The following is a 72,089-nucleotide window of genomic DNA, read 5'->3' as shown; positions in this document are numbered from 1 at the left end:
GAAGAGAATTTTAATTTGTGTCAAAAGAAGTTTAATTTTTGTAAAAAAAATAAATTTTATTGTAAATATTATAATTAAATGGTTTAATTATTAAAATAATTCAAGTAAGGATTTAAATATAAATATTAATTGCTAAAAGAAGTCTTGTTAAATATTTAATTAATTATTTTAAGAAAATAGCTAATTATAATTAGATAATTCTAAAAAATGAATGTCTATTTAATTAATTATTTTAAGAAAATAGTTAATTATAATTAAATAATTCTAAAAAAGGAATGTCTATTTAATTAATTATTTTAAGAAAATAGTTAAGAAAGAGGTTTTAATGATTACATTTTTATTGTAACCATCATGGTTACATTTTTTTAAGCCATTAGATTACTATTAAATGGTTGTGATTAATTTGGAAATTAAATAAAAATAAATAATAAATAACTTGTAACCTGAGCGTAACCTAATTATTTATTTCTTTATAAAACTTTAATTAAGATTAATTATATTTTAAAATTAAATTAATTATAATTATTAATTAATTTTTTGCAATTTATTACTATATAAGGATCTTTTAGCAATTTATTTTTTTATACTTAAATTATTTAAAATTTTATAGCAAAATTTTTTATAATTTAAAATTATACACATATAATTTCATAATTTAAATATTATTATGCTTGTAATCTTAATTTTTAAATTATTACACTTAATTATTTAATTTTTTTATTTAAATATTTAACAAGTAAAAAATGAAATAAGTTGAAAGATTTCTTAGAAAAAAAATGGCTGCACTTGTTATCGATTGATTAGCTTGAGGCCTCATACTTAGTTCATATAATTGTAACAAAATAATTAATTATTTAAAAATTTATTATAAGAAGAGAATTTTAATTTGTGTCAAAAGAAGTTTAATTTTTGTAAAAAAAATAAATTTTATTGTAAATATTATAATTAAATGGCTTAATTATTAAAATAATTCAAGTAAGGATTTAAATATAAATATTAATTGCTAAAAGAAGTCTTGTTAAATATTTAATTAATTATTTTAAGAAAATAGTTAATTATAATTAAATAATTCTAAAAAAGGAATGTCTATTTAATTAGAAAATAATTAATTATAATTAAATAATTTTTAAAAAAGAATGTCTATTTAATTAATTATTTTAAAAAAATAGTTAATTATAATTAATTAAATCTAAAAAAAGGAAAGTCTACCTATTAGTAATCTGTTATTACAGGCTAAAGAAAAATATAACCATATAGTTATAATAAAAATGTAACCATTGAATAGTAAATATAGGGATGGGAGTTCGATATTTTCACAAAGTTTAACTTAGCCGTCCAGGTGGATGAATATGATATTGCTGGGTCCAATCTCCCGGGTTTACGATTTTAACACTTTTTGGGTCATTTTCGAATAAAAAAGGAAACAAATTCAGGTAATTAAAAAAAAATAAAGCAAATTTAGATGTCACGCATGACGTCATAGTAAAAGCGTGTGAACACAAGCACAACTTGTCAAAATAGTCATGTTATGTAGTCTAACAAATAACAATAATAATAATAATAATAATAATAATAATAATAATAATAATTAATTCAAAAATAATAATAATAATAATAATAATAAAATGATAAAATAATATAGAATTGAGAAAAAAATAAGAGAAGAAAAAAATAATGAAAAGAAGAAAATAATAGGGTGAATGAGAATTTCTATACTAATTTAATTTAATGAAGTGAATTTTTATTTATACAAGAATAAAACTAAAAGTAAAAAACTAAATTAATGTAATAAAAGAAAATAATGAAAAGAAGAAAATAATAGGGTGAATGAGAATTTCTATACTAATTTAATATAATGAAGTGAATTTTTATTTACACAAGAATAAAACTAAAAGTAAAATACTAAATTAATGTAATAAAAGAAAATATAATCAAGTATTAATAGTGATTTTCATTTTTTAGGTAATTAATTGATTCTCGATTATTATGGTCATCCATATATATGTATTATATAATTTTACAACACTTTGCCTTGGATGTCTATAATAACTGCTCGAAAATCTTACTAGAAAACCTAGTGGGTCAAAAACTCGATCAATGAAAAAAAAAAAGTGCAGTGTGAAATAACTCCCCCTCACTTAAGCATTCGTGGAGATCTTCTAATCGACGAATTCTGATCTTATATGTTGTCTTTTCAAATGTAGATGTTGGTAATAACTTTGTGAATAAGTACGCATGACTGACACTTGACTAAATATGTCGGACACCATTATAGCCATCTTCTTGAAGATCATGCAGTAAGAAGAACTTGGTGAAAGTGTCTTTGGTTCTATCTCCTTTATTATAGTTTTAGTTGAGCAATGCATTTCACATTATCTTCATAGAGAATTGTTAATGTTGATATTACTTTATTGAGTGCAATCCATATGTTTCATGAATATATTATGTTAATGATCACACTCTCACACATTCTTTACTTGCTTCATAAAATGCAAGTATGTTAGCATAATTTAAAGTGTCTCGTTACCTATGACCATATATTCACTATAACTCTTCAAGAGTATGTGTGAACTTCTAAATTATGAATGAGGGGTTCCTAGAACATTAATATTTATACAATTTATTGAATCATTCATGTGTGTATATACAATATTATTCATATAAAAGTTTAAAATTTTAAGTAATATGAACAAATCACATTAATGATAATACAATTTTCATTTGCGATGGTACTCCAAGACCATATATTTGCTCCATACTTGTTGTATAATCTTAATTTTCATATCAAATGATCATATATCTATAATCCTTGATGCATATGAAATACTTCAAGACTTCTCTACTAATACTTGTGAGCTATATACATTTAATATTCCTCAATAAACAGAAAGAAATAAAAGTTTGTTCTTCAATCATTTATAATATAATAAAAAAAAACTCTTGAAGAGTCTATCACAACGTATAATTTACGTATTTATATTGCATAGACAATCATACGTGTTTTTCAAATAATAATTTACTTACATGTCTTTATTTTATACAAAGATTTTTATCATATAGTGCGCCTGACTTTGAATTTATACCACTTAAGAAATACATTAAATTCTTCTAGAAATTTTAGATAAAACATATTTCAAATTTTCAATATATTAGGAGCATATTAATAACTTCTTGTTGTAACATTTACGTAACACTTATAAATCCTCATAAAGTATATTCTAGACTATAATCAAATCATGATTATATTTTTTCAATATTTAAGCTTTATTTCAATCAATCTCATGTCTATGAAAATATTGTACAACAATTAATTGTGTACAAATACCTATATGCAAATTTCTCATTAGAAATATTTATTTACACACCATACAGGTCTTACTTCACTTTATGCGAGTAAACTTGTCTAGACTGCATCATATTATTTTGGCCAAAAATAAAATGTCTATCAATAATTCTCGATAAATTTAATACTATGATCATTTCTATTTCATGTTAGTTTATTGCATATGCAAACATTTAACATCTATCGCCGATAAAAATTTCATTACATGATCAAATATGTTATGTCTAACTTCTCTAGGGAGTCTCTTCTAGAGTACCGTTTGCATCACAGTTATCATTTTTAAATTATCAATACCTTATAATGTTAAGATATCTCTATGAGTACCTCTAAATTTAACTGTTAGGTTTTGTGGCCTAAATAAAACTCATTTCAATATAATCAGATTTACTAATTAATATTGTTGGGTTTTATGCCCTAAATAAAACTCATTTCAATATAATCAGATTTACTTATTAATAAAGATCAGAAATAACATTTAATGTTGCATGGTTCACATGATTTATTTCATGATTATATATATAATGTATAAATTCTATTTAAGTCCAGAACATATGAATTTGTTAATGATTATAGTGTTGTCAGCACAGTGGAATATAATCTTGATTATATGTTCGAAAGTTTATTCCCTGATTTGTCAGAACACTGAATTTAGACTGGCATGGTATAATCAACGATAGGTATCTTACACCTTGGATAAGTGGTATGTCCTTTCCAGGGCATTGGTAAAGTTTACCAGTATCAGATGTATGGAGTATACATCGAAAGGGACCGATATTGAACTTTGATTAGATATATTAAAATTTACCGTAATATCTATTCAATTCAATATCACCCGTTGATCCTAGATCAAATGATCTTAATCCTGATATGTTTAGGTTCGATCTCAAGAGTATTATACATGTTCTTTGATTTGTTAGTTAAGCCTACTTTTGGGTCAGAGTGATACGTACATTTTGGGAACATGATAGTATAATTGAGTGGGAGCGCTAACATAAATATGGAGTCTATAACTTCTATAGGAATTTAGAAGTGAAATGATGATATCCTTCGAGCTTGGCTATGTTGGAAATTATTTTACCAGGATCTTAGATCTACTCACAAGTATGTTTATTAACATCCTAAATATGAACTTTCTAAAACGATGAAATAAACACATATAAAGTTTAAGAAACCTTACATTGGGTGCAGCGGAATAATATGACTCCTTCCGTTCAGATATCTAGCCCTTGATTCCTTTCTATAGCAGAACATTATCAATATCTGAACCTGGATCTCTTTCTCTGAATCTTTGATGCTGAATCTCCTTTGTTGATTATCTTTCTTCACGATCTTTCTCACTATGATTGAGGTATCACTTGATGTGTGTGGGCACTACTCATACACTAAGGTAGTTCGAAATTCAAAGGAAGAGAAAGGAGTGGCAGCTAAAGATAGGGAGAGAGAAGGCTCAGTTTTTTCTGATTCAGAAAGTCTGAAGAAAAGTCTAATTTTCCTGAAGCCTTCACTATCTATTTATAGCATTCCACTAGGGTTAGATTTGAATTATATGGCATTAAAATAATGAAAAAATCAACTTAAAATACTACAATAGGTGGCCGGCCATACACTTAGTGGATTGGGCCTTGCTTTTTGCAATTTTGCAATTTTAACACCTTTTGTATCTGATTTTCTCAAAAATGCCAATTTCCTAATTCAACCATTTAAATGTCAATTCTAACTATTTAATAACTATAAATAATTATTAAATAATATTGTCATTTATCATATTTATTAATTGAACCATACAAAGTATCATAATTAACAAATATGCCCCTATAAACTCTTTCTTTACAATTTCGCCCTTACTTAGTGAAAATTTCACAAATAGACATAGTTTAATTTGAGAATTATAATTGATTAATCAAAACCAATTACTTGAGTCTTACAAGCAATATTATCTCAACTAGTGGGGGGACCATGGGTCTATATAACCGAGCTTCCAATAAGTAGATCAAGAATTTAGCACTAAAATTCACTAACTTATTAATTCTTCGTTGAATCCACGCATAGAACTTAGAATTGCACTCTCAGTATATAGAATGCTCTATATGTTCCTGTTGGAAATTATTTTACCAGGATCTAGATTTACTAACAAGTATGTTGGATTAACATCCTAATATGAATTCTAAAACAATGAAAATAAACACATATAAAGTTAGAAAACCTTACAGTGGGTGCAGCGGAATAATATGACTCCTTCAGTTCAGATCTCTAGCCCTTGATTCCTTTCTGTAGCAGAGCATCACCAAGATCTGAACCTGGATCTTCTTTTCTCCTCCTTTGGTGCAGAAATTCCATAGTCTTCCATACTATGATTGAGATACCACTTGATGTGTGTGGGCACTACTCATCTCACAAGGATTTCGAAATTTCTCTCTATTTTTCTCTCTCAATTTCGTGGCTTTTCATCCATACAAGAGAAGAGAGCAAGGTTCCTTTATATAGGGAAAAGGGAGAGCACAACTTTCCAAATAAAACAGTTTCCTTAATTACTGTGTAATCAATTAACTGCCTTATTTAGTGTGATCCACCACTTTCCTATTATAGCTAGGCTTTGATTAGCAATTACATGGCAATTAAAAATGAAAATAATAATTGGGAAACACAAAGGGAGTGCTTCGGCCATAGAGGGAATATGGGCCTCACTTGGATTTTGCAGTTTCCTCAATTTTATTTCAATTTCTCCAAAAATGCCATTTTTCCAATTCTAATCATTTAAATGCCAAAACTAATTATTTAATAACTAAAATAGATTATTAAATAATATTGTCATTTAAAATAATTATTAATTAGACTTACAAAGTCTCTTAATTAATAATTAAACCTAGTAACCCTTTTCTTTACGATTTCATCCTTAAACTGTGAGAATTCATAAAGTAGACATAGTTTAACTTTTAGAATTATAATTGATTAATTAAAATCAATTAACTGAGTCTTACAAGCAGTATGGCATCAACTAGTATGGGGACCATGGGTCTATATAACCGAGCTTCCAATAAGTCGAACCGAATTTACCAAGTAAATTCCCTAACTTATTAATTCCTCATTGAATCCACACTTAGAACTTGGAATTGCACTCTCAGTCATATAGAAACGCTCTATATGTTCCACGATATAGACACATCATTAGTTATCCATTGTTATAACCCTAATGTGATCAATGATCCTCTATATAGATGATTTACACTGTAAAGGGATCAAATTACCGTAACACCCTACAATGTATTTTATCCTTAAAACACTTAACCCTGTATAAATGATATTTCACCTAAGTGAAATGAGATCTCCACCATTTATCTTCGTTTGGTTAAGCTCGAAGGAAATCATCCTTTACTTCTATTTGCCAAATAGAAGCTATAGATTCCATATTTATGTTAGCGCTCCCCCACTCAATTGTATTACTGTGTTCCCAAAATGTACGTATCACCCTGATACAAAACTAGACTTAACTAACAAATCAAAGAACACGAATAATACTCTTGAAATTGAGCCTAACCATATCAGGATTTCGATCATGTGATCTAGGATCAACAGTTGATATTGAATTGAATAGATATTTACGGTAAGTTTCAAAATCTAATTCAAAGTTCAATATCGGTCCATTCCAATGCATACTCCATGCATCCGATACTGGTAAACTTTGCCAATGTCCTGGAAAGGACATAACACTTTTCCAAGGTGTAAGAATACCTATCGCTGATTATACCATGTCAGTCTAAATCCAGTGTTCTGACAAATCAGAGAATCAACTTTTGAACATATAATAAAGATTATATTCCACTGTGCTGACAACACTATAATCTTTAACAAACTCATATGTTCTGGACTTAAAAAGAATTCATACATTATATACACATATAATCATGAAATAAATCATGTGAACCATGCAACATAAAATGTTATTTCTGATCTTTATTAATAAGTAAATCTGATTATATGAAATGAGTTTTATTTAGGGCATAAAACCCAACAAACTCCCACTTGCACTAATATAAAACAAAAAGTGCATTTTAAATAATCATTAACACCTTGATATACCAATCAAGTGTAATAGTAGTATACTCCTCGTAATGGGATCTGACAGGTTGAATTAAACACAACCTCTTCTCCACCATTACTCTTCCTTAATCACAAAATCCTTGATAATGTGAAATTCCTCTCTATATGTCTACTCTTTTGGGATACTGGATTCTATACTTTTGGACAACTACTCTTTCGTTATTCAGGAAGTAACCCTAGTAGTTAAGGCAAGTTGGAACACTGCCACAAATGTATAGAACTTTCCTTAGACTGAAAAAGTATCTTTCCTGCAACTTTTAACATTCAGTCTCTTTCTGGTAGACCAAGAGATTTCAGATAGGTTTTTACACTTCTCCAAAATCACTACTCCACCCCCAAAGTAATCACCATCTCATCAGCAGACTTTCTAGCACAAAGGCAAGTCTTGAAATCTGATGTGGTGTAGTCTAAGAGTTTTAAACAAACACTCTTATTGACTAACATATAGTTCCTCTTCTTAATCTTAAGATTTACTTGATTGTCTTCCAATGTTCTTCATCTGGATTAATTTGATATCTACTCATTACTCCCACTCAACAGCAGGTGTCTGGTCTAAGGCATGCAAAAGCATATCTAAGACCTCTCACTGTTGATATAAGAAATTCTTTCATGGCTTTATCTTTTCTGGAATAGTTGAGACTTTTACTTAGATAAATAAAATCTATGCCTAAGAAGTTGTGAAGTTTCTATAGATTTCCATTGGAAAGAAAATGCATCAGCATCTCATGCTTGCATTAGAGTAAGTAATTTCCAGGTATACCACAAGCCATAGGTTTAGATAAACTCAAACCTACAATACTAGGAACAGGAAGTTTTGTTAAGTCCATTGAATAGACTTATTAACGAAAATTTCCTTTCATGTCCTTGTAACAGAAAACTTTAGGTTACTCCATGTGAATGGATCAAACCATAGTTCTATTGGCTTTCTTCTTAGTTTCTTATCTTGACAATCCATTACTTGTTTAAACTCACAATGGATTTTAATCACTAGTGTCTTCCAAGTTATAAGAAGGTGAGTTCCTAGAAACTCGCCCACTACAAAAAGGTACCGTGAACTATGTCTAAGAAAACTAAATGGTATAGACCTCTTCAGTGTTGTTAAGACAACAGAGGCAGTGGGATCATCTTGTAAAATAAGATGATAGAACACTTTTGGAATCAAGAAAAAAATATCTCCTTTATTTGCTACTTTATTTTCAAATTTAGTCATTTTCTTAGAAAAGTAGTATTTGTTTAAACAAACACTTTCTTATCTAATGACTACGGGATGCTCCACCCCTAATCACTTAGAATAGCTAACAAACATGCAAACCAAGGTTAGCAGTTCTAGCTTTTCTTAAGATTTCAATTAGGTCATCCATGAATCTAGTAATGATTTACATAAAGTATACAACCATTACATCATTCTGAAATTATATTACCATAGAAGAATTAAGGCAATGACTAGTAACTAATCATCAATATGCAAATCGAATTTCTGGGGAGGTAAGTTTGGATATTATTCAAAATCAAATTAATGATCTTTGAACTGCATATCTACTAACTTTTTCTCCACCCCTATCAGTTCGCAAGATCTTTAACCACTTACCTTTGCTAGAAATTCATGAAATTTTTCAAACATTTCAAATTTCTTTTGCATAAGGTAAAATCTAGAGTGATCGTTTTAAGAATACAACGAAAACTCATATCCACCCCTGAATGTACATCCATCTGCGGATGAGATGAAATTACTTTCAGTGGATATAGGCATATTAACTCTTTGCAGAGAATGATCTTGTCAAAACCACTATGAACAAGATATAAATGCCATAGATTTATAAAATGTGGTTGTATCATTTGATGACTTACTTTAGTTACATCAAAGAGTTCTTAGAATAGTGCAAGTGGATTCTGGTCACAGAATACTAAACTCATACAGTTTGAATCCATTGAAAGAAAATGGTTATGAAACACTTGTGAAAGTGTAACTGTATAATTAGTAATTCTTTCTTGGACCACCATTACTAATCTAACTCTATGATTTGCCTATACAAGTAGGAGATATCTAAGATTGAGGATTTTTATCATTTAGGGATAGAATTCCGGGAATATAATCATATGCGTCATCTAATTTCTTAAGAGAAAATAAGACTTTATATGATTTATAGACCATTCATCCAATGATATGTCATTAAGCTAATTCGAAATGAATAAGCTAAGAGGAATTAGGATAATTTCGTTTTAAATAAGAATCCAACGATGCTCCGATTAGCGAGAGTCAAAGTAATCTTATTTATACAATCTTCTTGTTTCATATTGTAAAACACTAGTCTAAAGTGTCATCAATTGATGAACAACTAGATGTTGCATTTACAATATTTATCTTTCGAGATCTAACACTATTATGTTAGTCTAATGGTGAAAATCCATTAGGAATTTATCTCATTAGAAAAACAAATCAAGTTAGACCAACAATGAAGATTCGAAATTAAACTACAATTTAATAACAGAAAATAACATGGTTCAATACAAATTCATACACAATTCAGAAATTATGAAGCACATAGCAAGTAGGAATGACAAGTGAAAATACTAAAACATACAATCCTAAATAATTTCCAAGGTTTTCAACAAATTGATATCAGTGTCCCGTTTAGGCGAGAGTCAAAGCTACCATTCATTGAACAGAGTTGTCAGCTCATCTAAAATGATCAACATTCTAGCAACCTTTTATTCGATCAAGATGTGAATCCGCGTTGTCCCGTTTAGGCGAGAGTCAAGGCTATTCTATCTTATGAGCTTCCACCATTGTTTCATATTCTTGCAAGTCTTATACAGTCGCCACCATTAGGGTGGTCATAAACTATATAAAAAACTTACAAGATTACTTATCTTTCGAGATTAAACGGTGCTAACTTGCTAATGAACGTTCCTCCATTAGGGAGGATTACTCACTAAAACAATAGCTATGTAAAACCAACAATGGAGATCGAATATCCTTATAATAATAAAGCTCATTATTTAATGAAGGGTTGTATTTTCTTCTAACATTTATTTTAATCCATTTATTTTAAATATATATTTATTCAATTAAAATTTCCAATTTAGAATGAAAAATTCCAAATATAAATTTTAATTTAATATTTATAAATTATACTTAGATGGATAAATAACGTGAATTATTTCCATCTTAGTAATAATTTCCATAAATATTTAGAAAATTATTCAATTTAAGTTGTTTCAAAATTAATTTGAATTAATTTACAACTCAAATTTAATTTTCTATAAATATATATTGCATTTTCGAAAATGCTTTAAAATAAAATAAAATAAATCCTGGAAAATTACTCTAATTTTATGTTGGCCCAAAATTAATAAAAATTAATTTTCAACAAAAAATATAATTTCCCTATTTAATTAAATATCTAAGAAAAATCTCAAATATTTAAGTATCATGATTAAAAATCAACTTAAATATTAATTTTCTATTTAATTAAATACACTAGAAAAATACTTCAAGCAAAACAGATAATATCTATCTAGACTTTCATGGACTAATTAATCCAATTTCTAATTATAATATATTTTAGTTCATTTATTTTAATTAACCATTAAATGAAAAAGTCATTGATTTAAGTTGGTCCAAAATTAAATAAATAATTTTCAACTTTAATCTATTTTTCAAATAAAATTCGAAATTTCTGCATTAAAGAAATGTAATTTCGAAATTTTGGGAAATGATTAATAAAATAAAATAAAATATATTCTGAAAATTATTCAGACTTAAGTTATTCTGAAATAAGATTCCAAACTTAAAATAATTTTCAACTTTAATTAAATAACATGAAAATAACAATATTTAAGTATCATGATGAAAATCAACTTAAATATGAAAATTTTCAATTTAATTAAATGTATTAAATTCAAGAAATAAATAATTAAGTAAAGAGGAAACTTAATTATTAATTCTAGTTTAATACTAGGAAAATATTCTAAACTTAGATTGTACCAAAATTAATTAGGAAACAATTAATTTCACAATCTATGATATTTTCCTATTTAATATTAGAAATAATAACTAGTACTAGAAATAGCTATCTAGAATATATCATTGACTAAGTGTTTTTCTAAAATTAACTTTAAAATATTACAAGAAAAATAAATTTCATATATTTTAAAAGTTAATTATGTTGCTAATTCAATTTTAATTAGGTTAGACTAATATAATTAACCTAATACAATTATTTAAATAAGGCAAATGGGCCTTCACAATTGGGGTAGTTCATGTGAGGGGGAGCTGGGTTCAGTATGTCGTACCCACTTCTATGGCCCCCAACTCTCACACAAGGCCCAAAAGAGAGGAATTTAACCTTAAAATAAACAATTGTTATTCATTGAATAAGCCCAAATCTAATTGGGCCTAAATAAATTTCCTTATGTTAAAATTTGTTTTAGCAACCTAGTCCATTTACTTAGTAAAAACTTAAATGGGCTCCCTATATGTATCTAAGCCCAAAAGCAAACATATAGGCTCACACAGGTCAAATGATTTGGATGGACCCTATCATGTTACTAGGTTTACACAGATGAAAGAAGTACAAAATTTAATTACAAATTATTTATAAGATCTATCGTCAATTGGACTATGATTAAAATCAGATCATTGGACCATGATCTGTCAACAAGTTAATCATAGCAATTTAGATCAGATAAATAATAGGTTTGTTAAAAAGTTTTGAATAAACAATATTAAATAAACAAACATTGTCCATGTAACAGATGTGAATCAAGATATTAATATAATTAAATTATTATTCTTAAACTAACCAAATAAAGGAAACTAATTTTAAAATATCTAGGTCTATTTGAATCAAATTAAATTAAATATCTAATAAGATCAATGATTTAAAAGGAATGAATCTCCAATATCACTTTCAGATCTTATAATTTAATAAAATAAACCAATTTTAAAATAGATTTGGTTAAATAACAATTACCATAATTATGTGTCAAAATATCTCAAATTAAGCAATATTCAAATCTCTACAAAAATATCTATGTTATTTAAATATTTAAAATATGATTTATAAATTTCTAATAAGGAAAAAATGATATATATAGAAAAAATATCATTTTTATACTTATAATTTATAAATAATTAAATATTTAACAAAATAACAAATTTTTGAATTTGAAAAATATTATGGTAAGTATATCTATAAAAATATCTATGTTAATTTCAAATTTATTAATTATTTAATTTACCATATAAGATAATTTTAATATAATATTTTTAATAAAAAGACAAAGTTATCTTTTAATTTAAAATATCTTAAATATCAAAATATCTAATCTTATAATTAAGTAATAAATAAATATTAAATAACTTAACAAATTTTTAAATCTGACCATAATAGGAAATATTTAAAAATTGGAAACAATCCAAAATAGAAATATTTAAAGTTGGAAAAATTCCAAATTGAAAATATTTAAAATTGAAAACATTTCAATTTAGAAATATTTAAAATTGGAAAAATAAATTTTTGGAAACAATCCCATGAAAAAATTAGATTTTTGGAAAAAAAAACCTCAAAAATTCGCAATTTGTAGGGAACTGCCAGGATAGGCTACATGCAGCAACCATGATTTCCAATATTCCAAAATTCATAACTTTCTCAATTTTTATCGGAATCGAGTTCCGTAAAAAACAAAATTGCTTAATTTTTCACAAGGAATCCAAATAAAATATTTTGAAAAATTGAAAAAATATTTTTCATGGAAAACGAAACTGTACAACATCAACATTCATCAAACAACACATAAACCAACATGAAACCATCCAAATCAACACAGAAACATGCAATCATCGTTTTAATTCATATTACATGAAAGTAAATCATTACCATGGCTCTGGTGCCAGTTGTTGGAAATTATTTTACCAGGATCTAGATTTACTAACAAGTATGTTGGATTAACATCCTAATATGAATTCTAAAACAATGAAAATAAACACATATAAAGTTAGAAAACCTTACAGTGGGTGCAGCGGAATAATATGACTCCTTCCGTTCAGATCTCTAGCCCTTGATTCCTTTCTGTAGCAGAGCATCACCAAGATCTGAACCTGGATCTTCTTTTCTCCTCCTTTGGTGCAGAAATTCCATAGTCTTCCATACTATGATTGAGATACCACTTGATGTGTGTGGGCACTACTCATCTCACAAGGATTTCGAAATTTCTCTCTATTTTTCTCTCTCAATTTCGTGGCTTTTCATCCATACAAGAGAAGAGAGCAAGGTTCCTTTATATAGGGAAAAGGGAGAGCACAACTTTCCAAATAAAACAGTTTCCTTAATTACTGTGTAATCAATTAACTGCCTTATTTAGTGTGATCCACCACTTTCCTATTATAGCTAGGCTTTGATTAGCAATTACATGGCAATTAAAAATGAAAATAATAATTGGGAAACACAAAGGGAGTGCTTCGGCCATAGAGGGAATATGGGCCTCACTTGGATTTTGCAGTTTCCTCAATTTTATTTCAATTTCTCCAAAAATGCCATTTTTCCAATTCTAATCATTTAAATCCCAAAACTAATTATTTAATAACTAAAATAGATTATTAAATAATATTTTCATTTAAAATAATTATTAATTAGACTTACAAAGTCTCTTAATTAATAATTAAACCTAGAAACCCTTTTCTTTACGATTTCATCCTTAAACTGTGAGAATTCATAAAGTAGACATAGTCTAACTTTTAGAATTATAATTGATTAATTAAAATCAATTAACTGAGTCTTACAAGCAGTATGGCCTCAACTAGTATGGGGACCATGGGTCTATATAACCGAGCTTCCAATAAGTCGAGCCGAATTTACCAAGTAAATTCCCTAACTTATTAATTCCTCATTGAATCCACACTTAGAACTTGGAATTGCACTCTCAGTCATATAGAAACGCTCTATATGTTCCACGATATAGACACGTCATTAGTTATCCATTGTTATAACCCTAATGTGATCAATGATCCTCTATATAGATGATTTACACTGTAAAGGGATCAAGTTACCGTAACACCCTACAATGTATTTTATCCTTAAAACACTTAACCCTGTATAAATGATATTTCACCTAAGTGAAATGAGATCTCCACCATTTATCTTCGTTTGGTTAAGCTCGAAAGAAATCATCCTTTACTTCTATTTGCCAAATAGAAGCTATAGATTCCATATTTATGTTAGCGCTCCCCCACTCAATTGTATTACCGTGTTCCCAAAATGTACGTATCACCCTGATACAAAACTAGGCTTAACTAACAAATCAAAGAACACGAATAATACTCTTGAAATTGAGCCTAACCATATCAGGATTTCGATCATGTGATCTAGGATCAACAGTTGATATTGAATTGAATAGATATTTACGGTAAGTTTCAAAATCTAATTCAAAGTTCAATATCGGTCCATTCCAATGCATACTCCATGCATCCGATACTGGTAAACTTTGCCAATGTCCTGGAAAGGACATAACACTTTTCCAAGGTGTAAGAATACCTATCGCTGATTATACCATGTCAGTCTAAATCCAGTGTTCTGACAAATCAGGGAATCAACTTTTGAACATATAATAAAGATTATATTCCACTGTGCTGACAACACTATAATCTTTAACAAACTCATATGTTCTGGACTTAAAAAGAATTCATACATTATATACACATATAATCATGAAATAAATCATGTGAACCATGCAACATAAAATGTTATTTCTGATCTTTATTAATAAGTAAATCTGATTATATGAAATGAGTTTTATTTAGGGCATAAAACCCAACAGTTCCACCATATAGACACATCATTAGTTATCCATTGTTATAATCCTAATTTGATCAATTATCCTCTATATGAATGATCTACACAGTAAAGGGATTAAATTACCGTAACACCCTACTATGTATTTTATCCTTAAAACACTTGACCCCGTATAAATGATATTTCAACTTATGTGAAATGAGATCTCCACCATTTATTTTCGTTTGGTCAAGCTCGAAGGTGATCATCCTTTGCTTACTATTCGCCAGCTAGAAGCTATAGATTCCATGTTTATGCTAGCGCTCCCACTCAATTGCACTACCGCGTTCCCAAAATGTACGTATCACCCTGACCTAAAAGTAGGCTTAACTAACAAATCAAAGAACACGAATAGCCTTTCAAGATTGAGCCTAATCATAACAGGATTAAGATCATTTGATCTAGGATCAACTTGGCGATATTGACTTGAATAGATTTTACGGTAAGTTTAATTAAATCTAAGTCAAAGTTCAATATCGGTCCCTTCCGATGCATACTCCATGCATCAAACCTGAGCTTTACTTTAACTAATGTTCTGGAAAGAACATAGCACTTCTCCAAATGCAAGTAAACTCTGTTGTAGATTATCATATCAGTAAAACCCTATGTCTGATAAATCTAGGAAAATTTATTCACATAGTCATGTTTACTTTCCAATGTGTTGACGGCACAATAAACAGGATCAAGTATGTGAAAAGGGTTTCAGATGATTTTATACATTATGTACATATAATCATGAAATAAATCATGTGAACCATGCAACATTAAATGTTATTTCTGATCTATATTAATAAGTAAATCTGATTATATTGAAATGAGTTTTATTTAGGGCATAAAACCCAACAAACTCCCACTTGCACTAATATAAAACAAAAAGTGCGTTTCAAATAATCTCAACACCTTGATATATAAATCAAGTGTAGTAGTAGTAAACTCCTCGTAATAGGATCTGAAAGGTTGAATTAAACACAACCTTTTCTCCACTATTACTCTTCCTTTAATCACAAAATCATTGATAATGTGAAATTTCACTCTATATGTCTACTCTCTTGGGATACTGGATTCTATATCTTTGGCGACTACTTTTGGTTATTCAGGAAATTAACACTAGTAGTTTAAGGCAATTTGGAATGATGCCAAAAATGTATAGAACTTTCCTTAGACTGAATAAGTACCTTTCCTGTAACTTTAACATTCAGTCCCTTCCTGGTAGACCTAGAGACTTCAGATAGGTTTTTACACTTCTCCAAAATCACTATTCCACCCCCAGAGTAACCACCATCTTATCAGAAAGATTTACTAGCACAAAGGCAAATTTCAAAATCTGATATGATGTAGTCTAAGAGTTTTAAACACACCCTTATAGACTAACATATTGTTCCTCTTCTTAATCTTAAGATTTACTTGATTGTCTTCCAATGTTCTTCATCTGGATTAATCTGATATCTACTCATTACTCCCACTCAACAGCAGGTGTCTGGTCTAAGGCATGCAAAAGCATATCTAAGACCTCTCACTGTTGATATAAGAAATTCTTTCATGGCTTTATCTTTTCTGGAATAGTTGAGACTTTTACTTAGATAAATAAAATCTATGCCTAAGAAGTTGTGAAGTTTCTATAGATTGCCATTAGAAAGAAAATGCTTCAGCATCTTACTAAAGTAAGTTGCTTGCATTAGAGTAAGTAATTACCAGGTATACCACAAGCCATAGGTTTAGATAAACTCAAACCTATAATACTAGGAACAAGAAGTTTGTTAAGTCCATAGAATAGACTTATTAACTAAAATTTCATTTTATGTCCTTGTAATAGAAAACTTTAGGTTATTCCATGTGAATGGATTAAACCATAGTTCTATCGGCTTTCTTCTTAGTTTCTTATCTTGACAATCCATTACTTGTTTAAACTCACAATGGATTTTAATCACTAGTGTCTCCCAAGTCATAAGAAGGTGAGTTCCTAGAAACTCTCCCACTACGACAAGGCACCGTGAATTATGTCTAAGAAAACTAAATGGTATTGATCTCTTCGGTTGTGACAAGACAACAGAGGCAGTGGGATCATCATATGTTATATAAGATGATAGGACACTTTTGGAATCAAGAATTAAATATCTCCTTTATTTGCTACTTGTTTTTCAGACTTAGTCATTTTCTTAGAAAAGTAGTATTTGTTTGAACAAACACTTTCTTATCTATTGAAAATGGGATGGTCCACCCCTAATCACTTAGAATAGCTAACAAACCATGGTTAACAGTTCTAGCTTTTCTTAAGATTTTGATTAGGTCATCCATGAATCTAGTAATGATTTACATTAAGTACCCAACCATTACATCATTCTGAAATTGTATTACCATAGAAGGATTTAGGCAACGACTAGTAACTAATCATCAACATGCAACTCGAAATTTCTGGGGAGGTAAGTTAGGATATAATTTAAAAATCAATTTAATGACCTTTGAACTGCATATCTACTAACTATTTCTCCACCCCTATCAGTTCGCAAGATCTTTAACCACTTACCTTAATGGTTTTAACCATTGCTAGAAATTAATGAAATTTTTCAAACATTTCAAATTTCTTTGCTAAAAGGTATAATCTAGAGTTATCGTTTTAAGAATAGAACGAAAAACTCATATCCACCCCTGAATGTACATCCATCTGCGAATGAGATGAACTACTTTCAGTGGATATAGGCATATTAACTCTTTGCAGAGATTGATCTTGTCAAATCCACTATGAACAAGATACAAATGCCATAGATTAAAAAAATGGTAGTGTCTTTTGATGACATAGGTTTAGTTACATCAAAGAGTTCTTAGAATACTGCAAGTGGATCCTGGTCACAGAATACCTAACTCATATTCCATACAGTTTTAATCCATTAATAGAAGATGGATGTTGAACACTTGAGAAAGTGTAACTGTATTGTATTATGGAATTAGAAATATAAGAAAATTTCTATTTGGAATCTAAAATTAAAGTCAAAGACTTAAATTTATACCAAATATAATGAGTAATTCTATCTTGGACCACCACTACTAATACAAACTCTAAGTCAGATTTGCCCATACAAGTAGGAGATTTCTAAGATTGAGGATTTATATCAATTGGGAATAGAATTTCGGGATTATAATCATATGCGTCATTTAATTTCTTAAGAGAAAATATAATGACATGAAATGATTTATAGACCATTCATCCAATGATATATTATGGAGCTAATTCGAAATGAATAAGCTAAGAGGAATTAGGATAATTTCGTTTATAAATAAGAATCCAACGATGCTTCGATTAGCGAAAGACAAAGTAATCTTATTTATGTAATCTTCTTGTTTCATATCGTAAAAATACTAGTCTAAGGTATCATCAATTGATGTTGCATATACAATATTTATCTTTCGAGATCTAACACTATTATGTTAGTCTAATGGTGAAAATCCATTAGGAATTTATCTCATTAGAAAAACAAATCAAGTTAGACCAACAATGAAGATTCGAAATTAAACTACAATTTAATAACAGAAAATAACATGGTTCAATACAAATTCATACACAATTCAGAAATTATGAAGCACATAGCAAGTAGGAATGACAAGTGAAAATACTAAAACATACAACCCTAAATAATTTCCAAGGTTTTCAACAAACTGATACAGTGTCCCGGTAGGCGAGAGTCAAAGTATCATTTATTGAATAGAGTTGTCAGCTCATCTAAAATAGAAACCATTCTAGCAACCTTTTATTCGATCAAAATAAGAATCCAACGTTGTCCCGGTAGGCGAGAGTCAAGGTTATTCTTATTTTATGAGCTTCCACCATTGTTTCATGTTTTATGAGTTTATCTCTAAGTAGTCACCGTAGGGGAGAGTCTAAATAGAGACGAAAACTCACAAAACACTTATCAAATGAAATCTTACGGTGTTAAATGCGTTCAACGAATAACCATCCATAGGGGGACGAAGTCTAGCGTCTCGAGGTTATATTGAAAACATTTAACTTTTGTAAGACCAACAATGGAGATCGAATATCTTAATAATAATCAAGCTCATTATTTAAAGTGAGTTGTATTTTCTTTGATTCTCTTTATTTAATTTATTTATTTTAAATATATATTTATTTAAAATTTCCAATTTAGAATGAAAAATTCTAAATATAAATTTTAATTTAATATTTATAAATTTTACTTAGATGAATATAATATAACATGAATTATTTCCATCTTAGTAATAATTTCCAATAAATATTTAGAAAAATATTCAATTTAAGTTGTTACAAAATTAATATAAATCAATTTACAACTCAAATTTAATTTTCTATAAATATATATTGCATTTCGAAAAATTAAAGTATTTAAGAATACAATTTTCAAAAATGCATGTTAAAATAAAAAATTAATCCTGGAAAAATTATTCTAATTTTTTCCTATTTAATTAAATATATAAGAAAAATTTCAAATATTTAAGTATGATGATGAAAATCAACTTAAATATTAATTTTCTATTTAATTAAATACACTAGAAAAATACTTCAAGCAAAAATATCATCTATCTAGATTTTCCTTTGACTAATTAATTCAATTTCTAATAATATACTTTAATTCAATTTATTTTAAATTAATCAATAAATGAAAAAATCATTGATTTAAGTTGATCCAAGAATTAATTAAAATAAGTAATTAATTTACAACTTAATCTATTTTTCAAGATAAAATTCGAAATTCTAGCATTTAAGAAATGCAATTTCGAAAATTGATTAATAAAATAAAGAAAAAAAAATATATTTTGAAAATTATTTAAATTTAGTTGAAAAAATAAATTTCAACTAAAAATAATTTTCTATTTAATTAAGTGTCATGAAAAAGAAATATTTAAGTATCATGATAAAAATCAACTTAGATATTTAATTTTTCAAATTAATTAAATGTATTAAATTCAAGAAATAAATAATTAAGTGTAGAGAAGGCTTAATTATTAATCTCTAGTTTAATACTAGGAAAAAATATACTTAAAATAAATTGTACCAAAATTAATTATTTAAATAATTAATTTCACAATTTATAATATTTTCCTATTTAATATTAGAAATAATAAGTAGTCTAGAAATAACTATCTAGAAAATATCTTATTTGACTAAGTATCTTTTCCACAAAATTTGAAAAAATATCTAATTTAAGTTGTATTAAAAAAAAAAAAATCTAGAACTTAAATATTTTTCAAATTTAAATTTAATTAAATATCAAAAATTAAGTTGTAACCACTTAATTTGAAAATATTCCATTTTAAGTTAATATTTGAAAAGATATTAACTTAAAAAATATCTAAAGAATCTTAATAACCAATGCCTAAAATTCCTCAACTTAATTTTGAAATTGGGATATTTGCGGCAAAAGTCCCCCAAAAAGTTCACGTTGATACAGATTAGTCCCCAAGGTCCAAAAATAGCGGCAATAGTCCTCAAGGTCACACTTTTTATTTGTCCGTTGGTCTCCAAGTTAACAGATTCGTTAAATCCAATTCAAATGCCACGTGTCGAAATATCATTTGTGGGTGTTTATTATTTTAATTTAAAAAAATAAAAATAAAAATAAATAAATAATTTAAAATTAATTTCTTTTTTTCTTTTTCTTTTTCTTTTTCTTTTTCTTTTTCTTTTTTTTTTCTTTCTCTTTCTTCTTCGTATGTCTTCTTCGTCTTTTCTTCTTCTCACTGCCAGAAACCCACAACCCCAACAATGTCATCAATTCTTCAAAGCAGCTTCCCACAACCCCAACAATGTGTGAAAAAATGATAAATTTGGCAAGAAAATTGGTACTTTAATATGTTAATTTCAAGCCAATATAGAGATTGGCTCTCTAAATGATATTTGAACAATCAAGGAAAACATAATCGTGAGAAACTTGCCAAAAATCATGCTTAAAGACTAGATTACTTCATTGAAAACAAAAAATTCATTGTAAGACCATAACAAATTCACAATATCAACCAGAATATCAAATTCTAACTAATCAAAACCAAAGGATTTTCCATAAATCACTCAACTCAAAGGAGATAGCAACTAAAAGCATTTTAAAATGATATATTAAAGTTTGCCTCAATAAACCCTTTCTGTTTATTTTCTGAATTGGATTTAATTCTTCAAACATGAATATTAATTAAGCATTCAAATTTCAAGTATGAACAATTACAAAGAAATGGGGTTTAAGAAATTGTATACCCTAATTTTATTTGAAGAGTTCAAAATCCAACAAACGAACCTCTTCGATGAAAGAAAATCTCGAGTCTTCAGATGACGGCGGCGGCGGCGATCGGCGAGCGGTGAGCAGAGAACTGTGGGTGGTTGGGAGATCTGTAAAGGAGAGAAGAGAACTGTGGGTTTCTGGCAGTGAGAAGAAGAAAAGACGAAGAAGACAGACGAAGAAGAAAGAGAAAGAAAAAAAAAAGAAAAAGAAAAAGAAAAAAAAAAAGAAAAGAAAAGAAAAAGAAAAAAAGAAATTAATTTTAAATTATTTATTTATTTTTATTTTTATTTTTTTAAATTAAAATAATAAACACCCACCAATGATATTTCGACACGTGGCATTTGAATTGGATTTAACGAATCTGTTAACTTGGAGACCAACGGACAAATAAAAAGTGTGACCTTGAGGACTATTGCCGCTATTTTTGGACCTTGGGGACTAATCTGTATCAACGTGAACTTTTTGGGGACTTTTGCCGCAAATTTCCCTTTGAAATTTGAAATTCAAAAGATATTCAGATTTAAGTTGGTTAGTTGTAGATAACTAAATATCAACTTAAATAAGAATATTTAATGAAAAATTTAAATTAAGTTCCAGAAAGAATCTAGATGGTTATAATTCTATATTTAATTAAATACAAGAAAATACATATAGTTTAGCTTAGAATAAAAAATTCTTTAAACTATAATTTTCTTAAATTAATTTCAAAATAAATGAAATTAATTATGTTGCTAATCAATTTTATTAGGTTAAACTAGTGTAATTAACCTAGTACAGTTGTTCAAATCAGGCAAATGGGCCTTCACAATTGGGGTAGTTTGTGTGAGGGGGTGCTGGGTTCAGTATGTCGTACCCACTTCTATGGCTCCCAACTCTCACACAAGGCCCAAAAGAGAGGAATTTAACCTTAATAAGAACAACTGTTATTAATTGAATAGGCCTAAAAACTAAATGGGCCTAAATAAATTCTATCAATAACTATCATAATTTATTTTAGCAACATTAACCTATATGCATCTATAATAAAATTAAACACATAGGCTCACACAGGCACACTTTGGATGGGTCCTATCATGTTGCTAGGTCATACACAGATGAAAGAAGATTGTAAATATACCTGTTACAAATTATTATCTTGACCAAGGGAGCCATCAGATCATTAGATCTGGCAAAAGGTAACTATGGCTATTTGCAATCAAGTAATAATAGGTTTTAAAAACTTACACATAAGCTAAAACACATACTCCTGCAACAAGGTTAGTTGGATAGTTGGATGTAGGATTTATTTAATTTTAAATTAAATATTTAATTTCGAAAATAATTAATTAAATAATAAAAAAAAATTCGAAAATTTAAAAAAATTTGAAAAATTCGAAATTTTTAAAAAATTTAAATTTAAAATTAAACCTACAATTTTTGAAAAATTAGGTTTTAACCAACCTAAATATCATTTCAAAAATTTGCTAACTACTTTTAAATTTTAAATGTTATTTTATAAATAAAAATTAAATAAAAAATTAGAAAAGATAAATAAATATCTTTTTCAAATTTTAAATGTAATTTAAATAAATAAAATAACAAAATTTAAAAAATTAGCAAAATATCTTATATCATTTAAAAATTACATGATTATAAATATCTTATTTTTAAATTTAAAATAAGATAAGATATAATCAAATTTTAAAATAAGATAGATTTTTAAGCAAGAAGATAGATACTAATTCTATTCAAATTCAAATTACACTAATATCTTGAATTAAATTTAAAAAATATTAAATTAATTCAAAAAGATAATTAGAATTGAATTAGGAATAGTAATAGTATAAATACAAAACTATACCAAAAATCGGAAGTTAATTCCATGAAAAAGCATGAAAAATCGAAGAAAAACAAAAAAAATTGTGAACTGTACGGACAGTTTCGCGATCGCAGGAAAATTTAAGCACAGCCCCGATTTTTTCAAATCTTCAAAAATTCATAACTAATTCAAATAAAATCGAAATTGAGTTATGTAAAAGGCTAACTTGCTTAATTTTTCCTATACTATCCAATAAAAATAATTCCAGAAACAAAATCGCAATTATTTTTCACGAAAATTTACAAACATCAATCAATCATCAAATAACACTCAATACAACATGATACCATCCAAAGAACATACAAACAATCGTTTTAAAGTCCAAATTTCTTGCAAGTAAATCAATTACCATGGCTCTGAGGCTAGTTGTTGGAAATTATTTTACCAGGATCTTAGATCTACTCACAAGTATGTTTATTAACATCCTAAATATGAACTTTCTAAAACGATGAAATAAACACATAAAGTTTAAGAAACCTTACATTGGGTGCAGCGGAATAATATGACTCCTTCCGTTCAGATATCTAGCCCTTGATTCCTTTCTGTAGCAGAACATTATCAATATCTGAACCTGGATCTCTTTCTCTGAATCTTTGATGCTGAATCTCCTTTGTTGATTATCTTTCTTCACGATCTTCCTCACTATGATTGAGGTATCACTTGATGTGTGTGGGCACTACTCATACACTAAGGTAGTTCGAAATTCAAAGGAAGAGAAAGAAGGAGTGGCAGCTAAAGATAGGGAGAGAGAGGGCTCAGTTTTTTCTGATTCAGAAAGTCTGAAGAAAAGTCTAATTTTCCTGAAGCCTTCACTATCTATTTATAGCATTCCACTACGGTTAGATTTGAATTATATGACATTAAAATAATATAAAAATCAACTTAAAATACTACAATAGGTGGCCGGCCATACACTTAGTGGATTGGGCCTTGCTTTTTGCAATTTTGCAATTTTAACACCTTTTGTATCTGATTTTCTCAAAAATGCCAATTTCCTAATTCAACCATTTAAATGCCAATTCTAACTATTTAATAACTATAAATAATTATTAAATAATATTGTCATTTATCATATTTATTAATTGAACCATACAAAGTATCATAATTAACAAATATGCCCCTACAAACTCTTTCTTTACAATTTCGCCCTTACTTAGTGAAAATTTCACAAATAGACATAGTCTAATTTGAGAATTATAATTGATTAATCAAAACCAATTACTTGAGTCTTACAAGAAATATTATCTCAACTAGTGGGGGGACCATGGGTCTATATAACCGAGCTTCCAATAAGTAGATCAAGAATTTAGCCCTAAAATTCACTAACTTATTAATTCTTCGTTGAATCCACGCATAGAACTTAGAATTGCACTCTCAGTATGTAGAATGCTCTATATGTTCCACCATATAGACACATCATTAGTTATCCATTGTTATAATCCTAATTTGATCAATTATCCTCTATATGAATGATCTACACAGTAAAGGGATTAAATTACCGTAACACCCTACTATGTATTTTATCCTTAAAACACTTGACCCCGTATAAATGATATTTCAGCTTATGTGAAATGAGATCTCCACCATTTATTTTCGTTTGGTCAAGCTCGAAGGTGATCATCCTTTGCTTACTATTCGCCAGATAGAAGCTATAGATTCCATGTTTATGCTAGCGCTCCCACTCAATTGCACTACCGTGTTCCCAAAATGTACGTATCACCCTGACCTAAAAGTAGGCTTAACTAACAAATCAAAGAACACGAATAGCCTTTCAAGATTGAGCCTAATCATAACAGGATTAAGATCATTTGATCTAGGATCAACTTGGCGATATTGACTTGAATAGATTTTACGGTAAGTTTAATTAAATCTAAGTCAAAGTTCAATATCGGTCCCTTCCGATGCATACTCCATGCATCCAACCTGAACTTTACTTTAACCAATGTTCTGGAAAGAACATAGCACTTCTCCAAATGCAAGTAAACTCTGTTGTAGATTATTATATCAGTAAAACCCTATGTCTGATAAATCTAGGAAACTTTATTCACATAGTCATGTTTACTTTCCAATGTGTTGACGGCACAATAAACAGGATCAAGTATGTGAAAAGGGTTTCAGATGAATTTATACATTATGTACATATAATCATGAAATAAATCATGTGAACCATGCAACATTAAATGTTATTTCTGATCTATATTAATAAGTAAATCTGATTATATTGAAATGAGTTTTATTTAGGGCATAAAACCCAACAGGCTAAACAGAGATAAATGGTTGAGATCTCATTTCACTTCGCTAAAATATCATTTATACGGAGCTAAGTATTTTAAGGATAAAATAAAATGAAGGTGTAACGGTGACTTAGTGCCTATTCAATGTAGATCATCTATTAGAGGGTCATTGATCAAATTAGGATTATAACAATGGATAACTAATGACGTATCTATATCGTGGAACATATAGAGCGTTCTATATGACTGAGAGTGCAATTCCAAGTTCTAAGTGTGGATTCAATAAGGAATTAATAAGTTAGGGAATTTACTTGGTAAATTTGGTTCGACGTATTGGAAGCTCGGAAATATAGGCCCATGGTCCTCATTCTAGTTGAGACCATACTGCTTGTAAGTGTCAATTAATTGATTTTAATTAATCAATGATAATTTTAAAGTTAGGCTATGTCTACTTTATGAATTTTCACTAAGCAAGGGCGAAATTGTAAAGAAAAGAGATTCTAGGTTTATTTATTAAGAGACTTTATATGTCTAATTAATAAATATATTAAAGGACAATATTATTTAATAATTAGTTTTTAGTTATTAAATAATTAAAATTGGCATTTAAATGGTTGAATTTAAAAATTAGCGTTTTTGAGAAAATGAGATGCAGAAATGATAAAACAGCAAAATTGCATAAGTGAGGCCCATTATCCAAAGCCCAGGCCGGCCACTATTGTAGGCTTTCATCATTTATTTTTTTTTATTATTTTAATGCCAAATAATTCTAACTTAAACCTAGGTGGTTACCTATAAATAGATAGTGATGGCTCTCATTCAAACTGAACTTTTGTTAATTCTGTCAGATGAAATTTGAGCCTCCTATTCTTTTCTCTATAGGCCGAACCACTTCCCTTCTCTTTTCTTCTCTAAATTTTGAAATCCTTGAGTGATAGAGTAGTGCCCACACACATCAAGTGGTTTCTCAATCATAGTGTGTAAGACTGTAGGAGATTCCAAACAACAAGAAGGAGAATCAGCATCAAAGGAAGGAGAGAAAGAGATCCATGTTCAGATATTGATAATGGTCTATACAGAAAGGAATCAAGGGCTAGATATCTGAACGGAAGGAGTCATTATATTCCGCTGCACCCAATGTAAGGTTTCCTTAAACCCTTATGTGTTTATTTCATTGTTTTAGAATTCATATTAGGATGTTAATGAAACATACTTGTTAGTAAATCTAGATCCTGTTAAAATTTCCAACAACTGGCCTCAGAGCCATGGTAATGATTTACTTTCATGAAATATGAATTAAAACGATGTTATCTGTTGATTTGGATGGTTTCATGTGGTTTATGTGGTTATTTGATGATAGTTTAGAAATCGCAATATATGTTACTGAAATATTTTTAATTTTAATCTGGAATTATTTTTTCTGGAAAGTAGACAAAAAATAATAAATTTAGGCTTTTACAGAACCTAATTTGGATTTTTTATGAATTAGTTATGATATTTTTTTTTGAATAAAAAAATCATAAGATCTATTAATTAAAAAATTCATTCAAAACAATAGGACGCACTTCAGAGGAACAGTCCTCCAACTGAAGCACACGACCTGTAGAGAAACAAGAGTCTCTTGCCAAGCAATGAACCAACTTATTTGCAGATCGTTTTATAAAACACAATTTGTGAAGGCATAAAATACCGCTCTGAATCGCTTGGACACACACCAAGCTATTTGTTTCCAACATGACTCTATTCCACGAATGAGTTTCAATCCAGCTCAATGCTTCTTTAATGCCTATTATCTGAGCAATTTTAGTTTGAACACATCCAATCTTCCCCTTCTTGAATGCTTCTACCATAGTACCATGATGATTCTGAGCTACACAACCCATGCCAAAAGACAAGACTCGAACCAGAAAAAACTAAAAGGGAAAGACTAAAAAACCATGTCAAAAGACAAGACTAATGAAAAAACTAAAGTAGTTTCAAGACATAAACACAATCACAACATTAAAATTAATTAAGGAATGAACTCCTTATAATTCTAACCCCATAAAAATATTAATTGGAATTAAACTAATAATAGTAAATTAATAAACAATTATCAAAATAAATTAAGTAATCTTTCCCTGTAGATTTGTCGTCCAGCGATTGGATATAATAATAGGCAACAAGAGAAAATATCAATAGTAGGAGCGAAGATGTGTGTATAAAATTATATGAATTTATCATATACTAAACTCGATTCTTTCAAAGGTTTTATGTTGAGTCTTTGGAATTAACATATAGAGGCATCTATCTTCCTTGCCCTAAATGACTGCTATATATTATGAATTAGTTATGATTTTTTAAAGTTAAATGAAAATATCACGGTTTGAAATCACACTCGCGCGCGCGCATGGGACAAAATCCCTTCAGACAAAGCCTTGTCCGAAGCTTCCCCTGTGTCACGCCCATGTTTCTCGGCCATGAAGGCTGCATGCAGCCTCCTGTCTCGGTCAGACGGGCCATTCCACGCGCGCAGGGGTATGCAATGCATACCCCTATGCCTCAAACTTGTTTTCGTCATAACTTTTGATTCAAAAATCGTTTTTCATTGAAACAAAAGCCAATGTTTGGTAGAATTTTGTGTAGAATCTGAATTTTCAATCAAAAATCTAATTGTCAGAATAAAATTAATTTTTATTATTTTTTTAATTAATTAAAATTAGTTTCAGATATTAGTAGGCTTTGAATTTTGAAAATTTGATTTCTCACAAAGGAGCCTTATGATTAATTTTGAAATTTTAGATTATTTTATTTATTTTTAATTATAAGATCAAATTATTTTTTAAATTTGAATGATCTTACTTTGATATTAAAATATTATCTTTTAAAATAATCTTGTTCAAATTTCAAAGTTTGCTAACCATATCATTTTTTTTTTTTCAAATTTGTTATTTTTTGAAATATATTTTATTAATTAAAATTATAAGATTAGGAATATGTTAGGTTTAACATTTTATCTTATTAGACATTTTTTTATTAAAATTATATTTTAGCAAAAATAACATGAAATTTGAAAAATTGGTTAGATTAGTTTGAATAGATATTTTAGGGTTTCAAACCTTAAATTTTTCAAACTTATTATTTTATTTTTTTTTCAAAATGTTCTAACCATATAAAATATCATATTTTTCAATTAGTTTATTTATGTAATATTTAAATTTATTAAATTATAAGACGTAGAATATAATAATGAAATATCTAAATTTAAAATTCAATATATTTTATTATATTATCTTATTAGAAGTTTTAAATAAATTTAAATTTTGAATAAACTTGATATTTGAAAAATTGGTTAGATATTTTTGATTTTTTGTTACAATTTAGGAAATTTAGGAGTTTGTTGAATTTTGAATTTTTTCAAATATTCTCTAACAACCGAAATTTGAATTCTAGTTAAGATATTTATTTTAAAATTTAATTTTTTTTTTAAAATTTTAAAATTGAGATATTTTAGCTTACTTTCTAGATATTCCAGATCAGTTATTATTGTTTGTATTGTTTGATTATATTATTATGTATTCAAATTTTTTTTTACAAACCTATTATTTATTTGATCTAAATTGCTATGATTAACTTGTTGACAGATCTAATGATCTGATTTTAATCATAGTCCAATTGTTAATAGATCTTATAAATAATTTGTAACAGGTAATTTTTGCTATTTCTTTCATCTGTGTAAACCTAGTAACATGATAGGGTCCATCCAAATCATTTGACCTGTGTGAGCCTATATGTTTGCTATTGGGCTTAGATGCATATAGGAAGCCCATTTAAGTTTTACTAAGTAAATAGACTAGGTTGTTAAAATAAATTTTGACATAAGTAAATTTATTTAGGCCCAATTAGACTTGGGCTTATTCAATGAATAACAATTGTTTATTTAAAGGTTAAATTCCTCTCTTTTGGGCCTTGTGTGAGAGTTGGGGGCCAATAAAAGTGGGTACGACATACTGAACCCAGCTCCCCCTCACATGAACTACCCCAATTGTGAAGGCCCATTTGCCTTATTTAAATAATTGTATTAGGTTAATTATATTAGTCTAACCTAATTAAAATTGAATTAGCAACATAATTAACTTTTAAAATATATGAAATTTAATTATTCATTTAATATTTTAAAGTTAATTTTAGAAAAACACTTAGTAAATGAAATTATTCTAGATAGTTATTTCTAGAACTAGTTATTTTTTCTAATATTTAATTAGGAAAATATCATAGATTGTGAAATTAATTGTTTAATAATTAATTTTGGTACAATCTAAGTTAAGTATATTTTTCCTAGTATTAAACTAGAATTAATAATTAAGTCTCCTCTATGCTTAATTATTTATTTCTTGAATTTAATACATTTAATTAAATTGAAAATTTAAATATTTAAGTTGATTTTCATCATGATACTTAAATATTATTATTTTCATGATATTTAATTAAAAATTAAAAATTATTTTAAGTTTGAAATCTTATTTCAGAATAACTTAAATTTGAATAATTTTCATAATATATTTTATTTTATTTTATTAATCTTTTTCCCACAATTTCAAAATTGCATTTCTTAAATGCAGAAATTTCAAATTTTATTTGAAAAATAGATTAAAGTTGAAAATTATTTATTTTATTTTTGGACCAACTTAAATCAATAATTTTTTCATTTAATGATTGATTAAAATAAATGAACTACAATATATTATAATTAGAAATTGAATTAATTAGTCAATGAAAGCCTAGATAGATATTATCTGTTTTGCTTGAAGTATTTTTCTAGTTTTATTTAATTAAATAGAAAATTAATATTTAAGTTGATTTTCATCATGATACTTAAATATTTGAAATTTTTCTTTAATATTTAATTAAATAGGAAAATTATATTTTTGTTGTAAATTAATTTTGGGCCAACATAAAATTAGAATAATTTTTTCTAGGATTTATTTTTATTTTATTTTAACAAGCAATTTCGAAAATTGTATTCTTAAATACTTCAATTTTTTGAAATGCAATATATATTTATAGAAAATTAAATTTGAGTTGTAAATTAATATAAATTAATTTTGAAACAACTTAAATTGAATAATTTTCTAAATATTTATTGGAAATTATTACTAAGATGGAAATAATTCATGTTATTTTCATATCCATCTAAGTATAATTTATAAATATATCAGTTAAATAAATATATATTTAAAATAAATAGATTAAAATAAATATTAGAAGAAAATACATTTTTTTTAAAAAAAATAATGAGCTTTATTATTATTAGGATATTCGATCTCCATTGTTGGTCTTACAATAGTTAAATATTTTCAATATAACCTCGAGACGCTAGACTTCGTCCCCCTTATGGATGGTTATTCGTTGAACGCATTTAACACTGTAAGATCTCATTTGATAAGTGTTTTATAAGTTTTCGTCTCTATTAGACTCTCCCCTACGGTGACTACTTAGAGATAAACTTATAAAACATGAAACAATGGTGGAAGCTCATAAAATGAGAATAACCTTGACTCTCGCCTACCGGGACAACGTTGGATTCTTATTTTGATCGAATTAAAGGTTGCTAGAATGGTTTGCATTTTAGATGAGCTGACAACTCTATTCAATGGATGATACTTTGACTCTCGCCTACCGGGACACTGTATCAGTTTGTTGGAAACCTTAGAAATTATTTAAGATGTGCCTGTTTTGTATTTTCACATGTCTTTGTTATTTGCTATATGTTTGATAATTTCTGAATTTTGTATGAATTTATATTGAACCATGTTATTTTCTGTTATTATTTGTAGTTTAATTTCGAATCTTCATTGTTGGTCTAACTTGGTTTGTTGTTCTAATGGGACAAATCCCTAATGGATTGTCAACATTAGACAAACATAATTGTGTTAGATCTCGAAAGATAAATATTGTAAATGCAACATCTAGCTGTTCATCAATTGATAACACCTTAGACTAGTATTTACAATATGAAACAAGAAGATTGCATAAATAAGATTACTTTGTCTCTCGCTAATCGAAGCATCGTTGGATTCTTATTTAAATACGAAATTATCCTAATTCCTCTTAGCTTATTCATTTCGAATTAGCTCAATAATATATCATTGGATGAATGGTTTATAAATCATATAATGTCATTCTATATTTTCTCTTAAGAAATTAAATGACACATTTGATTATATTCCCGAAATTCTATCCCGAATTGATATAAATCCTCAATATTAGAAATCTCCTACTTGTATGGGCAAATAAGACTTAGAGTTAAATTAGTAGTGGTGGTCCAAGAAAGAATTACTCATGTATATTTGATATAAATTTAAGTCTTTGACTATAAATTTTAGATTCCAAATAATTTTTTTTAAGACAATACAGTTTCACTTTCACAAGTTTTTAATAACCATTTTCTATCAATGGATTCAAACTGTATGGAATATGAGTTTAGTATTCTGTGACCAGGATCCACTTGCACTATTCTAAGAACTCTTTGATGTAACTATACCTAAGTCATCAAAAAGACACAACCACACATTTTTTAAATCTATGGCATTTGTATCTTGTTCATAGTGTTTTTCACAAGATCAATCTTTGCAAAGAGTTAATATGCCTATATCCACTGAAAGTAAGTTCATCTCATTCGCAGATGGATGTACATTCAGGGGTGGATATGAGTTTTTCGTTGTATTCTTAAAACGATCACTCTAGATTATACCTTATGCAAAGATATTTGAAATGTTTGAAAAATTTCATGAATTTCTAGCAATGGTGATAAACCATTAAGGTAAGTGGTTAAAGATCTTGCGAACTGATAGGGGTGGAGAAATAGTTAGTAGATATGCAGTTCAAAGATCATTAATTTGATTTTTGAATTATATCCAAACTTACCTCCCCAGAAATTTCGATTTGCATATTGATGATTAGTTACTAGTCGTTGCCTAAATCCTTCTATGGTAATATAATTTCAGAATGATGCAATGGTTGTATACTTAATGTAAATCATTACTAGATTCATGGATGACCTAATCAAAATCTTAAGAAAAGCTAGAACTGTTAACCATGGTTTGTTAGCTATTCTAAGTGATTAGGGGTGGACCATCCTATAGTCATTAGATAAGAAAGTGTTTGTTTAAACAAATACCATTTTTCTAAGAAAATGACTAAGTTTGAAAAGTAGCAAATAAAGGAGACATTTTTTTTCTTGATTCCAAAAGTATTCTATCATCTTATTTGAGATATGATGATCCCACTGCTTCTGTTGTCTTGACACAACCGAAGAGGTCAATACCATTTACTTTTCTTAGACACAATTCACGGTACCTTGTCGTAGTGGGAGGGTTTCTAGGAACTCACCTTCTTATGACTTGGAAGACACTAGAGACTAAAATCCATTGTGAGTTTAAACAAGTAATGGATTGACAAGATAAGAAACTAAGAAGAAAAGCCAATAGAACCATGGTTTGATCCATTCACATGGAATAACCTAAAGTTTTCTATTACAAGGACATAAAAGGAAATTTTCGTGAATAAGTCTATTCAATGGACTTAACAAAACTTCCTGTTCCTAGTATTACAGGTTTGAGTTTATCTAAACCTATGGCTTGTGGTATACGTGGTAATTACTTACTCTAATGCAAGCAACTTACTTTAGTAAGACGCTGAAGCATTTTCTTTCTAATGGCAATCTATAGAAGCTTCTCGACTTGTAGGCATAGATTTTATTTATCTAAGGAAATGTCTCAACTATTCCAGAAAAGATAAAGCCATGAAAGAATTCTTTAAATCAACAGTGAGAGGTCTCAGATATGCTTTAGTATGCCTTAGACCAGACACCTACTGTTGAGTGGGAGTAATGAGTAGGTGTCAGATTAATCCAGGAGAGGAACATTGGAAGACAATCAAGTAAATCTTAAGATTAAGAAGAAGAACTATATGTTAGTCGATAAGGGTGTGTTTAAAACTCTTAGACTACACCACATCAGATTTCAAGACTTGCCTTTGTGCTAGAAAGTCTGCTGATAAGATGGTGATTACTCTTGGGGTGGAGTAGTGATTTTGGAGAAGTGTAAAAACCTATCTGAAGTCTCTTAGTCTACCAGAGAGAGACTGAATGTTAAAGATGCAAGAAAGGTACTTATTCAGTCTAAGGAAAGTTCTATACATTTGTGGCACCGTTCCAACTTATCTTAACTACTAGTGTTAATTCCTGAATAACCAAAAAGTAGTTGCCAAAAGTATAGAATCCAGTATTCCAAGAGAGAAGACATATAGAGTGGAATTTCACATTATCAAGGATTTTGTGATTAAGGAAGAGTAATGGTGGAGGAAAGGTTGTGGTTAATTCAACCTGTCAGATCCTATTACGAGGAGTATACTACACTTGATTTGTATATCAAGGTGTTGAGATTATTTGAAATGCACATTTTGTTTTATATTAGTGCAAGTGGGAGTTTGTTGGGTTTTATGCCCTAAATAAAACTCATTTCAATATAATCAGATTAACTTATTAATAAAGATCAGAAATAACATTTAATGTTGCATGGTTCACATGATTTATTTCATGATTATATATATAATGTATAAATTCTATTTAAGTCCAGAACATATGAATTTGTTAATGATTATAGTGTTGTCAGCACAGTGGATGTAACGCCCTAATGCTAAGGCACGCTACAGTGCTTTTTCAATTATTGTGCAATCTTTGCTAATCAAAGAAATTTCTCGAAAAACGTGTCAAATTAAAACTTTTGTTTTAAATACTAAACTTTGTAATATAATATAATATTTACAAATCCCGGGATCCCGATTTCAAACTTTGTAAAATATACTGTTTAAACTTTACATTTCAAAATACATAATTTTCAGGTCGCACAGCGACTTTCAAAATATAACTCCCAGATGTCCCGAGACCGAACACTCCAGGTCGCGTCGCTTGACATGTACAATCTCACCCGACCTCAGGTTCACTCCTGTTCAGCCTTCGCCTTTCCTTTACCTACACATATAAGCAGAAACTGTGAGTCAACAGACTCAGTAAGAAATGCATATAACATACCATATAATTTCCGACCTGCAAATAGGCGCCCATACACCTATTTACAGAGCTTAACAGATGAGTATGAACGTTCAATACCAGGGTACAACCACTATACCACATACACATCGTACCTCACTGTACGAGTGTTGGTAGGGTTTATCCCGATCACTGAGTAACACTGAGTGATGTACCACACACCTTAGCATTTTCCCATGCTTGTGTTGGTATCACTATATCGTACTCACAATCACAACAATCACTGTACCAATACACTCTATAACTTATTCATACAAGTGTTGGTAGTGCTTAACATAATTCAAGCATGCATATATAAACACATATTCAGATAATCACATCATACATTATACACAGTTCTTACCTGTTTTCCGAATTCAAGTGTGCTGGCCGACCTGAACGGAATTCACGTGCTAGATGGATGCCCTAATCACAATAATAGTAATACAGATGAGTGATTCGCTAAATCACTTTCCGGGACTTTAAACTTGAAACTAAAAGTTTCCCTATCGATAAACCTCATGGCAATACCCTAAATATCTCAAAATTGGCCAAAACTAGGGTTCTGGAAATTCCCCAACGGGCATCGGTTCCCAACCGCAATCCAGGTTCAGGTCACCAACCGGTCGACCGGTTGGTACTAGCCTCCCAGAACCGGAATTCCGGTCTGCTGCTGGGAACCAAAAATCATCCCCCTTAATTCAATTCAATCCCAAACCTTACCAAACTCTCCAGTATACCTATACAATGCGTAAACATCCATTTCCAACCAACAAATCACAGAACAAACCAATAATTCAAACTATGCCATTAAAGCTCAAAGCTTGAGTTTCAAAACTCAAGCTTGTTTAAAACCATTCACAAGCATCAAAACCAGTAGCTAGGGACTTAGATTAACTCAAATTAACCCCAGCAATTGAACCCCAAGCATTTCAAAACCCAACAGCCACTAAACCTAGAAATTCATAGTGAAACTAAACTAAAACTTCAAAAACTTAAGGGGAGAAGAACTAGAATTTCAGCTCCCAAAACCCCTTGCCCTTGCTGCCTTCGAAGAGAGAAAGAGAGAAGAAAGAGCTTCTCTTGAATTTTTGGTTTTTCTTTCTCTTTTTTTTTTACAAAAATGAGATAAATGAGTGCTAAGGTTGAGTCACAGCTGAAATAAACATGCTAGGTGTCAACTACTTGGGCAGCCACCTCACTCACCCTTAACCAAAAGACTAAAATGCCCTTAGACTTAAAACTAGGGTATTTCTAAAGCTAGGGGTAAAATGGTCAATTTCCATAATCCCGCTCAATCCCGATAATTTATTCTCTCTAAATATTTCCCACTATGAAATAGGGTTCTAAACTTACCCATGTGATCAATCTAGCCATCCATCGCATTTTCCGTTGTCGCCGAGCAAAAATTACAAAATTAACATATTTCACATATAAGCTAAATAATATCCCTAGAGTTTAATAAAATCTCCGAAATTGAGAAATTATAACTCTAATATTTATTTCTAAACATTGGGGTCCACATTTAAAATTCATTCACAAATAATAAGAAAATAATAAAAATTAGTGCTAATTGCCTCTACTAATCCACATTACTAGAGCGGTCATTACAGTGGAATATAATCTTGATTATATATTCGAAAGTTTATTCCCTGATTTGTCAGAACACTGGATTTAGACTGGCATGGTATAATCAGCGATAGGTATTCTTACACCTTGGATAAGTGGTATGTCCTTTCCAGGGCATTGGCAAAGTTTACCAGTATCATATGTATGGAGTATACATCGAAAGGGACCGATATTGAACTTTGATTAGATATATTAAAATTTACCGTAATATCTATTCAATTCAATATCACCCGTTGATCCTAGATCAAATGATCTTAATCCTAATATGTTTAGGTTCGATCTCAAGAGTATTATACATGTTCTTTGATTTGTTAGTTAAGCCTACTTTTGGGTCAGGGTGATACGTACATTTTGGGAACATGATAGTATAATTGAGTGGGAGTGCTAACATAAATATGGAGTCTATAACTTCTATAGGAATTTAGAAGTTAAACGATGATATCCTTCGAGCTTGGCTAAACAGAGATAAATGGTTGAGATCTCATTTCACTTCGCTGAAATATCATTTATACGGAGCTAAGTGTTTTAAGGATAAAATACATTGAAGGTGTAACGGTAACTTAGTGCCTATTCAATGTAGATCATCTATTAGAGGGTCATTGATCAAATTAGGATTATAACAATGGATAACTAATGACGTATCTATATCGTGGAACATATAGAGCATTCTATATGACTGAGAGTGCAATTCCAAGTTCTAAGTGTGGATTCAATAAAGAATTAATAAGTTAGGAAATTTACTTGGTAAATTCGGTTCGACTTATTGGAAGCTCAGAAATATAGGCCCATGGTCCCCATACTAGTTGAGACCATACTACTTGTAAGACTCAGCTAATTGATTTTAATTAATCAATTATAATTCTAAAGTTAGGCTATGTCTACTTTATGAATTTTCACTAAGCAAGGGCGAAATTGTAAAGAAAATAGATTCTAGGTTTATTTATTAAGAGACTTTATATGTCTAATTAATAAATATATTAAATGACAATATTATTTAATAATTAGTTTTTAGTTATTAAATAATTAGAATTGGCATTTAAATGGTTGAATTTGAAAATTAGCGTTTTTGAGAAAATAAGATGCAGAAATGATAAAACAGCAAAATGGCATAAGTGAGGCCCATTATCCAAAGCCCAGACCGGCCACTATTGTAGGCTTTTATCATTTATTTTTTCATTATTTTAATGCCAAATAATTCTAACTTAAACCTATGTGGTTACCTATAAATAGATAGTGATGGCTCTCATTCAAACTGAACTTTTGTTAATTCTGTCAGATGAAATTTGAGCCTCCTATTCTTTTCTCTATAGGCCGAACCACTTCTCTTCTCTTTTCTTCTCTAAATTTCGAAATCCTTGAGTGATAGAGTAGTGCCCACACACATCAAGTGGTATCTCAATCATAGTGTGTAAGACTGTAGAAGATTCCAAACAACAAGAAGGAGAATCATCATCAAAGGAAGGAGAGAAAAAGATCCAGGTTCAGATATTGATAATGCTCTGCTATAAAAAGGAATCAAGGGCTAGATATCTTAACGGAAGTAGTCATTATATTCCGTTGCACCCAATGTAAAGTTTCCTTAAACCCTTATGTGTTTATTTCATTGTTTTAGAATTCGTATTAGGATGTTAATGAAACATACTTGTTAGTAAATCTAGATCCTGGTAAAATATTTCCAACAAATATAAGATCAGAAATCGCTTTTATGTTACATGGTTCACATGATTTATTTAATGATTATATTTAATGTATAAATTATATTAAGTCCAGAACATATATAAATATTTATTCATGATTATAGTGTCGTCAGCACAGTAAAATATAATCATGATTATATGTTCAAAAGTTTAATTTCTATAATATTTTTAGTTCACTAGATTTTGACTGACATGATAATCGGCGATAAGGTATACTTACACCTTGGATAAGTGTTATGTCCTTTCCAGGGCATTGGCAAAGTTTACGAGTATCGGATGTATGGAGTCTACATTGGAAGGGACCGATATTGATCTTGGAGAAGATATCATAAATTTACAATTATATCTTTCTAAGTCAATATGAATGGTTGATCTTAGGTCTATGAATCTTAATCATGATATGGTTAGGTTCGACTTAGTTGTATTATTTATGTTCTTTAAGATGTTCGTGATAGCTAACTGATGGTTCTAGCAGATATTTACATCTTGGGAACATGGTAGTTCAATTGAGTGGGAGCACTAATCATAGATATAGAATCTATAACTTCTATAAGTATTTAGAAGTAAAACAATGATTTCCTTTGAGCTTGGCTGAATAGAGATAAATGATAGAGATCTCATTTCCGTAATTATATTAGTTTACAGAAATATAATTTATAGGTAGCTAAGTGTTTTAAGGATAAAATACATTAAAGGATAGAATGGTAAATTTATCCTTATTAGATGTAGATCATCTATAGAGAATCTTTGACTATTAGGATTGTAACAATGGATAATAATAACGTATCTATATTGTGGTACATATAGAGTGTTCTATATAATTGAGAGTGCTATTCAATTCTAAATCTATAGTGGCGCAAGGCGGAATTAATAAGTTAAAGAATTTACTTGGTCAATTCTTGATCAACTTATTGAAAGCTCGGTTATATAGGCCCATGGTCCCCCCACTAGTTGAGATAATACTGCTTGCAGACTCAGTGAAGTGATTTTAATTAATCAATTATAATTCTAAAATTAGACTATGTCTTATTTATGAATTTTCACTAAGAAAGGGCTTAATCGTGAAGAAAAGATGTTTTGAGGTCAATTTATTAATTAAGAGACTTTGTATGGTCTAACTAATAAATAATATAAATGGCAATTTTATCTGATAATTTATTATAATTATTAAATAAATAATTTTGGCAATTATAGAATTAAATTGGAAAATATGGTATTATTAAAAGAAGAATAATTAGTTGAAATAAAGTGGCAAAATTATAACTAGAAAGTGGTCCTTTTAAGTGGGCCGCCTTAGAGTTATTTTCGCCCAATATTTTATTCTTTTTTAATCCTTATAATTTAGCCCTAAGCCCTAGTTGAAATACTATAAAAGGAACATGATGCTCTCACTCATCCACTTGATTTTCAACCTGCCAAAAAACTAGTTTTCTCTATCAAACAACTAGTAGATGAGAGAGTTCCTTCTATAGTGATTTCACCTCCTTCATTGTTCTTTACCGTATTCGAAACCTTTAGTGATAGAGGGTCATACCCACACATAGAAACCCAAGTACTCAATCATAGTGAGTAAGACGGTTGTAACCAAACCCGAAGGAGAGAAAGATATCTAGGCTCAGATCTTGATAATACTCTGCGACAGAAAGGAACAAGGGTTAGAGATCTAAGTGGAAGGAGTCATATTATTCCGCTGCAACCAATGTAAGGTTTTCTTAAACTCTTTTGTGTTTAATTTCATTGTTTTAGAGATATTCATATTTAGGATGTTAATCAACATACTTGTTAGTAAATCTAGATCCTGGTAAAATATTCCCAACATTAACATCTTTAGGACAAATCAAATGAACATTTATTAATAATTTCTACATTGTTTATCATCCTAAATTGTATCCAACTGACATGACATGTCCACGTAAGCCAAGACTGAGGACCATGAATGTAACGCCCATATTTGAAAACTTACTAAACCAAAATTAATCTTATTATAATATAATTATATAACCTTATAGGTCGGAATCCCGAGATTTAAAACATAGTTGAAAATTACATTATCTATATATAAAGTTTCGTAATATATTTTTTTTTACAAACAACACGCAACCATACAATGTGACTCCAAAATCTTGAAAGACCGAAACCCTCCAGGCTGCACTGCCGCGATATGTAAAATCACTGCCAAGCTCCAACTCGGTGTTCCTCCAGCTTAGCTTTGCCCTTACCTACACAAGGTAGCCAACTCATGAGTCGACAGACTCAGTAAGATATGCATAACATATATAAAGGTAAAGTTTCACTTGGCTTTATGTTTAAGCCGTCCTGAGCTCAACAACCGAGCTCACCAGATGGTTAAGAACGTTCTCAACGGTTGGTGCTATTGACATTGATATCACCCACTACCAGCACTATGATCGCACTGCGGGACTGACACTATGTTCGTACCGCTATGATAGCATCAATAGCACCCAAGAGTATAATTGGCCATGATATCACTCTTAACCAGTACTATGCCCGTATGTTCGAACCGACCAATGGTTGTGCTGCTATGATAGCGCCAATTAATACTCTTTGGGGTGAATATCACTCTTAACCAGTACGATCCCTGTACTGCCGAACCGACACAATGGTTGTGCCGCTATAATAGCACCCAAAACATATACAATCACAACATAACATGCATACATTCACGTATATATATTTTATGCTATCTTACCTCGTTTTCGTGCTCAAGTGTGTCAGTCAGTCTGAGTGGAATTGTAGCTCGACGCTTTACAGGGCCCTAAACCATAATATTTAAATCTCGATGAGAGACACGCTAAAACACTTCTCGGGGACTTTAAAATCAAATTAGGAATAACCCTATCGATGAAAGACATGACCATACCCTAAAAATCAATAATTTGAGGAAACTAGGGTTCTTGAAAAAAAACCCCAACCAGTTAACCGGTTCACTGGGTTTCCTAAGGAGACAAAATTGGTTTACCGATTGTTTACGAAAACCAAAAACTACCCTTTGTACACAAATCAACCCCAAACTTTCCAATAATCTCTAGAATGCTTGTATACACTATGATAGACCCAATCTAAGCAATAAAATTCAACAATGAGTCCATAAAATAAAAACACCATTAGAGATCAAGTTTTGAGTTCTTAAACTCAAACCATGCCAATACCTCAATACCTAGATCAACCTAAACAACCTTAAACAAGTTTTAGAACTCTAATTTAAACACCAATTATCACCACAACATCAAAATTCCTAAAACCATGCATTAAAACCTAGTTAGAGCTGAAGAACTTCAAAAAGATGAAGTTTAGAGGCTTATACCTTGAATGGAGACACCTAAATCTTGCTGGTATCACTTGAATTCAGCTGAAAACTCGTCCCCCTTGCTGATTCTAGGTGGTTCGAAAGAGAGAGAGGATGGTAGAGAGAGGTGTGTGTAGGTGGTTCTAGATTAATTTTTATGTTATCCTCTAAACATAACTCATTTAATTTCCTAATTTAAACCTATTTCTTACAGGTGCATAAAATCGCACAAAATGACAAGGGTTACTCTATAAATATTGACCATTTCGCCCCTTTAATAAAATTCAAAGGTTAAGTAACCACCATGGGTAATTCAGTCATTTCTAAATCCTATCAAATTCCCATAAATCCAAAGCCTAACAATGATGCCCTGCTATTAATATAATTCTAAAACATATAAAAACGTGACTCTCTATGGCCTAACGTCACCTTCCACCGCTACCGAACACAATTACAGAAAATAAGAGATTCACATATAGCATAATTTTTATATATTAAACTTTAAATAAATCTCCACAATATGTATATTTCAAATAATAATTAAATCTTATGAATAAACCCTAATTATTTAATAACTCAGCTTATTAAACTTAAGCGATCTTTACAATTATCCCACGGTTAAAAGGATTTCGTCCTCGAAATCTAGTCTGAACAGCTCTGGATGTTAAGTCCTCATGGCAGACTCCGATTCCCAAGTGGCTTTCTCCATTTTTACCATTTCTCCAGAGTACTTTAACCAATGCTATGGTTTTGTTTCGAAGGACTTTCTCCTTTTCATCCAAAACTTGTACTGGTTTCTCATCAAATGACAAATCTGGTTGCAATTCCAATGTCTCATAACTTAGAATATGCATTAGATCAGACACGTACTTTCTCAACATCGAAACACAGAATACATTGTGCACAGCTAACAATGTTGGAGGTAAGGCTAACCGGTAAGGAACTCGTCCAATCTTATCAAGTATTTCAAAAGGTCCTATAAACCTAGGACTTAGCTTACCTTTCCTCCTGAAGCGTCAGATTCCTTTCATTGGTGAAACATGCATGACAACATGATCTCATGGCTGAATTGTAATATCCCGACGCTTGGGATCTGCATAACTCTTTTGCCTGCTCTGCGAAGCAAGCATTCGAGATTTAATCTTGTCTATTGCCTCGTTTTTTTTCTAGACCAACTCAGGGCCCAAATATATTTTTTCTCTTGTTTCGTCCCAATGAATTAGGGAATGACATTTTCTGCCATAGAGTAGCTCATAGGGAGCCATTCATATGGTACTTTGATAACTGTTATTGTAGGAAAGCTCAATCAGAGGCAAATAATTGCTCCACAACCCTCCAAAATCAATGACACAAGCTCGTAATAAGTCTTCAGGTATTTGGATAGTTCGCTCAGATTGCCCGTCTGTTTGTGGATGAAAGGCTATACTAAACTTTAAACTAGTTCCCATGGCCTTTTGCAAACTCACCCAGAACTTCAAGGTAAATTTAAGGTCTCTGTCCGAGACAATAGACTTTGGTACTCCATGAAGGCGAATAATCTCCTTCACATATAAGTCAGCATACTGATCCACTGTATAGGTTACTTTTACAGGCAAGAAATGTGTCGACTTGGTAAAGCGATCAACTATGACCCAAACTGAGTCATACATCCCTCTGGTCCTGGGCAAACCAACCACAAAATCCATCGCAATGTCTTCCCACTTCCATTCTAGAAGTGATAACGGTTGAAGTAGTCCTGCCAGTCGCTGATGTCGTGCTTTAATTTGCTGGCAGGTTAAGCACTTGGTCACATAATCCACCACATCATTTTCATCCCATACCACCAGAAATAAGGCTTCAGATCTTGATACATCTTGGTGGTTCCAAGATACAGTGAATAAGGGGTAGTGTGAGCTTCATCCAGAATTTCTTTCTTAAGCTCAATGTTATTCGGAACATACACTCGAACTTTAAACAACAACATCCCACTGCTAGAGATCAAAAAGTCCTTAGCTTTGCCTGCTAAGACACTTCTCGAGTTTTAAGCAGTTCAGGATCTTCTAGTTGTGCCATTCTAATCCTTTCCAAAAATTTTGATTAAAGTGTCAAATTATATAATTTCTCGATCACAAACTCAATATTTTCCCTAGACATATCCAAGGCTAATTGAGAAGAAATCATTACCATATAAGTAGCTTCCCCAAATCTTCAAGGCAAACACCACTGCTACAAGTTCCAGGTCATGAGTTAAATAGCGCTGCTCATAATCTTTCAATTGTCGTGAAGGATAAGCTATGACTTTATTTGCTTGTATCAACACACAATCCAAACCCTGCCTAGATGCATCGCAATACACTACAAATTTCTCTTAATCTGATGGCAGGGCTAAGACTGGAGCTGTAATCAACTGTTGTTTCAACTCCTAAAAACTTTCCTCACATTTATCTGACCATACAGACTGTTGATTCTTTCTAATTAATTTAGATAATGACACTGCAATCTTGGAAAAATCCTTCTACAAAATGTCAATAATAGCCTGCTAGACCAAGGAAACTTTGAATTTCGGTAACAGTTTTGGGTTTAGGCCAATTCTTCACTACTTCAACCTTTTTGAGATCTCCCATGATTCCATCCTTTCCGACAATGTGCCCCAGAAAAGACACTTGTGACAACCAAAACTCTCACTTTTTAAACTTTGCATAAAGTTTATGATCTCTGAGTCGTTCAGAACAATACAAAGATGCTGCTCATATTCTGCTTCCGACCTAGAGTATACAAGAATATAATCGATAAACACAATTACAAAGTTATCGAGGAAATCCTTGAATACCCTATTCATGATATCAATATTTCTTCTTTACAAACAAAACGGGAGCTCCCCAAGGCGACACACTAGGTCGGGTGAACCCTACATCCAGCATCCCTTGGAGTTGTATCTTTACTTCTTTCAATTCTGCATGTGCCATACGGTAAGGTGCTTTTGAAACAAGTTTTGTCCCGAGTATCAGATCAATAATGAAATCTATCTCCCGTTGAGGTGGTAATCCTGGCAATTCCTCAGGAAACACATCTAGGAATTCCTTAACCACTTTGACCTCCTCAGGTCCAAGCAACACAGGTTTACCAGAGTCTACTACAACAGGCCAGGAATCCCACACATCCACTGTGTAGTAAATCCTTAGCTTTCAGCGCTGAAATTCTTGGGACACGGGAACCTTGAACTAAACCAACAAAAATAAATGGTTCCTCATTCTCCAGTTGAAAAATTACCATTTTCTGCTTGCAATCAATATTGGCAAAGTATTTAGATAAAAAGTCCATCCCGAGTATAATATCGAACTCGGTCAATGGTAACTCCACAAGATCAGCACTCATTTCTCTACCTTCAATTCTGATTAACACAAATCTAACCCACTTTCTTAAAATAATTAACTCCTTATTAGGCAATAGGGTTCCAGATCTCATCTCAAATACATCACTAGGCCTACCAAGCTGACTAAGAACTCTTGTTGCAACATATGAGCGTGTAGCTCCAGAATCAAATAATGCAATATAAGTGAAACCATGAAGAAAGAGTTGACCTGTAACCATTGAAGGACTGGCGACATCATCTGCCTGAGTGATGGCAAATACACACGCTGGTGTAGGTTTAGCTTCAGGCTTAGGTTCTTCAACTGAGGAAAATCCCTCTTGAGATGCCCAACTGATCCACACTAAAAACAAGCCCTCCGGTTACAAGTCTCAGGGTGATATTTCTTACAGCATGGGCATTCAGGATATGAGTAGGTCTGAAGTCCCCTTTTACTCGGGTTCTCACGAAACCTCTTGTTTTGCCCTGAACTCCCTGTAGGTGGGAAAGTTCTATTCTTTTGCTAAATAGTGGAATCACCACTCTCCTTTCCAAGGCCAGGAATAGGGAGAGTACTGGTCCCACGAGCACCAGGAGTTTCTCAAGTTTCTTGTAGAAACTTTACTACTCCTTCAGCTCAAAGAGCCTTATCAACCATCTCAGCATATGTTGTAGTATCATTTGTGGTGATAACCAGATCATGCTTAATCTTGGCATTTAATCCTGCCAAGTACTTCTCCTTCTTACTGAATTCTTTGGCACAATTCTTGAGGCTAATTTAGCCAAGAGATCAAACTTGGTCGTATACTCAGTCACTGTCATGTTCTCGCCCTGTACCAACTCAACAAACTCCTTCCGCTTTGCACTACAGACCGCCTCATTGTAATACTTAGCATTAAATAAGTCTCGGAATTCTTCCCAGGTCATTCAGGCAACATCCTTAGTGAGGGATACCATCTCCCACCACACTAAGGCATCTTCCTGAAATTGAAACGTGGCACATGCCACCCTATCATTTCCAACCACTCACATGAAATTCAATATCCTCTCACTCACATTAACCATTGCTCTACTTTAAGCACATTAGGACCTCCCAAAAATACTGGGGGTGCTTTCTTTCTAAATCTCTCATATAAAGGCTCCATACGGTTGCCAGCAATAAGTTGTTCCACTGGCACCGCAGGAACCGAAGCATCAGGTGGTTGCAGGAGAGGCTCAACAGGAGCATCCCGTTGTCTAAGCCTTCAAATTTCATCTTCTTACTGAGTAATTCTGGCTTGTGTCTCACCAAACCTCTGCTCGCAATCAAACGAAGCCTGAGGTGGATTCTCTTGTCCACCTCTAAGAGCACGACCGCAGCCTCTACTGTGTCCACAGGGGTTTTAGGGGTTTCTACTACCCTAACCACCTTCGGTCTCAACCATTTTGCCCTATCCTCTAACGTGTCACTGTGCGTCCATTATTTAGGACTTAGCCTGTGAACCCATGAGGCAGGTAGGTTAGACAGTGGTCAAGGTATTTTCAAGATCGCATTTAGGGTTTAAACAACAATTTACACATATATGCAATATATCTTAAAGAGTTTGCAAAAGTAAAGCTTATAAAACCGTGAGTTGAGCTCGACACTGGCCTTGATTGTACATATCTTGATGATCTTCAGTGAACAATCTAGTGGCTCTGATACCAAACTGTAACGCCCGTATTTGAAAACTTACTTTACAAAAATTAATCTTATTATAATATAATTATCTAACCTTATACGTCGGGATCCTGAGATTGAAAACATAGTTGAATATTACATTATCTATATATAAAGTTTTATAATATATATTTTTTTCTTATAAACAACAGGCAACCATACAATCTGACTCTAAAATCTTGAAAGACTAAAACCCTCCAGGTTGCACTACCGTGATATGTACAATCACTGCCAAGCTCCAACTCACTGTTCCTCCAGCTTAGCTTTGCCCTTACCTACACAATGTAGCAAACTCATGAGTCGACAGACTCAGTAAGATATGCATAACATATACAAAAGTAAAGCTACACAAACTTTATGTTTAAGCCTTCCTGATCTCAACAACTGAGCTCACCAGATGGTTAAGAACGTTCTTAACGGTTGGTGCTATTGACCATGATATCACCCATTACCAGCACTATGATCACACTGCGCGACCGGCCCTATGTTTGTACTGCTATGATAGCATCAATAGCACGTAAGAGTATAATTGGCCATGATATCACTTTTAACAAGTACTATGCCCGTACTGCTGAACCGACACACTGGTTATGCCGCTATGATAGCGCCAATTAATACTCTTTGGGGTGAATATCACTCTTAACCAGTACGATGCCTGTACTACCAAACCGACACAATGGTTGTGCCGCTATGATAGCACCCAAAACATATACAATCACAACATAACATGCATACATTCACGTATATATATCTTATGCTATCTTACCTCGTTTTCATGCTCAAGTGTGCTGGTCAGTCTGAGTGGAATTGCAGCTCGATGCTTTACAGGGCCATAAACAATAATATTTAAAACTCGATGAGAGACACGCTAAAACACTTCTCAAGGACTTTAAAATAAAACTAGGAATAACCATATTGATGAAAGACATGACCATACCCTAAAAATAAATAATTTGGGGAAAACTAGGGTTCTTGAAAAAAAATCCTAACCGGTTAATCGATTCACTGGGTTTCCTAAGGAGACAAAACTGGTTTACCGGTTGTCCAGGGAAACTAAAAATCAACCCCCTGTACGCAAATCAACCCCACACTTTCCAATAATCTCTAAAATGCATGTATACACTATAATAGACCCAATCCAAGTAATAAAATTCAATAATGAGTCCAGAAAACAAAAATACCATTAGAGATCAAGGTTTGAGTTCTTAAACTCAAACCTTGCCTATACCTCAACACAACCCACAAAATCAACCTAGATCAACCTAAACAACCTTAAACAAATTTCAGAATTCTAATTTAAACACCAATTATCACCATAACATCAAAATTCTTAAAACCATGCATTAAAACCTAGTTTGAGCTAAAGAACTTTAAAAATATGAAGTTTAGAGGCTTATACCTTGAATGGAGATACCTAAATCTTGCTGGTATCACTTGAATTCAGCTGAAAACTCCTCCCTCTTGCTGATTCTAGGTGGTTCGAAAGAGAGAGAGGATGGTAGAGAGAGATGTATGTAGGTGGTTCTAGATTAATTTTTATGTTATCCTCTAAACATAACTCATTTAATTTCCTAATTTAATCCTATTTCTTACAGCTGCATAAAGTCCCACAAAATGATAAGGGTTACTCTATAAACATTGACCATTTTGCCCCTTTAATAAAATTCAAAGGTTAAGTAACCACCATGGGTAATTCAGTCATTTCTAAATCCCGTCAAATTCCCAATAAATCCAAAGCCTAACAATGATGCTCCGCTATTAATATAATTCTAAAACATATAAAAACGTGACTTTTTATGGCCCAACGTCACCTTCCACCACTACCGAACACAATTACAGAAAACAAGAGATTTACATATAGCATAATTATTATATATAAATAAAACTCTACAATATGTATATTTCAAATAATAATTAAATTTTATGAATAAACCCTAATTATTTAATAATTCATCTTATTAAACTTAAGCGGTCTTTACAATGAAACCACCGTTGTCAATAGCAGGACAAAGTTTCCTTACAAGGCATGGCAAAATCGTTAAACAACAAGCAAAAGAAATTAAGCAAGCCGTCAAGAAGCTACACAACCATGTCTATCCAACCAAGGTGAGTAGATAGGCTGGCTTGGAAAAGCTTGTATGGTCGGCTAGGGTTTGAGCACAAGCTGTCCGACCAAAGGGTGGCTGTTAGACCAAAAAAGGGCCTGTTCGACGAAGGAAGCCTGACCTTTGCAAGGAAAGTTATAGAAAGGCTAGCCAACACATGCAAATGTTGGCCAACACTTGCCAAAGCTGGCACGCACTTGGCCTGCCAGAACTTGACAAGCACTTGGCCAGCTAGACCCTGGCAGGCACATGGCCGCTAGACCCTGGCAAGCACTTGGCCGACCAAACCCGGGCAGGCACTTGGGCGATCAGCCTGCACTTGCCTAGTACTTGGTGTGCAGCCTTCATTTGGGACAACAAGCCAAGTTGCGATTTGGGCTTTAACAATCCACAAAAATAGTGGAGAAATATTAGCTATTCACCTATTCTTGGGGGATAATTAACATATTTATTATTTAATTATGTAACAAATGCTTAATATTTCCTATTTTTCAACAATAATTTGTTATTAATCTCTTGTAAATCTCTCTTATGTATAGAGCATGAACATAACCCTAATTCTTCGAAGTCTTAAGCTCTCTAAGCTCTCAAGTTCTAAGTTTAAAACCCTAACTCTCTCTTCCATTCTCTCTTACAGGACCAAGCCTCTCTCTCTCTCTTACTTGAGATCTGCCTACTTAATTCATATATTGTAATCTTAAGAGACCCACTTTAAATTCCACTACTCTTGTGATTTGAGTAGTATTATCTCTGTTATTAATACAGCAGAAAGAGGAGTAGGTCATTACTTGCTAACTAGGGGAGAACCCCTATAAAAATATTGTGTCTTTTTTACTTTTCTGCTCTTATTATGTACATGCGGTAGCATCAGTAATAAATATGACTCTACTCTAGGTTGGCCAAATTGAGGTCAACAGTTTGGTGCTTTCATTGAGAGCTTTGCTAATTTATCTGATCAAACATAATGGTTAACACAAGCAGAAATCCAACTATAACTTCTACCTCATCGGGTCTTCCTCAAGACCCAATGATGGCTAATCCTGATGTTCATGTTCCAACCACAACTAGAATCTCCACAAACCCGACAAATATGGCAAACCCTGCCGTCTTGGCAGGCATCACAAACTTGGCCACAACGACTGGTCAGGTGGACACTACCAACTTGGTTAGTCTCAGTGGACAACCTTTACTGCCCAGAGAGGACCCTCGACCCTTGTATTGAAGGAATGGCCAACATGGAATAACCCTTGAGCACCACAACTGGATCTAGTCCCAATATTGTGTTTGAGAGATGGGGCCAAGGATTGGTGAGCCAGCCATTAGCGAGCCAGCCATTCACGAGCCTCATGTAGACTTGGGAGAAGATCTCGAGTTAGCCAGACTTAGAGAGTTGTTTGCCAAGTCAGCCAAATTGAAGAACCACACGATGTTGGTTACAATGCACTCACACAATAGAGAAGATGGATGGATGACCAAGAGTACATCCTCTAATCTCATCAGGCAGAACTATACTATCGTAATAAAGAAGCTCGTGACTTGATAAGGCAGTTCAATGTATCCTGAAACTATCCTCCAACTGATCTATTTGCAATTGGATAGGATCCTCTTACTCTGGACCGAGTTGTTGGCAAAGATCAGGTTTTTTCTGGTTTAAGTGATCGCGTAGATCTGGTTGGTTATAGTTGCTAGCGGACCTCATTCTACTCATGTAATTTGTCCTACTCATGGACCTCATACTGCTCATGGATCTCGTCCTTGAGTAACTTTCAGTTTTACTTCTGCCTGTACTCTCTCAATCATTATTGCAATGAGTACTCTCTCCTCCTCGTGTTGATTGACTATGGGTTCTCGTGCAGCCCGAGGTAACACTCGCCTCTTTATGTCTCGTCCTTCTCCCTGCTGGGGTTTGTACGTGCCCCTTCCTTGTTGGTTCGAGAAGGACGTTGGCGATGCCTCGTTGGTGACCCACATGTCCCAGGTTGAGTCCCAGGATTTCCCTCGTTTTCACGAGGGATTTCTTGTTCCCTAGTTTCTGGTCGCCTTCTGTTCTCATTTCTGTGAGAAGGCTCTGGTGGTTCGTTCTCAGGGGGATCCTCAGCTTCCCTAGGTTGTTCGTCCTGAGCGTTCTGAGGATTCTCCTGAGTTGTCTCCTGCCTCCTGGCTCGTGAGCCACGAGGTTTGCCTCGTGGTCTTCTCACCACAGGGTCAGGTTGATTTGCGCATTGTTCTCCTGTGCTGCCCTGACTGGGGCTGCCTCCCATTCCAACTCAGCATTTCGTCTGTTCGCCTCCTCCAGGCGGCGCCTGAGACAGTGATTTTCCAACTCGACGATTGGCACGTATCTTGTAGGATCATAAGCGCCATCATTATCATGTTCAGTAGGTTGAGGGCCTCCAAGATGGGGTTCTTCATCCCCTGCTCCTGGGTTCTGGCCATTCTCATGCTGAGTTCTTCTTGAACGTGTGGACCGTGTACTAGGGCCATCTTCAAGTTGGGTCCTCCTAGAACGAGTGGACCGTGTACTTGGGCCACCTTCAGGTTGAGTTCTCTTAGAACGAGTGGTCTGCGTAGATTGCGATTGGGAGGCCTTTGGGAGCCCATCGGCTCTTTTCTTGCACGACGTTGGGTGATTTCTTCAAGATGAGTATCCACATTTTCTCTGTTGTCAGCCATAGAGAAAGTTTTTTTGTATCAGTTTTTTTTCTGAGCTTTTTTCACGAAGGCTCTCAATGAAAGTAGCAAACTGTTAATGCAGATTTTTGTTAACTAAATTAAAGCCTATTTTGTGATGGGTTTACGAATAAATAATAATAATAAAAGGAAAAGAAATAACCCAAAGCTTTTTTGCGTGGTTTTGCGTGGTTTTGCATGCAGTTAAAATTCTGTATAGTCCACGAGTCTATATTATTAGATTTCTGATACAAACTAGGGCTTTTTCTCTCAAGGATTTTCCGTCCTTTTTTCAGTGTATCCTGCCCCTATTTATAGTTACATAGAAGGGCATTTAATTACAACCAGAATGATATCCTACAACAATAATCCCTTAAAATTATGGGATTTGATTACGTCCCACGTAAAATTAATGCGGTTATTATTTGAAAATCACACAGCTTTGATTTATCCGCTTTTACCAGGTCAACGTGTACGTGGATTAAATACACCTCAATGTGTATCGTGCTAGGACACCTCGCTGGGAACATAGCAACAATAACCCTGGTAGCGAGTTAGAGCTTTTCCCATGTCCTTTTGAGGCTGATAATGTAAATCTCGTTGTTTCTGCGATTGAAGACATAACGCTCCATCTGACAATCACAGTTCTTGGTGACAAGGTGAACTTCAGCAGTAAACATCATTTGAATGTGAGCTTCTTTTTGAGAGATCTGGCTCGACGAAGTAGTGGGTATCATTGAAAGATATTTGGAGCTGATTAGTGAAAGTACCATGAGTATGCCTTCCTATAGCGAGATGGATGCCTCGCTATTCGCTATTCAAGTTCATTCAACTGTTATGCCTAGTTTGTATAATGTATATTATATGCTAAGTCTTTTAACAGTCAACATGCCTCATCTACTTCTCTTCATACGTAATAAGATTGATGCCTCGCTTTGTACTTCTGACGTAAAATGGTTTCTTGTCAACGCGCGAGACAATAGTTTGTATATCCTTATCTCGCTTAAGACTTTATAGTCAACAAGCTGTAAATATACTCTATCAGCTCTGCATTTAATGACTTATTCCATTTTAATATCTTCAAATATAATTATCATTATATTTGTTGATTCATATTCTCCCAGTTTGACACGTGTCCCCTTCTAAAGTGACAGCCGAATTTTGGGTAAAACACCAACCATACAAAAAATAGCACTCTATAATAAAGAATGGATAGTAAGCTCTATAAATGTAAGGAGCTCCCTATTTTTTTGCTAACAATTTTTAATAGTATTTTAATAAAAAACACTATTACTTTTTTATTATTTGATAAAGTTAATTTACATTTGACAAATTCAAATTACAAAATATTATTAAAATAATTAAATACAAACTAATTAAAATAGGGAACATGACTAGAGCAACAATAATAAAAAATGACTCTATTTAAGCTTTGTAGCTATTTTAGTTAAAAAATAAAGAATACCATTAGAGATGCTAATTGGTAAATCTTATTACATATTATTGTTATAGCTAGATAAATGTTAAAAGGTACTAATGGTACCTAACATCTTCCCATGTGTCAATATCACTATTGGTCTAACTAAGTAATAGGTTCTATATAGTTTAATGTAATAATTTTTAAGAAATTTACTAGCTAATATGTCTAAAGAGGCTAGACACCACTAATATCCAATAATAATACTTTACTATTATAACAGAGGAAAAATCTAAAAGTGAATTATGAGCATTGCTCTAATATTTAATTAATTAATCCACCAATCCTAAAATGTGATAGACACCAATACTTCTTTTTAGCATTTTTCATTAATTATCTACTAAATCCTAGACATATTATATAATTTGAAGTCTGTTACTATGATTTTCCTCAATGTCAATGTGGATAAGACTTCACTTTACTTTTTTTTCAATACCAAAAAAAGTTTCAGTATACTTACTTTTTTGTTCCTTAAATCATGCATGATAAATTATGTATGACACCTTCTATTTTTCTTCATCTTTCTCTTGTATATTGACAAGTGACAACGAAGAGTTTGGACAATTTTTTTATTAATAAACTAAGAAACAATACCAGGCGCGATTTTATAATATAATTGAGAATTATATATGTTTGAAGAAGTTATATTTTAATTATCATGTATACTATAATAATGTAAAATATATACATTATATTAAAAGGAAATGGTTAAAGCTGGAATCAATTAATTTTTTTTTTTTTTTTTTGAGCAAGGAATCAATTAATTTTAATTTTAATAAGTTATAAAATATTAAAATTTTATTACATAAAATAAAGTAATAAGGACGGTTAAAATATGTATGATTAATTAGTGTTATCATTATTATTAATGACTATAATAAAGCTAATGCTCATTTTCATAATAAGAAATAAATTTAATTTTTAATATTACAATAATAAATTATTATTAATTAAAATTTTAAAAAAATTTAAGAAAATATGAAAAAAAAAAAATAAGAAAGCAAAAAAAAAAAAAAACTCATACAGAATATCGTGTCACCTCACTTAATATCAATTATAATAATACATTTTTTAAATATGTAAAATAATAATAATACAATTTTTTATGTGTAAACTAGGTTGATGTTACGTGCAACGCACGTATAATTAGTTTTTTTTTAATTAAGTTTAATTAGGTGATGTTAAGTGCAATGTATATATATTTAATTTTTTAATTATGTAATGTATTTTTTTTTTTAATTTTTGAAATAGAATTTGAGATTTTAATCTTTAAGAATTTTTTTTAACTATTGTTACATTTGTGTGTTATTTGAACATGATTATATAAATATATATATTAATATGGAGGAGGTTCTAATAGTTACATTTTTATTGTAACCACATGGTTACTTTTTTTTTTAGCCATTGGATCACTATTAAATGGTTGTGATTAATTTGGAAATCAAATAAAAAAAATTAAAAATGACCTATAACCTGATATTAACCTGTTAATTTATTTCCTTTTAAAACTTTAATTAAGATTAATTATATTTTAAAATTAAATTAAGTATAATTATTAATTAATTTTTTGTAATTTATTATTAAATAAGGATCTTTTAGCAATTTATTTTTTTTACACTTAAATTATTTTAATTTATATAACAAAATTCTTAATAATTTAAAATTATACACATATAATTTCATAATTAAAATTTTATTATACTTATAATATTAATTTAAAATGATTACACTTCCTTATACTTCTTGTATTTCAATGTATCTTAATAATATCCTCTCTTGTATTGTCAATATTGTACTTCATCTGGGTTCTGACTATATTTGTTATCTTATTCTTGTTTAGAGTTGTTTTATCATCAACTATGTGTGCTTGAAAGTATATTTTTTTATCGATCCAGCTTGGGTACAGTTTATGATTGCAAGATAATGTGCCATAGGAATGGGAGTCAATTTTAAATGTTATTGCTGCTGCTAGCACTTTCTTTCTAGAACTAGTTTCCATTGATGAGTGTCTTTCAATGTAATTTTAATTAAAGATTCGGGCTCAAGGCTGAATGGTATTTCATTATGTACAGGGCAAAAAGGTTAAAGTTCCAATATTCCTTGTCCCAGCTATCCAAAAGGTTTGTCTCTCAAATGCAATGCTAAAATAATTAGTTGCTTAAAGTTGTCCATAAGAGAAGAGAAATTTGTCTAGCACATCCTAATCTACAGGTGTGGATGGACTTATATAGTCTTCTAAATTTTTATCAATCTGCAAAAAATTTAAAAAATCACTCCAAACAGCTACATCAGAATCAATCCATTCATGGCTAACATCTTCAGTGTCATGCTCAATTCTACTGTTAATCATGTCAGAGACATCTTCTTCGCATTTCGTTTTCACAAAACTCATGAAATGAAAAAAATTATCTTCATCTTCGAACAAATTTGCTATAGGTTCTATGTTTTTCGTTGTCAATCATTTTCAATGTAAGTGTGGTGGAGAGTGAATGAAAGAAGATAATTGCGAGTAAGACTTTCGTTAATTAGAATTTATAATTAAAAAAATAAAAATCAAGACTTTAAAGATTAATTAGGTTTTAATTAAGTGTCAATATAATATCATGTTTTTTAATTTATAAGGACACACCCTGCAAAAAAAAGCAGGGTGTGTTCTTATAAAAAAAATTCATTATAAGGATAAAATTTTAATTTATATAAAACTAATTTAATTTTTGTAAAAAAAAAATTGTAAATATTAAAATTAAATAGTTTAATTGTTAAAATGATTAAGCTAAGGGATTTATATATAAATAAATAAATAATTATTTATAAATTTTAATTGCTAATTAAGATCTTCTTAAATATTTATTTAATTACTTAAAATATAGGAAATTATAATTAATTAAATCTAAAAATGGAATTTTTACTTATTGGTAACCTTCTATTATAGGTAAAAAAAAATGTAACCACATGGTTACAATAAAAATGTAACCATTGAATAGTCACCCATATTAATATATATATTTTTTAATTTTTTTTAATTAGGTAACGAATCTGATAATGCATATATTGTAATTTACTATATTCTTAACAACTCACATAACTAAATTTGATTGTGTTTATGTATAGACTGGATTCGTAAATTTGACATAAAGCTTTTTTTATTCTCAAACTTTACGAAAAATATAGTGTGTGAATCCGTTTACTATAACTAAAATAAAAAACAATCAATTTCTTATTACAACCATTTTAATTTAAAATATAAAATAAATAATAATAAAATTACAAATAAAAGTTAAAAATATTTCCTCAACAAAAAATATAGTTAAAAATATTTATAATATTTTAAATTTAAATTTCTTTATATAAATATCTACATAATTTTTTTTTATTCTAATTTAAAGTAAGTCAGTAAATTCAAAAATATGATTAAAAATATTTATAATATTTTAAGTATTTTAAATTTAAATTAAAATTTCATTAAAATTTTTATATATAAAATATCTACATAATTTTTATTTTTAAATATATAATAATATTATAAAATTAATAAAAAAAAATATTCTGTTAAGTAATAGGATATTCTGTTAAAGTTAATGTAGAAACCAAAAAAATCGTTAAACTAAGAATCCTGTTACATAGCCACATTTTAAATATAATAGATATATAAAAAATGAAACTACTAACAAACCGAAACTACCTTTACAACTTACTCCTTAGAAAATTTCTTCTTGTACAAGCCAAGAGAAAAAATGAATGAGAGAAGTGAGAGTTGATGTTTAGCTCAAACGGTACATTTGAGGAGAAATTTCAATGGAGAAGATCTACTTGTGATTGTAGTTAAGGATGTTCATTAAACCGTTCAAACCGCTCGCACCGCAAAACAAAATGCAGTTTAAAATTTTTTGCAGTGCGGTCGCAGTTTGAATTTTTTTTAAGCCGCGCGGTGCGGTGCAATTTGCAGTTTTGAATTGTTAATATGCGGTTCAAACCGCACCGTACCGCACATTATATACATACAAATTTTTATATTTATTTATGTCAAATATGTGAATGTCCAACCCAAAGTCCACTAATTATTGTATTATTGAAACATAATTTTTTTTTTCATATTTATTTTCAAGTCTTATGGAATTTTTGATAAGTGTTTCTCAAGTTTCGTTGTATTCGTGACAGTTTAATTATTAGTGATAGTCCAAATCGCAAAAACTGTACCATACCAATTTTTGCGGTGCGGCTTCCACAGTTTTTTAGTTTCACGGTGCGGATGCGGTTTGGAAAATTATAAAAAAATGCATGTGCGGGTTAATTTAAAAAAAATAGTCGAAAACCGCACCACCCACACTGTAAACAGCCTTAATTGTGATGGATGGAATAGGTGATAACACATTTATTTGGGGAAGACATGTCACCTTGCACTAATTTTTTTGTAACTAAATATGACTTTTAGCCACAACAAAATATTACTTGTGACTAAAACATATATAGTATTTTTTTTTGGAAAAAAATTCATCATCTTTATTAATTGCAATCCATAGTGATTACATGATTAAAATCTAGAGTAACATCACTACTCTTGATAACACGATCATCATCAACTAAATAGGATGCTCGAGCTAAGAAATGAGCAACACTATTTGTAGAACGTCTAATAAAATTGACATAAACATCTCACAAGTCATTTAACAACATCTTACAATCAGAAATAATACTCCCAAAGTATGAAACCATAAGAATAGAGCTACGTAACGCTTGCATCACAGCAAGACTATTAGTTTCAATGACAACCTTCCTCCAATCTTTCCGTTTAACCCAACTCAGTGCCTCCTTAACACCCAAAGCTTCCACCATTTCAGGTTGTAACACCCCTGACCGACAGCAGGTAAAAGCTTCCACCAATGCCCCAGTTTCATCCCTAATCACCCCTACAAAGCTATAAGTTGCAGTTCCTGAAAAAATGGCAGCATCTACATTAATCTTCAAGGTGTTTTCAGCTGGTTTGGCCCAAATTTTAGCACCATCGACATCAGTAAGGAATGCAGTCGTAGGATTAAATGTTGAATCTTGAGCCCGAGTCCAATCTACGAGTAAAGCTTGAGCTAAGTCAGCAACACTCGCAATAGTAGGGGACTTATCAGGCCATACTAGTTCATTTCGATGTTTTTAAATTGCCCAACATGTCATTGCGATCAACCTCCTTTTCTCCCCATTCGCCTGCTGTAGAACCGCAGCAAACTAGTTGGCAAAAGAACCAACTGTCGTCAAATGAACACCAGCAGCCAACTATTGCCAACACGCTTTGGCAAAAGAGCAATCCACCAAGCAATGGTAGATGGTTTCATCAGTTACTTTGCACAAAGGGAAGATGGTATCAATAGGCACATGTCTAGAACGAAGTTTGGACTTTGTAGGAGGACAGTAAGTAGCAGCACACCATAACAAGTCTTTCACTTTCGGAGGAACACTTAGCTTCCAAAGAGTATTCCAAAAGACGGAATTATCATCCTGTGCACCCAACTCTTTACTCAATTGTAAGGACTTATAAACTTATTTTACTGGGAAATGGCCCGAGCTCTCCCAACTCTAAAACCAAACATCACATAAACGACTTGAAGACAAGGAAATACTAAGAATTAAGTTAGCATCCATTTCATTAAACATATCATGCACCAAGTCAACATCCCAAGCCAACGTATCATTTTCCATAAGTGCGTTATCATTTTGATCAATAAGAACAGGATTATTCGAAGTTACTCTTGGATTATCTTCATTCGACAGCCACGGATCCAACACTATTTTAATTCGAGAACCATCACCAACTCTGCATCTCGCCGCTTTTCGAACGATCTCTTGAGTTTCATAAATACTTCGCCACACAAAACTTGGATTGCTCCCCAACTCAGCATTTAAGAAGGTACCATTACGGTAGTACCTAGCTTTAAAAATCTTGCTGACAAGTGAGTCCGGACGACTAAATAATCTCCATCCTTGTTTACAAAGCAAACTCAAGTTAAAGTCATGCAAGTTGCGAAATCCCATACCACCTTTAGACTTATGTATCGTCAATCTATCCCACTTTTTCCAATGGATTCCTTTGTTGTTCTTCGACGATCACCACTAAAACTTACACATCAATTGCTCCATCTCATTGCAAGTTTCCACAGGTAGCAAAAACACATTCATTGCATAACTAGGAAGAGATTGAGCCACAGTTTTTATTAACAACTCCTTCCCTGCTCTAGAAAGCAATCTTCCTTCCCAACCTTGAATCCTTTTACGCATTTTATCCTTCAAGAACCCAAGTAAGGCCGTTTTATTACGATCCACAATATTTGGCAAACCCAAATATGTGCTATCATCACGTGCCTCATTCACTCCCAACATAGAACCCAGATGTTGCCTCACCTCATTGACAATATTAGCGCTGAAAAATATAGAGGACTTCTGTAGATTGACTTGTTGTCCTGAGGCCTTTTGAAAGATATTTAACATTTCTATCATGTTAATAACACTATCCTCAGAGGCTTTACAGAACACATAACAGTCATCAACAAAGAACATGTGAGATAACACAGGAGCCCCTCGAGCAACCTTGCACCCCGAATTTTTCTCAACCGTTCATAGTCTCTTATCAAAGCCAAGAATCCTTCTGCACACAGAAGGAAAATCACCCTGTCGAAGACCTCTTGTAGGAATTATAGGCCCAATTTCATTACCCCCCGATGTGATTGTCTAGGAGACAGAACTAACACACTACATTAACAACTTCACCACATGCTCATCAAATCCTAATCTCCTCAACATAGCCTGTAAAAAGCCCCACTCCACCCGATCATAAGCCTTGCTCATGTCCAACTTAAGTGCCATAAACCCCTCCCTCCCCATTTGCTTCCTTTTCAAATAAGTACATATATAGTGTTTAGTTACAAGTTGTCACTAATTTAGTTTTAGTCACAACAAGTATTGTGACTAAAAAATACATTTAGTCACATCAAATTGTAATTTTTCTGACTTAATACTTTTATCCACGGACTTTTTAGTCACAATATAGGAATCATAATTTATAATTAATCACAATTTTGTTAAATTTAGCCACAAATTTAGTTGTGACTAAAAGTAAAAATTTTTGTAGTAAATATATATATATAGATATAAACTACTAAAGATAAAAATATACATTAATGATCTTATTTTTTAGATTATATAATACATTATTACCTTTAAGAATTGTCCAATAAAATATATTTATTTAAATATCAAATATAAAAATGAAAAAAGTATTAATATACAATTACATAAAAAAAATTCAAATATATAAAATTTCTTCCAAAAGATAAGTCACCATTATTAAAATTTATTTTGTCTAATAATATATATATATATATATATATATATATTACACTATGCATATGAATTCATTTGTTTTCATTTAAAATAAAAATAAATTATAAAAAAAAATGAAGCTTACAATGTTCAAAAGCTAGATGAGATGGGAAGAGATATCAACAAATTGATTATAAAAGACTTAGATCTCCTTCTTTGATAGTACCATATATATTATAAGCATGAGATTAATTATGTAATAATTAAAAGCTATCAATAATATTTGTGGAATACTAAGAAATTGGTATAATAATAATGGTGGGAGATATTAGAAACCATTAATAATGAATGATTTGATGATGATAATTTATTTTACATGGTTTACACTACATATGTCCATTTTCATAATAATAATAATAATAATAATAATAATAATAATAGTATAATTAATAATGGTGGTAAGATTTATAAAAAAAAATAAAAAGATGACATATATCTATAAAAAAATAAATTGATGATAATTTTTTTTTTTTCATTTGAACTATTTTATTTGAAAAAATCTAAACTGTTACAAAAAGTAATTCTTTTTTATATTATATCTATTCTATATAAAATATGGTTATGTCTAAAATTATTGGTTTAACGATAATTTTTGGATTTTTACGTTAACTTTAATAGAATATCCAATTACTTAACAGAATATTTTTTATTAATTTTATAATATTATTATATATATATTTAAAAATAAAAAAATAATATAGATATTTTATATAAAATACTTAAATATTATCAATATTTTTAATTATATTTTTAAATTTATTGGTTTAACTTTATATTAAAATAAAAAAAAATTTATCTTCTATAGAATAAAAGTACCTGCTAGAAAATATAATTTTCTATCTTCTGTACAATAGGATCATCTATCTTGTGGTCATTATATGACAAACTTTTTTCATGCCCTAGCTAGGTTGACATTGTTAAACGTGCCTTCCACCATATAATTGAGTATATATATAATTACATTCAAATGACACACTAATGTAGTAATAGTTAAATAAAAATTCTCAAAGATCAAAAGTTCACTCTATTTCAAAAATTAAAAAAAAATATCTATTACTTAATTTAAAAAAATTACATACATGTATTGCACTTAACATCATCTAATTGAACCTAATAAAAAAAAAAAATTAATTATACGTGCATTGCACGTAATATCAACCTAGTATGAATAAATAGATATATGTTTATATGTAGAGAGATATAAATTCACATATTTATATATTTCATAACAAATTGTATTATTAGAATTACATTTAAATAGATGAGTTATGCTTTTTTTTTTCTTTTATTGAACTTTGTATTTTAATATCATTTTATTGGTCATAAAATAGTTTTTTTTCAAAAGTGATAAAAGTAGTTTGGATAATTATTATTAGAATTACAACATTTGAAATTGGAATTGGAAGATTTATATGTGTATAATATCAAATTATTATTAGATTGTTCTGAAATGAGAAAAATATTAATTAGACTAAAAATTATGAAATATAACTATATTAGAAAAAAAAAAACACATTCAATAATAAATCTATATGTTTGGACTTCTATCTAAAGGTTAAATATATAAGCACTTCTTTTCACTACACTTTTATACTAATTATTTTGAATATATTAAAAAGTTATATAAATAATTTGCAACAATAACTATGACTAAATTGAATTAATTAATAAAAAAGTAAAAAGTATTAGAAAGCAAATAATGAGATATATAAATATATATATGTTTACTTTTTTTGAATTTGAAAATCTTTTCTAAAAAGATTAATTCTAATACAAATTTTCATATCAATACTAATAAGATTAATTAGAAGAACAAAGAAAATGAATAATAATGCATATTTTTATATTCGCATTTATGAGATTAATTAGAAGGAAAAAAATAAATAAATAATAATTGTTATACATATTAGTTGAGATGAAGAAAGTAAAATAATGAGCTTGACTGAATATCAGAGGCTCTCGAATGTAGTATATATATGTTCAGAGAGTACAGAGCAAGTAACAGAATTCTGTTACTAAAGCCAGTTGTAAGGAGATGCAACTCCACCTAAGGACTCAGCTGGAGTAACAGAAATGACTACCTGAAACAGTATTTAGCTAAATGTCCTAATACCCCCCCCTGTTATACATATTAGTTGAGATGAAGAAAGTAAAATAATGAGCTTGACTGAATATCAGAGGCTCTCGAATGTAGTATATATATGTTCAGAGAGTACAGAGCAAGTAACAGAATTCTGTTACTAAAGCCAGTTGTAAGGAGATGCAACTCCACCTAAGGACTCAGCTGGAGTAACAGAAATGACTACCTGAAACAGTATTTAGCTAAATGTCCTAATACCCCCCCCCCCCCCCCTCAAGCTGTGTTTGGTGGTTGCCAAATTTAGCTTGTTACATAAGTACTGAAATCTAGGAGAGGACAAAAGCTTAGTAAACAGGTCAGTCGTTTGATCATGTGTGGGTATGTAGCATACTTCAAGCTTTTTGTCTGCTATTTGCTCTCGGATGTAGTGAACATGCAACTCGATATGTTTGGTTCTTGTGTGAAAAACAGGATTGAGTGCTAATACTTGAGCACTTTGGTTGTCACACCATAGAATAGGTGGTGTCTTTTGAAGTGTGACACTAAGTTCTTTGAGTAGAGAACTTAACCAAACCATCTCTGTTGCTGCAGAAGCTAAAACACGATACTCCGATTTCGTACTTGAGCGGGCAACAGCTCTTTGTTTTCTTGAACACCAGGTGACTAGATTCCCTCCAAGAAACAAGCAAAACCCAGTTGTTGATTTTCTATCATCAAGGCTGGATGCCCAATCGGCATCTGAATAGGCCTCTAAACTGAGTAAAGTAGAAGGTTTGAAATGAAGACCAAAGTGTGTGGTGCCTTTAATGTATCTCAAGACCCGTTTACAAGCATTCCAATGATTTGTTGTGGGTGCCTTTAGTATTGACTGAGCTTGTTGACCGAGTAAGCAAGATCGGGTCTTGTCATGGTTAGATATTGCAAGGCACCTGTGGTGCTTCGATACAATTTTGGTTTGTCAAAGAGGGGGCTGTCATCAATTGACAATTTATTTGCTAAAATCATTGGGGTGTCACATTCCTTTGCATCCTCAAATTGAGTTTTGAGGAGAAGATCAGAGGCATATTTTGACTGAGTTAGATATAATCCTGATTCATTTCTGTAAGCTTCAAAACCAAGAAAATAACTAACTGAGCCCAACAATTTTAAGGCAAATTTTTGATGAAGAGCTGTTATTAGAGATGAGATTGCAGCAGTACTTGCACCTGTTATTAATAGGTCATCCACATAGACTAAGACCAGTAACAGGGAGCCTTGGTTGTTGTTATAGAATAGAGAAGAATCTGATATAGAAGCAGAGAACCCCCAAGTAATTAAAGTACTTTTTAGAGTGTCGAACCAAACTCTTGGTGCTTGCTTGAGACCATATAGGGACTTGGTTAATTGGCACACATAATCGGGTCTTGTGGGATCTTCATATCCTTGTGGTTGCTCCATGAAAACCTTCTCTTTTAATCCCCATTTAGAAAACCATTGTTAACATCTATTTGTTGAATATCCCACCCATATGTCACGGCCAAGGAGAAAATGACCCGAATTGTGGAAGCTTTAATGACTGGACTAAAGGTATTGTGAAAGTCCAAACCAGGAGCTTGCTGAAAGCCTCTCACCACTAGCCGAGCCTTGAATTTATCTAGACTGCCATCCTTATTATACTTGGTCCTGAATATCCATTTGTTTGTAAGTACATTCATGTCTGAAGTGCGAGGTACCATGATCCAAGTCCTCTTTTTAATTGAAGCAATTTTTTCTCTGTCCATTGCATTCTTCCAGTGAGGTATGCTAAGTGCCTGTTTGACCGTTTTTGGTTCCTCATAAACTTGTTGCTGAGAAGCAGTGAGCAGAAACACTTTTGGTTTTCGAATACCAGATTTGGATCTTATTTGCATGGGATGGCCAGTTGGTAAAGGTGGGAGGGAAGGAGGTATGTGAACTGCTGGAACAACAATGTCAGGATCTTTTTGTGGAGGTGATGTGGAGTATGTACTGGTTATAGGGGATGGAATGGGATCTGGTGAAGTAGTTATAGTGGCAGTGGTGTGTATCTGGTTTGGGGAAGAGGGGAAAAGGTCAGGTGGATTTATATTGATGGAGCCAAACTGTATGGGAGGGTGAGGGATAATGGATTGTATTACAAAGGCTGGTGCAAGGAGATTATTGTGGCAATTACCAGTTATGGGTTTGGGAAAAAGAGAATTATAAGGATACTCATGTTCATTAAAATTGACACTGCGTGCTATGTATATCCTTCCTAAGAAATGGAGGCACCTATACCCTTTATTAAAAGGGCTGTATCCAAGAAACACACATTTGGAAGTCTTGAATTGAAACTTATGTTGATTGTATGGCCTAAGAAAAGGAAAGCAAGCACAACCAAAGGTCTTTAGGAATGTGTAATCGGGTTGGCTATGGTATAGACATTCAAAAGGAGATTTATAGGCATTGACAATGGTGGGAAGTCTATTGACAAGGTGCACAGTCGAGACAAAAGCATCCCACCAAAAATGCGGAGGCATTTTGGCTTGCGCAAGCAAGGTTAACCCCATTTCAGTTACATGTCTATGTTTTCTTTCCACTCTCCCTTGTTGTTGGTGAGTGTGAGGACATGGATGCCTAAAGAGAATGCCTAACTTTTGTAGAAATGGCTGTAATTTCCTATACTCCCCACCCTAGTCGGTTTGTAAGCCTTTTATTTTGTGATCAAATTGATTTTCAACAAATGTTTTGAAAGTTTGGAAAATAGGATAGGCATCGGTTTTGGCTTTCATTGGGTATATCCAACTATATTTGGTAAAGTCATCTACAAATAGGATGTAATATTTGTATCCTTCAGCTGTAGGATATGGGGAGGGACCCCAAACATCTGAATGAATTAATTGTAATGGCTTACTGGTTTTAATTGTGGACCTACTGAAGTGCATAAGATGGTTTTTACCGAATTGGCAAGCATCACAAAAAGGCAAAGCTTTATTAGAGACCTTTGTGTACATGGAATGTAAAACTTTAGAAAGTATTACAGAGGACGGATGTCCTAACCTATTGTGCCAAAGAGATACAATGCAATTGGAATCTTTACAAACATTAGAAACAAAAGAAAGATTACAATCAGCCTTATTGTGTACAGTAATAGAATTGGAATTTGGCTGGGGTGTAGTGGCAAGATTCTGGAGTAGAGATGTTGCAGTAGTGCTAGCAAAAGGTGTGGAGATTTTGTATAGGCCATGGCTAAGGGTACCCTGCAGAAGGACCTGCCTCATCATCTTATCAACAACAAAACAAATGTTAGTATCAAAGATAATGGAGACATTGTTATCAATGGATAATTGGGAAATGCTTATCAGGTTTTTGTGTATGCCAGGAACATGTAAAACCCGTTTTAATAGGAGAGGTTTAGAACATGGAAGATAAGTTTGGCCAATAGCAAGAATAGGAAGAGATTGTCCATTACCTACAGTGAGCTTCCCTTTGCCTTTATAATTGACTGTGTTGGTGAGAGCAGTACCATCAGACACAACATGGTGAGATGCTCCACTGTCTAAGTACCATTGGGGATCAGCAACAGTAGCGGCAGTGGCAAGCATGGCCTGTGGTTCTTCTGCAGATTGCTCATTCTGGTTTTGGTTCGAGTTACCTTCCCAACTGAGATCGAACCTATGGTAACATTTTAAAGTTGTGTGTCCCGATCGACCACACACTTGACAGATAGGTCTATTTCCCCCTCGATTGTTCGAGTTACGACCTCCCCTACCACGATTTTTACCACGACCACGACTGTTGGAATTTGTACTTGTGGGAGGAGGTGTAGGACCTTTCTTGCTTGCTACTGCATAATGAGCAGTACGATTGTGAAGATCCAAAGCAGCAACAGAGGATTGTTGTTCAATTCTCATTTCTTGAGTTTGTAGCAAGAATTGGACTTCTTGCATTATAACAGATTCTTTGGAGGTAAGAGTGACGATTGTATAATCGTACTCATTTCCAAGACCTCCAAGAATGTATAGAATCAGCTCATCGTCTGTGAGGTGATGACCAGCCGCCATTAGCGCATCACCAAGACATCGCATTTTTAAAATGTATTCATCGACAGGAGTGGATCCTTTCTTTGTTGATTGGAGCAAGCCACGGAGTTTTAGAACACGAGCTCGTGAAGTGTTTGAGAAAAGTTGCACAAGAACATTCCAGAGATCTGCTGCAGAATCGCACCTTGCAACATGTCCTAGCATGCCTTCAGATATAAAGTTGAATAACCAGCTGAGAAGAAATTGATCTAACCGAAGGCAATCTTGCAATTCTGGGTTGGGGATGATTCTTGAGTCATCTGTTGGATCAACCATTGTAGCAGGGGGTCTTGCACGAGTTCCAATGAGGAATCCTTCCAACTGATGTGCACGAACTGTGGAGAGGACTCGAGATCTCCAATAAAAGAAATTATGGCGATCTAATCGCAAATTGAGAGGCTGAATGTGATTTGGAATCACTTGAATGACAGGGATAGTAGGTGCGGTGATGGTGGACGATGAAGAACTTGCAGGCCTGAGACCAGCAGCACCAGAGGAGGACGCCATTGAAGAAAACTTGAAACAAGGAGGATCAACAAAGAAAGGAAAAAAAATGCCTAGAAACTCTGATACCAAGTTGAGATGAAGAAAGTGAAATAATGAGCTTGACTGAATATCAGAGGCTCTCGAATGTAGTATATATATGTTCAGAGAGTACAGAGCAAGTAACAGAAATCTGTTACTAAAGCCAGCTGTAAGGAGATGCAACTCCACCTAAGGACCCAGCTAGAGTAACAGAAATAACTACCCGAAACAGTATTTAACTAACTGTCCTAATAATATTTTAGAGACACTTAAAGCATAAATTAAATTAAGATTTTGGTGTTAGAGAAACTTTGAGATTGGTGCGAAAAAACTAAATATATATTACTTATCATCAATGAAAAGAGATGTGAAAATCTCTTTTTATATGTATCACTTTTTTTTTATAGTTTTTTAATAAATTGCATCTTTATTTAGTGTAATAATAATAGACATAGAAAAAAGTTTTCTATTAAAATTGTGTAGCTACTTTTGAATTATGTTTAAATGTTTCACATGTTTATTGAATGATGACTGGTGCTACAAATTTTGTAACTGCAACATTTATTTTATATAATAATTAGTATTTATATTATTGTTGAATAAAAAATAATTAAAACTAAATAAATAAGAAAAATAAAAAAATTGAAAAGAGGTAAAACTCATCTAAGTTGCCACCTTAAGTGCTTTCTTTTATTTATATATAAATTATTTATATATAATTTAAATATTTTGACTTCTTGAAAAAATTCATTTGAGTTTTTTTTTTTTTTTTTTTTGAAAGGAATTCATTTGAGTTTGTTTGTACAAGTAATGTGTTAAATTTCTATTTTAAGCGAGTTTTGCAGTATTATTATTATCATTAAGGGAGGGATTTTAAATTTGAGTTTGGGACATTCTCTTTATTATAAGAAAAAGTGTGAACCACTAAATTATATTTATAATCACCCATTATTAATTTTAATATGTTGTTTGTAACTAATTGTTTGATAATAATAAGAATTAAAAGTGTATACATATTTAGTCAATATTAGTCATTAAATTATGTAAGAGTATTGATCAGTATTATATATTTAAATTGTCACGGCTTATGTTTACGGAGAAGAATATAATAATTAACTAATAAATTGAAATTCTCTTAATAATTTTTTTTGTTGTCTTATGGATCTAACTAGTGACTACATAGATAGGCAGTTTGTTATATAAATCAAATTTGGACACCACAAACCATTGAAGACAGCACAACGTTAAAATTATACTTAATAGTCTAGTTGTGAATACGATGTGTCTATGATTTTGACTAAACTCTTCCAATTTAATTCTACATCTCTTTATAAGCTACAGTGTTCTTCTAATTTCTATGAGGAGTACACGGATATTGAATTAGGGTTCTTTTAGATGTCAACAAGTCTATTAGGAGGGGTATCTATGTTTCCATTCAAGGCTTACAAGGATATTCTTGTTTAATATTGACAATATATATATGTCCTTAAAGCTATTTATAGTTCACATGTATTTTAAAATTTATAAATAATTGAATGAAATTAAATTTAGGGTGATTTTACAATGCACCCCCTTAAAAGGGATGTATTGATGCACCTTTAATTTGTTTCGGCATCCAAAAAAAATTTTCAGTCTAATTTTTTTTCATATTCATGTACGTTTATAGCTATTTAAGATATCCTATACAATTTTAAAAAATTCGGAATAATTTACAATATAGAAAATAATATTCAAACAAGAGAAAAAATTTAACTAAAAAATTATTTCGGATGCTAAAACAGATAGAGATGTATCAATATATCCATTTTAAGGAAGTGCATTGTAAAATTTTCCTTAAATTTATATATGTACACATTGCTATGAAAATAATATTTACTAAATGAAGATGTTTCAATGGTTACATTTTTATTGTAACCATCATGGTTACATTTTTTTAAGCCATTGGATTACTATTAAATGGTTGTGATTAATTTGGAAATTAAATAAAAATAAATAATAAATAACTTGTAACCTGAAAGTAACCTAATCATTTATTTCCTTATAAAACTTTAATTAAGATTAATTATATTTTAAAATTAAATTAATTATAATTATTAATTAATTTTTTATAATTTATTACTATATAAGGATCTTTTAGCAATTTATTTTTTTATACTTAAATTATTTAAAATTTTATAGCAAAACTTTTTATAATTTAAAATTATACACATATAATTTCATAATTTAAATTTTATTATTCTTGTAATCTTAATTTTAAATTATTACACTTAATTATTTAATTTTTTTATTTAAATATTTAAAAAGTAAAATAGAAATAAGTTGAAGGATTTTTTAGAAAAAAAAATGGCTGCACTTGTTATCGATTGATTAGCTTGAGACCTCATACTTAGTTCATATAATTGTAACAAAATAATTAAATATCATTTAAAAATAATTAATTATTTGAAAATTTATTATAAGAAGAGAATTTTAATTTGTGTCAAAAGAAGTTTAATTTTTGTAAAAAAAAATAAATTTTATTGTAAATATTATAATTAAATGACTTAATTATTAAAATAATTCAAGTAAGGATTTAAATATAAATATTAATTGCTAAAAGAGATCTTGTTAAATATTTAATTAATTATTTAAGAAAATAGTTAATTATAATTAAATAATTCTAAAAAAGGAATGTTTATTTAATTAATTATTTTAAGAAAATAGTTAATTATAATTAATTAAATCTAGAAAAGGAAAGTCTACCTATTAGTAACCTGCTATTACAGATTAAAGAAAAATGTAACCACATGGTTACAATAAAAATGTAACCATTGAATAGTCAACCTTTACTAAATATTAGAAAACTTTCAAATTTATTTATATGGTTTTCAATATCATAATTGCTATTAGAGGATCGTTATATATTGAGATAATAAACTTAAAGAAAATGAAATTATCAAATCTTCAAATTATTTACTCTTAGTAGAGTCCAATGTAGCTAGCAGTAATTAGCTACCAACATTTAATTAGTAGTAATAATAAATATTATTTTGCTACCAAATTTTAGTAGCCAAATATTTTAGTAGCAAATTCTAAATAAATTAGACCAAATATTTCTACTATCAAATATTTTGGTAGACAAATTGCTTTTTTAGCTACTAATAATTTTTGGTAGCCAAATATCACTACAAACAAAATTATTTTTAACTAGTCACAATAAAATTTGTGATCAAAAGTAAAAAAATTATAACTAATTATAAATTATAATTTTTACATTGTGACTAAAAGTATTTGTCAAAATTACAATGTATTGTGATTAAATGTGTATTTAGTCATAAGTACTTATTGTGACTAAAACTAAATTAGTGACAATTTGTATCTAAATATTATGTTTAGTTACAAGTAACTTTTTTGTTGTGACTAAAAAGTCTGTGGCTAAAAGTAGTAGTCACAAAAATCACAATATGTTGTGACTAAATGTATATTTAGTCACAAGTACTTGTTGTGACTAAAACTAAATTAGTGACAATTTGTATCTAAATATTATGTTTAGTTACAAGTAACTTTTTTGTTGTGACTAAAAGTCACATTTAGTCACAAAAAATATTTATTGTTACTAAAAGTAACCTTTTTTTTATAGTGTGTTATTGTTTAACTACCAATTTAACAACCATTTTTTCTTAGTGGCAAATAACTTTTTACTTTAGCTACCAATTTCGCTACCAAATATATTTAGTAGCAAATTATAAGTTTTAGTTACTAATTTTTTACTACCATTTTTCTTTTCGAACTGGAAAAAATAATATTTATAATACAATATTAATAATAAATCATTTGTACCTGTAAGATATATATACATATAAAATATAGGGTAATTCTACAATAGACACTACCCTAAAATTGGACCTATCGGTAGACACCCTAAATACTAAAGAGTAATTGGTTGTAATATGTATGTCCACTATATTTTGTGTGCCTCATCACATTGAATCTTTAATCTTATTTTACTTAAAAAAAATTAAATTTAAATAGGGTTAACAAAGTGAGAGGGGAGATTGAGTGATTTGATTCGATCTCTTTCATCGGGAGGCTTTTGTTTGTTATCTCTTATCTGCAAGTTTCCCTTTTTATCTGGTTCGTAAGCATAATGTTGTTTTTTATATTTTTTTGCATTCATGTGGATTTGGATTTACAAAACTTCTATAATCAATCAATATATCTTATAAATAATTAAGCTACACGAGGAGAAACAAATTTCATTATTTTTTTTTTTTGTATGAGTTCAGTATTATTAAGGTCAATATGAAATAACAAAATAAAGAAGAACGTGAAGAAAAAGAAAAGAAAAAAAACTGCTTTGTACGAGATTAAATTGAAAAAAAAATGAAGAGATTTGTGATGACATGAGGAAGATTTTAGTGAAAACAATATATGTTTCATCTCGTAAAAATTTAATGCCATCAATTCCATTCGTTTTCTTTTTTCTTTATAAACAATTTTCCTAAAATATTAAACAAATATATATATAAGGAAAATTCTACAATGCACCCCCTTAAAAATGATATATTGATGCACCCCTATGTGTTTTAGAATCCGAAATAATTTTTTAGTCAAATTTTTTTCAATGGTCAAATTTTTTGTGATGACATGAGGAAGATTTTAGTGAAAACAATATATGTTTCATCTCGTAAAAATTTAATGCCATCAATTCCATTCGTTTTCTTTTTTCTTTATAAATAATTTCCCTAAAATATTAAACAAATATATATATAAGGAAAATTCTACAATGTACCTCCTTAAAAAGGATATATTGATGCACCCCTATGTGTTTTAGAATCCGAAATAATTTTTTAGTCAAATTTTTTTCAATGGTCATGTACGTTATAGTTATTTAAGAGATCCTGCAAAATTTTAAGAAATTTGGAAAAGTTTAACACGCCGAAAACTATGTTCAAACAGTGTGTTGCACTCGTCACAATTTTATTTTATACGCGTGTAAAATAAACTGTTTGAACATTGTTTTCTATATTTTAAATTATTCCGAATTTTTCAAAATTTTGTAGGATATCTTAAATAGCTATAACATACATGAATATGAAAAAAAAATTAGATTAAAAAATTCTTCTAAATGCCGAAATAAATTAAGAGTGCATCAGTACATCCCTTTCAAGGGAGTACATTATAGAATTTCCCTATATATAATACAACAACCCCAGTACTTAAAATTTACAGTTACAATCACACACTCTCACAAACTTTAATATCCCACCACTAACACGTACTAAATATTATATAATACATTAACCATCGATCCTTCACTAGTAAAGCTGAAATGCAGCTTCTCTCTCAATCTCATAGGTACGTATGATTTTTTGCAATTAGATCTGCCTCTCTTGATTGTTATCATTAATTCTCATTTCACATTGATCTCTTATTTATATTAAAATTTTGTATTTTAATATTCCTTGTTTTATTATGTAATTAATTACCTAA

The 72,089-nt window shown here is 30.8% G+C and overlaps 1 protein-coding gene across 1 annotated transcript; it reads right to left on the bottom strand.

Moving 5' to 3' along the window:
* Positions 1-58,688: 58,688 nt before the first annotated feature.
* On the bottom strand, positions 58,689-59,456 carry LOC133036137 (uncharacterized). The gene is made up of 2 exons (XM_061112631.1): positions 59,343-59,456; positions 58,689-59,042 (listed from the first exon to the last, which is right to left on the bottom strand). The coding sequence occupies exons 1-2, from the start codon at positions 59,454-59,456 to the stop codon at positions 58,689-58,691; spliced, it is 468 nt and encodes a 155-aa protein (XP_060968614.1).
* Positions 59,457-72,089: the final 12,633 nt, after the last annotated feature.

Source organism: Cannabis sativa, chromosome 3 (assembly GCF_029168945.1).
Source record: "Cannabis sativa cultivar Pink pepper isolate KNU-18-1 chromosome 3, ASM2916894v1, whole genome shotgun sequence".
In the NCBI taxonomy this organism is placed as follows: Eukaryota; Viridiplantae; Streptophyta; class Magnoliopsida; order Rosales; family Cannabaceae; genus Cannabis; species Cannabis sativa.
Note: the sequence above shows the minus strand (reverse complement) of the source record. Positions and strands in the feature narration are given on the sequence as shown.

What these genes read in the sequence shown, in the direction of transcription:
- LOC133036137 (XM_061112631.1), bottom strand. Translation starts at nt 59,456, where the DNA reads ATGGGGAGGGAGGGGTTTATGGCACTTAAGTTGGACATGAGCAAGGCT. An exon ending in TAGGATTTGATGAGCATGTG is followed by an intron (nt 59,043 to 59,342) that starts GTGAAGTTGTTA and finishes ATCTTTCAAAAG; the next exon opens with GCCTCAGGACAACAAGTCAA.